The following is a 72,089-nucleotide window of genomic DNA, read 5'->3' as shown; positions in this document are numbered from 1 at the left end:
GAGGCAAGACCATGGGCTCAAAGCCTAGCTGTATACCAGTCTATTAAAACTAGTGTTTTATCTGCACTCTGTCTCGTGTGGTTTGATGCTAATGGCCTACAGTCTGTACATGGTCTCATGTACTGGCAGACTGAGACCATCGACAAATTAGGGGAATAACACTTCATCTTCTTACTGAGCACCCTCCAACCTTAAGGCATTAATATCAAATTCTCTAGAATTTGCTAACCCCCCACCTCACTTACCTACCCCCAGCTCCATCTCCTTTTACACACACATGATAAATTCTTATCTCATCCCTCATCATATTCAATTAACACCTTTTGTTGGTCTGGATTCCTCCCCCCAGCCAGCATTGTCTGAATTCTGAGATTTCCTGCTTCTGGCTTATTCTGCTTATTCCTTGAAGAAGGGATCAGGCCTGAAATGTCTCCTATGGACACTGAAAAGACCAGCTGTGCTCCTCCAGCATTTTGCTGTGCTTTTATTACCTTCACAGTGTATGCAGATTTTTGTATTTCACCATTCAAACCAAGTTTATTGTCATCTAACTGCACAAGTGCAATCAACCTGATGAAACTGAGTGATCTGGTCCTGGTGACAAACATGCAGACACACAATCAGACATAATAGACACACATATGCAGGACAAGTATTCACATATGTAAATAAACAAATAAATATTGTTTTATTAATCTGAGAGTCTTGGACGGTTAATATGAGCAGTTTCTTTGGTCATTCAGCATTCTCACTGCTCGTGGGAAGAAGCTGTTTCTCAGCCTCGTGGTGCTGGATCTGATACTTCTGTCCCTTTCCCGATGGGAGCAGAGGCATTGCAAGATATTAATTTAGTATATTGCCTTCTTTCTCTGACTTCAAGCATAAGTTCCCTCTTTTGTCCTTAAGTGGCCCCATCCTCTACCCGGTCATCCCTGTGTTTTTAATATAAGTGTAAAGTAACTTTGAACTCTCTTTAATCCTGCTTGACAAGAACCCTTCATACCCCTGTTTAGCCTTTGTAATGCCCTACTTGGGCTCTTTCCTACAGTCTTTATGTTCTTTAAGATCTTTTTTTCTGATTAAAGTTTCCTAAACGTTACATATGATTTGCTTTTGAAAATTCAAGACTTCTTTTGTCATCCAAGATTCTCTTACCTATCCTTACTTTAGATGGCATAGCTAGCGCAGCAGTTAGCAAAACGATATTACAGTCCCAGCAACCCTGGTTCAAATCAGGCACTCTCTGTAAGGAGTTTGCTTATCCTCCCTGTAATCTGCATGGGTTTTACTTGAGATGCTCCAGTTTATCCCACCTTCCAAAACATATAGGGTCATAGGTTACTTGGGTGTGATAAGGCAACACAAATTTCTTTCTTTTAAAAATATTTTTATTGATTTTCAGTAATAATAAGTTTTTACAGAAAATTATGGAATCTGCTACATAAAAAAATGATTAAGAAAAGCACTACGAGAATAATCATATTTATGAATTCCCAAAGTATAGCCATATAATAATAAAAAAATGGACATAATTATTTTTAATTTTCCAAACCCCTGACCCTAAACAAGGATGGAAGTTAATGTTGATGAAACAAAGAATCCGCTCTGAAGCAGGAAAACACAGTGCCAAAATTCTGTATTAACTCTGAACCTAGAGATTATGGTAATAGTCTATGAATGGGCCCCATAACATTTATTTGGAATCTCATGTTTGAATCATTAATTGCGCATCTTATTTTTTTTTCCAAATTTAAACAGGACATAAATGTGATACCATCATTTAAAAAGGGCTCCAAGTGTAGGCCCAGCAATTATAGGCCAGTAAGTTTGATGGTTGGTAATCTAATGGAAAATATTCTTAGAGATAATGTATAAGTATCTAGAGGGGCAGGAAGTGATCAGCGACACCCAACATGGGTTTGAAAGAGGAAGGTCATGTTTGACAAATCTTGATGAATTTTTTGAGGAGATGATGAGATGAGGGTAGAGTAGTAGATGTAGTCTATATGGATTTCAGAAAGGCCTTCGATAAGGTTCCACCTGGAAGGCTGGTAATGAAGGTATTAATGTTGATATAGTTAGATGGGTTCAATGGTGGCTAATTGTATGTCAGGTTGGAGGCCGGTGACAAGTGGTGTGTCTCAGGAATTGGTGTTGGGTCTCTTGTTGTTTGTCATTTACATTAATGATTTGGTTATGGAGTGGTAAATTGGGTTAGTAAATATGCAGACGATACAAAAATAGGGGGAAGTTATGGATAGTGAAGAAGGTTTTCAGGGACTGCAGAAAGATTTGGACTTCTTAGAAGAGTGGGCTGAAAGATGGCAGATGGTGTTTATTACCGATAAGTGTACAAAGCTTCATTTTGGAAAGAATAATTAAAACAGGACATATGCAGTAAAGCAAGGGCATTGAAGAATGCAGAGGAACAGAGAGATCTTGGAATAATGGATCATCATTCCTTGAAGGTGGATTCTCATGTACATAGGGTGGTAAAGAAGGCTTTTGGTATGTTGGCCCTTATAAATCAAAGCATAGAATATAGCAACTGGGAGGTGATGCTGAGACTGTTCGAGGCATTGGTGAGGCCACATTTGAAAGACTGTGTGCAGTTCTTGTCCCCAAATTATAGGAAGGATATCAATAAGGTAGAGAGGGTGCAGAGAAGATTTACTAAAATGTTGCCTGGATTTCAGTATCTAGAATACAAAGAAAGATTGAGTAGACTGGGTCTTTATTAATCGGAGCATAGAAGGTTGAGGATGGATTTAATAGAGGTATTTAAAATTATGAGGGGGATAGATAGAGTAGATGTGAATAGGCTCTTACCCTTGAGAGTAGGTGAGATTGAAACAAGAGGTCATAAGTTAAGGGTTAGGGGGAAAACATTTAGAAGTAACATGAGGGGGAGCTTCTTCACTTAGTGAGTGGTGGCTGAGTGAAATGACCATCCAGAAGAGGTGGTTGCAGCAGGGTCAATTTTGTCATTTAAGAGAATGTTGGATAAGTGCACTGTATGGACAGTGGGACTCGATGAGATCACTTAAATCGGTGCGGACTAGAGAGGTTGAGATAGCCTGTTTCCATACTGTAATTGTTATATGATTATAATATCCCTTTGACATTGTGCATGAATAGGTGGAGTATTATCTTTCTACCTCGAAGTAAGAGATGTAGTGTTAATCAGTTTGAAAGCAGATAAACAAAAGGACCATCTCCCAGTCGAAAGCAATGATCTGACTGGGGCTGGTGAAAATAATTGCAGAACAGCGTATGCTGAATTTAAAGAGAGAAATTCTTCCTTTCATGAGTAATATGCAAATGTTATGTTAGACATGATAGCCAAGGGTTATGTAGAAATAGTATCAGAAGGTATCTTGGAACATAAAGATGGTAAAAAATGGTATTTACTTCATCAAGGAATTATACATCCACAAAGGAGAATCTATGCGTAGTATTAGATTGTGGAGCAATCATTTCAAGGAGTTTCATTGAATTCTCATCTTTTACAAGGTCCAGATTTAACCAATACTTTAATAGGTGCTCTGATAAGATTTTGTAAAGAGCCTATAGTAATTGTTGCAGATATTGAAGCAATGTCTCATCAAGTAAAAGTACCATCAGAAGATCATGATTTTTTAACGATTGTTGTGGTGGACTGATGGAGATTGCAGTAAATGCTTATCATTCTCCATTATGAAAGTCTTGTGGTGAAACTCTCCAAAATGTTTATTTGTTCTATCAACGAATTAAAACTACATAAAATAACAACCACAGAGTTGATTTGTTGGATTAAAGAGATAGAAATTTGGGATATCACAGCTCATGCTTTGAAAGATGATACTTTGAAATTAGGATATAAGAGAATAAGGAAAGTGTTAACTATTTCTATATATAATATATCTCCTTTTTCTTTCTTTTTTTTAATAGTGGTTAGAGGAGGAGGGATAGTGGGATAATAGAGGGGTTCTTTTCTTCTTTCTACACATAGATACCACATATATTTGTAACAGTTTTGTAATATTACACAATAATTGTAATTTCTTTTGTGGTTTTAAAATTTATAATTTTTAAAAAAGTTCTTCTGGTGCATTTCTTCATTATAAACTGTTTGATGAGTAACCTGTACCCTTTTTAATTACACTCAAATTTATTTTACTTAAAGAATATTCAATACCCAGCTATTGATTCTTCTGCTACTGAAACACATTGATGGGCACCTTGCTCCAATTTCTCCATTACTGCTGCAGTTATTAGAGAAAAAAAAAACCTCACTGTTTTTGCACATTGACATTGTTGACATATTCCGTGCTGGTCTGGAGGTGGATATAAAATGTGCAATTAGTCAACTGTGTTTATTTCCTTGCTACTGAAAGCACACTGTTTGAAAGATAAGCAGTGAAGTCTTCTAATCCATAATATAGACTATAATGTTGCTTATGGGATTCATAATACAGCAAATTGCAGCAAGGAATGGGATTGGAAGAAAGTTATTTCAAAGTTCAATACATTAGCACAAATAAAAGATTGTGTAATGCTATTATTGTTGTTTCATGAAGAGCTCTGAGGTTGTGGACAATGACACATATTGGCTACTGAGGAGGAATACATATCAAATTACAGTAAAATTATTTTGGTTTATAATTTCTTTTGGACTGAGAATGGCACACCACAAATGTGGTTGTTTGTTTGGAAAATGCAACGCAAAGTGGCAGGGATCGTTCATGAAGATGGAGATCGAAAACTTGGTTGGGTGGTGCCAGAACAACAATCTTGCTCTCAATGTCAACAAGACCAAGGAGTTTATTATTGATTTTAGGAAGGGGGGACCAAGGGACAACATATATGTCTACATTGATGAGAAGGAGGTGGAGACGGTTAGAACCTTCAAGATCATATTTCAATGGACGTTTCCTGGAGCTAGCACATTGACGCATTGGTGAAGAAGGAAAAACAGCACTCTACTTTCTAAGATGGCTGAGGTGATTTTGGCATGTATATAACCACTCTATCAAACTTCTACAGGTGTACTGTGGAGAGTATACTGACTGGCTGTATCACATCCTAGATTGGCAATTAAGTGCCCAGAACTGCAGAAGAGTACAGAAGGTAAAAAAAAAATAGCCAAGTTCAACCATTGCAGACATCTATGAGAGGCACTGCCTCAACAAGGCAGCCAAAATCATAAAGGACCACCATCTCTCTCATCACATCTTCTTACCGCTTTCTTCGGGCAGAATGTTACAGGAGCTGGAAAACCAGCTTCACTAAGCTTAAGAACAGTTATTTTCCCAACAGCTATCAGAACCTTGAACTTGGCTTGATACACAAATAATAGACTGCTCTGAGAGCACAAAAGAAATATGTTCGCTACAGCAAGACATTTTTTTTGCACTAGGATTTCTGAGAATATTTATTATCTTTCTTATGTGTTTATGGTCTCTTTTAATTTACCTCACTAGATTACTATTATATTTTTTTTACAAGTTCCATGTTCAGCTGTTAAGAATTTTTAGGCATATGTATATCATGCAGGAAAGCCCTGCAAAATGTAGTGGACACAGCCCACTACCTTTGAGAAAATCTACATTGAAAACTGCCATCGGAGAGCAGCAGCAATTATCAAATATTCACACCACCCAGGACATGCTTTGTTCTCTCTGCTGCCATACGGAAGAGGCTCCAAAAGTAACCCTGGTAATTCTAGGATGTTGAGCCTGACATCAGTAAGAGATAAGTTATTGGAATGTGTTCTAAGAGATAGGATATACAATTATTTGGATAGCCAGAAACTGATTAAGGATAGTCAATATGGCTTTGTGTGTGGTAGGTCGTGTTTAACAAATCTTACAGAGATTTCTGAGGAGGTTAGCAGGAAAGGCTCTGGAAGTTGTCTACTGGACAAGTTTTGACAAAGTCATTTGACAAGGTCCCACATGGGAAGTCTGTCAGGAAGGTTCGGACGTTAGGTATTCATGGTAAAGTAGTGAATTGGATTCAACAATGGCTGGATGGGAGAAACCAGAGAAAGGTGGTGAATGATTGCTTCTCAGACTGGAGGTCTGTGACTAGTGGTGGGCCTCAGGGATCGGTACTGGAACCATTGTTGTTTGTCATCTATTTCAATGATCTGGATGATAATGTGGTAAATTGGATCAGCAAGTTTGCAGATGACACTAAGATTGGAGATGCTGTGGACAGTGAAGAAGGTTTTCAAAGCTTGTAGAGGGACTCGGTCCAGCTGGAAAGATGCACTGAAAAATAGCAGATAGAACTTAATGCAGACAAGTGTGAGGAGTTGCATTTTGGGAGAATAAACCAAGTGTTATGGACCCTGGACAATTTTACTTTAGGACCAGGGACAGGACTGATCCCACAGGGGAAAGAAAGGATCGTGCACTTAAGTGAAGTGCTGAAGTAGCGCTGGGAAAACAGCTGTGTGGGAAGTGCTGAAACAGTGCTGGGAAAGCTGTCCCCTGTTGGAGCTAGGGGTGAGGAGGGTGTGCACTGAAGGATGAGTTTGAGCGTGGGCTTTGTATTTTCCTACCTCTGTCCCATCGGGTACTCAGCACCAAGAATTATCTTTCCATGAAAGGAAAGAAAGGGTGCCCATGGAGATGGTGACAGCCACTCAACATCTTTAAATTTGGCCCCTCTGTTCCAGTCCGGGGAAAGTTGCTCACTGCCTTCATTCAGCGAATGCTGGGCTTTGAAGTAGGCAGAGTGGTTTCTTTTAATTGAAACAACTGTTGTGTTTTTCTTTTAAGGTGCAGATTACTTTCCAATATCTCAATTAATCCCACAGAACATTGGATATGACTATTCTAGGGTTCTACAGTGGTGAGGACAGGCAGGGAAGGGGAAGTGGATGGCCTTGTGGCAGTGAGGGACGTTTGTGGGGTAACGGGTTAAAATAAGTAAGTTTTAACGGAGGGGGGCATAATTTCAGTGCTTGCAATAGGTGCTATTTTTCATAGTTACCACTGCTCCCAACCATACCAAAGACAGGGCTCCCCTAGTCCTCATCTCCTAATTCAACTGTTCAACAGATTATTCTTTTCCAAACAGCCACCTCAGCCCTTACCCTTTCAGCATTCCAAAGGATCTGATCCCTCCAGGACATTAATTCTTTACTTCTTGCAATGTCTTACTTTGTAACTCAGGGGTTTCAACATCTTCACTTTTACCTCTCCCTGCCCAGCGTTTATATCATTAAGTTTATTTCTACCCCATTAAATTACATTTCTCCAGCAGTTGGATTTTGTGCTCTGGATTCCAGCAGCCTTTTGTATCTCCCCTTGTATCACATTCAGTGTTCTTGGAATTGTTTATTTTGAAATACTAGAAAGCTGCCATATTAATTTTGCTTTTCTCTCTTCACAAATACTCTGCCAAGAGTTTCAGCAGAATGTTTACTTTTTTCTGTCTTTCTATCTCTCCTTTCATTCTCTTTCTTTCTTTCTTTCTCTTAATTTTCTATCTTTCTCTCTTTCTTTCTTTCATCTATTTAGATCTCTGCTCAACAGATCAGTTGCAATTAAGATGCCTTGACTCCTCCCTCTCAGTGAACCACTTGCTCATTTATCTAATTGTTTCACTCCCTATTACCAACACTCCCTTCTCTTCACCACATCACTTCTCTGCCGGGAAAAAAAATCTTTGAAATTTAAATTTCCTTGATTTTGATAAAAGGCTATGCACACAAAGCTTATAATTTATCTCTATTCACAGATATTAGTTCCAATATTTTCTGTTTTAATTTCAAATTTCAAGCATGTGTTTCTTACCTTTCAATTACTGTCTTTTTTTTTAATTATTGTGCACAACACTGTGGTCCATAGTTAATCTGTTATTGAGCTCATTAAGTCATCTATCATTGGAAAGAGGTCAGCTTGATTGATCTTTCATTTAGAAAAAAATAACCACAAGAACCATCTGATTTGTTGTTTTCTACATTTCTCATAATTGCGCAAATCAGCTTTAATGTTAATTTCTGATCTGGTGATGAGTGTATTGATTGTGGTTTTAATTTAATTTGAACCAATCTCTGAAGCAGTCGAAAGTTATAATCAGACTTTGAAAAACTCACATGCTGGTAAAATAGATCAAGCAGATTACAATCCATTTTAAAACCATCTTAATTAAAATATTTTTTAAAAAGCAGATTACAATCTTAAACTTCCTTGAAAACATCTTGATCATGATGAAACCATTGTCTAATTCAGCACAATGTTGAATTTCAGGCACAAAAGTATTACAAGTGACTTTTTTATTTAAGACTATCTTGCTCAGATACTGAACAAAACAACAATTCTGAATGGTGCTATTAACACAATATACAATTAGTTCCATTTTTTTTTCTACTCGTGTTCTACTTTTGGCATCATAGTTTTAAATAAAAAGTCACATGTAATACTTATATTCTGAAATACTAACTATTTCTGGCCACTTCTTCAAGTACCTTATCCCAGAAATCATGTAGATTAACACTGCTGGTGACAAAAATGATTTTTCTTTGTTTAAGGCGTATTATTGTTCTTGAATGCTGGGTACATTATTTCATCTATCAATCAAAAGATTTTGGGTTCAGGATTTAAGCATTTACATATTGAGGGAGAGCTTCATTGCCAGAGACAGAGATTTTACCTCAGGTGAATTTGAAAGATGGCAAGTAACAATTTTGAAGAGGAGGTCAGATCTAGGGAATGTATTGCCCACAATAAATTACTCAGTTATTAACAGTGTGTAGATTGACTGTAATGCTTCTCATATCACACCATGGCCTCTTACTAAAATGGATCAGAACTTCATATTAAAGGTAACCAATCAGTGCTCTCCAACAACATAATTACCAAAATACCTCTTTATCTCAGCGTCAGTTTCCTACCCAGAACAATCCTGATCCATAAGTACAAGAACAAGTGAGGAAAGGTATTATGTACAATGTAATGATGAGAGCAGGAGGGTGCGGTTATTATGTTCAGAATGAATCTCACTCCTGCTAAAAACAATCTTTTGACATTAGATAAGGCCATATCCCCAGACATTGTCTGCTTCTGGATGTTGATTACCTATGAAATCAAGTAAACAATTTAAACAGTATCCACAATGCTTTGAAGTAAAATAAATAACCATGCATACAGAATTTCTCTATTGAAATAAATCACCCTTAAATCAGCAATTAAGGCATTTAAACAAAAACAATAAAGTTCTCTCATACTTATCTAGGTCCCTTACAGTCACTCTCCTCCAGTCAAGTTAATGGATTCACTGTTTCTTTAGCAATCTAAAAGTACTCCCGATTTGTGACCTACGCGACTTACGTCTATCCGCAAATATGATCATTTTTAAAAAAAATATAAGAAAAATATAAAATGTACATTTATTACATTGTATAACAGGGATACTTGGCATGTAAGGGCCAAAATGTGTGTACTTACATTGTTAATCGGCATCCCAGTGTCCTTTGACTGATCATGGCCATCTTGATTTCTGTGCACATGCGCAAGTTTTTGGTTGGCTCATGTGTGGTGGGTTCACATATTGGAGTTTGGATGGTGCATGCGTGAGAGTTGAGAGTGCAATATCAACACCATCACAGCACTTAACTCTCATACATGTGCCACCTGAAGTTCAACATGTGAACCCACCATCTGAAGACTCACACATGTGCCAATCAAAGACTCAGGAATGAGCACACAAATCAAGATGTCCATACCCAACCTATGGATCCCAGGACTCCGAATGCCATATAACAGTGTAAGTTTGGACCAGAATGGGGAAAGATTTGCTATGGTTGATCGACAAATTCAGGAAGCTTTAAGTTGTTATCATCAAATCTACAATGAAAAAAAAGATTTGCTTAAAAAGCTTGCTTTAAGACTTCATTGGGGGCAAAATTCCAACTTACATCCATTTCGAGATATGACCGATTCTTCGGTCGCAATTACTGTTGTAACTCGGGGACTACCTGTAATTGATTCAGTGGACAATTGGGAAATAGCCACTGAATCTTATCAATTATGTGCAAGACTTCTGCATTTTCTTTCTTAATCTGAATTTGGTCAAGCATACACTGAGAAATGTCAATGGTCTTGCAAATATTTAATTGGAAATAAAGTGCTTGGGAACATATTAAATTATTCAAATGTCTTTATATTTTCATGACCTTGAGAGCCTGAATTGAATGTTCCTTTATTACAAACATGGAAAATTGGGAAATCATGTGATATTTGCTTTTTTGCTCTGCACACTAGCATTATCAACTTGTTCTTTATAAATCTATTCATGATTTTGTTACACATCATCTTACGAGCAGTTCACAGCCTGTTTCCCAAATCACTTCCAATCTTGGCATATAAGAAATGTCTTTTGTGTGACAATTGATTCTCTTTTCCCAGTGAAAAGTTTGCATGGATTCAAAAAGATTTTAAAATTGTTAAGCAGTAAACAATTTTATTGCAACTGTGTCTCAGTGACCACTGTTCTTGAAAACATAATCAGTCACCTTATTTTGAATGTAGTTTTGATTTCTATCTCCCCTGCAAGCAACAAATTCTGACCACAATATATATATATTTTGCAACATTTTGCAGTGAATAAAATTATATGTATTGACCTACAGAATATAAATCAGTCTTCTAAAAACTTGATAATTGAAGTTATCCAGCAACTTTGCTAAAGATCTCCAGATTATGACACTAATAATGGCTCCATTTCTCTAACTTGAACTTAATCCAGTGTTACGGGCCCAAAGGACGCCAAACCCAGCTGCAATAGAAATTCACCAAGACAAATGATTACTCAAAAAAAAGTTATTTTTAATTTTCTTTAAACATAAGAACAAACTTTAACTTATCACTATTAACTTAACCTAACTTAACCCCCTTCTAATTCTAAGCGCATATGTATATACTGAGTACAAGTTCAGAAAAGTTCTTTGATTCACAGTCAAATCTCACTTCTCACTCCTCCAATTTCATTGGTATCAGGCAATTCGTATACTGTGAAAAGAATTTAACATTTATGAGTTTTCACCAAGCTCTCATGCTTTAAGATAATTAATTACTGCTCAGGAAGGTTCTTGTTGGTTTCAAAGAGGGATTTTTTGCTCATTGGACACACACAAACTGATTCCCTCCAATCAGCCACTTCAGTGTCTTGCTGAAGAAACTTGCCCCATTAGGGTTTTCCAAACGATAACCTCTTCTGCAGGTCACAACAGAGTTCCTTTTGTTTCATTTATTTCAGGTAGAACACTCTAGCCAGTCATTTCCTCTTGTAAGGACCACAACAGGCTGAACTCAGAGCTCACAACCAGTCTTCAAAGTCAGGTTTCAACAAGCTTCCAGCTTGCCATGACTACAGAAACCAGTTCTCTCTCTCTCTCTCTCTCTCTCTCTCTCTCTCTCTCTCTCTCTCTCTCTTTCCTTGAAAAACCACATGACCTTCTTAGAACACCAAACTGCAACCAGACAGATTGCAGCACAAGACCCAAACTTCTGAATCCGTTCATCTCTTGCTTTCAAAACAATAATCCATTACTCCACCGCATGTCCAATTAACACCTACTAGTGAAGTCTCTTGAGTTTGGATTCTTCAATTTGCATCTCCTTATGAAACCCTTTAACAAAGCAATTTTCATCATCCCTCCAAAGGCCCTGGGCCCGGAGTATCTGGTTTGAGGAAAGCTCTTGTATTTTAAATGAGATCTGTTTTGTGATGTGTTTGTGATTGTTTGTGACCTACACTACCCCCACAGTCTATCTCCTTCAAAAACAAATCTATTGTGGCGGTGCACATCCTCATGGTGAACCAGCCCCGCTTGTATCGCCACATGGCGGGACAACCATGGGGAAATGGCATCATCAGAGGTTTCTCTCTGACTCCAGCCTCCCTTCCAGCGTGAACCCTGGGCAGCGATTATGATGTCACAATGCACCAGGTGACTGAGCTCATGTGGCCCTTAAAGGGGCGTGCTGAATTGGAATAAAAAAGAGACGTTAACGACCCTCAACGTGGTGGCTGTGTTTCTCCCACTGCTCACATCACCACACTATATATGATATAAAATATGATATAATCTGTCACATCAATCGTGACAGATGAAACACAAGCTAATAATATTGTCATATTATGAACTGGACTGAATGTCAATTATTGGCATTTTTAGACACAGGATATTTTTAAATCCAAAAGAGAAGCTACATTTTTGGACTGATCCAAGCTCTCATCCTGAAACAGTGACCATCTCCACAGATGCTGGCTGACCCATTGAGTTCCTCCAGCAGTCTGTTTTCTTATTCAATTTTATTAACTTGTTTTAGTTCTACTTTTATTATAATTAGATGATCAAACAAATAAATGAACAACAGAATATTTGCAAATAAGCTTTTTTTAATTTGATAATTTCAAAAGTTCCTGATTTTGACATACTTCAGAAGTTGTATGTTTCATGATTAAACCAATTTATTGCCTTAATTTGCAATATTTATAATAATGACAAATGAGATGAGAGTGAAAATATTATTTTGATAGTGCGTAGATATTGAAACAGATATAATATTCAAGCCTTTCATGGAGTGCCTGCACATTCTCAAAGAATCAGGATATCTTCCTAATCAAGAGTATTAAAGTGATCTATCCTGATGTGTAAGTGATACTTAAAATATCTCAATCAATTTTAATTAAGGCAACATTATTGAAGAATACTTGTTTCTCTACTTTCCAAATATGCAGATGTCATATACATGTCTGACTTCCCTTTCTCTAAAATGTTATTCAGCCCTTTTTACTTTCTTGGAATGTTCCATAGTTATCCAAGAATGCTGGTTTTCTGCTGATCATAAAAAAAAATACATGAACATTCAAAGTTTGCCATAAAGAGTCAGTGTTTGTTACTGAATCTGCACTGACATATAAATCTGTTCATGTTAAGAAAGAAACCCAGGCAGCTTCTCTAATAGGCAACTGGCCAGCAATACCAGTGACACATTAAACTTTTTCTCCATTATACACAATTTGCATATGTTTGCTTTATTTAATTGGCTGACTGCTAAAGATAATGTTTTCCTACACAGTGAGGATGCTTGAGTGAATGTGTACTTTGGTTCAAATTTTGATTTAGGTCTGAATAATTAACATGATTCAATTGGCTCCAGAGAACATGATTTCACTCTAGACTGTCAGCTAATATTGTGTCTCCTTGAGTATTTTCTGCAATGAAGGACTTGAAATGTAATATTTCATTATAAACTGGAACCTTAATAAATTGATAGATTTATCTACAGGTGCATCAATTAATGAACAAATCTGCCTGTTGAATTGCTACCTTAAAAATTCTATAATGTTTTATTATATGAAGGAGTGCAAGATTATCTTTAATCAATTTGGAGTCACAGCTTTAAGTCATAATTTGTATCTTGTACCCAATTCAATTTTCTTACATGTCAATTATATTCACCTTTTCTTGATTTCAGCACCAGTAATCTGAAGAAAAAAAAATCATTCCTTATTCTCTCTGATGCAGTTTGCAATGATTCTTTGTTTTGGGTAAGTCAGTCCCAGATCAAATACCTGGAACTGTTTCACATTATCATCTCTGGTCATTTGTTGACTATCTTTACCAGATTAATAGTCAAAGGTTAAAAAAAAATTACTTTTCTGTAAACTAAATTGGCAGGACTCAATTACTCAATTCTATTCAGATCTCAAGGTAAAAGACAAAATATCACATACTACATGGATGTAATGAAGACTCATATGCTCACAAATTTTTATAACCAATATTTTAGTCTTTCTTGAGTAAAAGCAGTCATGCTAGATGAACTCAGCAGGTCTTGCAGAGTCCATAGGAGGTAATAATGCTTGATTGTGGGAAACCACTGTTGAGCTATGATTGGCTGCTACTGGCTGGACACACCTCCCAATACTGATCCTACCCATAGCCCTTTGGAGGCTCTCCAATCCACTCTGCCTTGATCAGTCAACGAGGTTGATTGCTGTTCAAGTCTATAGTTAATAAAAGCTTATCCGTTTCACAACTTCAGACTTCTGTGATTATTGACGGTGCATCCCTGATATTTCAGGCATGAGCCTTTCTTCAAGGTATGAGTAAAATGTAGGCAGATACCCAAATTGAAAGGTTGAGGGAGAAGGAAAGTATGAGCAGGGGGGAGGAGCACAGGCCAAAAGACAAAAGGTAATAATTTAACATAGATTGCAGGACATGATCATAGAACTTGAGAACAGCAGGGATTGCAGAGGGAACAATAAGAGAGGCTCTCACGGAAATCCCTTCAAAGAGAGGAGGAGAACTCCTCAAGGGTAGGCAACCCTCAAAGAAATTTAACTGAATGGATTGAAACATAATATTGTGGTCATAGTAAAAACATAGAAATGCTGGAGGGACTCAGCAAGTCTCACAGTATCAGTAGGAGGTAAATATATGAAACTGTGGTTTTGTGCCTGATCCTTCCTGCAAGGAGGGTACCAGAATTAAAAGGCTGGGGAGAAGGAAAGAATGAACAGGGGGTGGAACACACACCCCTTCAGACAATAGGTGATAATTGGGCACATACTGAAGGACATGGTCCTAGAACTCGAGGGCAGCAGGGATTTGAATGACCACAGCTCTTCAGCATGCAATATGAATCTTTTAAAAGAAATGGAGAAAAGTATTTTGACTTTGTAGCTGAAATAATGCATGCAATCAAATCTGTTAATTTCTAGCTAATAAAGAGATAGTAGCAAACTGGAAGGAAAGATATCTAGCTGTAATGAATAGCAATAAAAAGTGAGCATTCTTTCATTCATGCTTTTAAGGAGCCAGTGCACTGAAAACAAAATAAAAGCTGTAGCATTTTTAATTTATTCTTATACTTTAATTTCAATTGACAGGTTGTGATTAACCAAGATCATTGTGGTTGTAAAACTTCAGAATTAGATTGGACCTCTTGTTTCATTGCCTATTTCTTTTTACTGCTTATGCTATGGATTTGTTTACCTATCACTTTTACCAGGCTCACACTCAAAGAATCTAGGTTTTCACCCAAATGCATAATGAAGTGTATTAGCCCTGCATTCTTTTCATGTTGCTTTCCTTAAATCTTTAGCTACAATAACCATTGTCAACAGCAATATTGGCTTTAGATCTACCTGTTGCCAATTTCATTCATTTAAAACATAGAACATAGAAAACTGCAATACAGGAATGGGGCATTTGGCTTACAGTCTCTGTTCCAAGCATGATGCTAAATTAAACTAAATCTCTTCTACCTGCACATGATCCATATCCCTCCTTCCCTCCATTCATGTGCATTTCTTAGAACCTCTGAAGTGTGATTATCATTTTTTTCTTAAAGTGTGCTTGTAAAATCAGGGAGACCCCTATCACCATGCATGCTGTGCAGCATCTTCCAGCTACTCATGTCAGGAAAAAGAGCGAGAGCCACCAGGTTAAGGAACAGCTTTTTCCCATGGTCGGTGACACTCTCTCTCTCTCTCTCTCTCTCTCTCTCTCTCTCTCTCTCTCTCTCTCTCTATACAATTTGTCTACGTGTGTTTGTACTGTCCTGTACAATGGACCATTTATAATTCCCACCAATCTCTGGTGCTTAAAGTTAAATGGTTACTGCTCAAGAAAATTCTTCTTGGTTTCAGAGAGAAATTTGTTGCTCGTTGGACACACACAAACTGATTTCCTCCAATCAGGCACTTCAGCGTCTTGCCAAAGAAACTTGCCCCATCATGGGTTTTCCAAATGATAATCTCTTCTTCCAGGTCACTGCAGAGCTCTCTTGTTTCCCTTATTTCAGGAGAAACACACTAGCCAGCCATTTCCTCTTGTAAGGACTACAAGGATTTTGCACAGGCTGAACTCAGAACTCACAACCCATGTTCGAAATGGGGTTTTCAAAAAGTCTGCCAGCTTGCCATTTTGCAACCTCACCTGCTACTGTAGAACTGACTTCTCTCCCTCTCTCTCTCTCTCTTTCTCTCTCTCTCTCTCTCTCTCTCTCTCTCCAAAAGAGAAGAATCACTTGACTGTTTATTTTTCTCTATGCTCGTAAAAACCATATGACTCCTTACAGGGTTCCAAACCCAATCTTTGAAAGATCTAATCAGTATCTCTGAGCCTGGACTTTATTGCTCATACACAATAGATCAGCATTCTTCATTGCTTATGCAAAGCCAACCCAAGCCTCAACATCTAGCTTCAGCAAAACTCTTGCATTTTAAATAAAATGTCTTTAGTGGTGTTAAACTTACACTAAACCCCCACAATCTATTTCTTTTAAAGACATATTTTCCTCATAACTTAACTAAAATACCCCGTAACAGTCTAAATGTAATGACTTCCCTGAATGGGAGTCAATTCTTTAGGTGACACTTCCCAAATAATTGTTGTTTGTGCTGTAAGTTTGATACTAGTTCAAGTTCATTATCATCTGACTGTACATTTACAACTAGATGAAAAAATGTCTCTCTGGACTATGATGCACAAACATACAAATCATTCAACTTAATCAACTATATTCCGGGTTCTAGGTGTTGTTTCCTCTACACCAGTAGGACCAAATGCAGAAAGGTTCCATAGGAAGAGTGAAGTCAAACATAAACTTGAGAAACAACATTTTATATCCCCCCCCCCCAAGGTAGCCTAGACCCCAACAGCGTGAACATTGAATTTTCTAGTTTTAAGTATCCCTCACCCTGATCTAATTCTACTGATTCCATCTGTTCTTTACTTGCTCCTTTTCTCATTTTCCTTTCAATATTTCCTCCTTCCTCCAGTGGTTCCCTCTCCATACCATTATCTCCTCTTTTCCCACCTTCATTTATCCAATATCCTATCACTGCTTGGCCCATACCTAACCCGCATCCTATTCTTTCTATCTCCATTTCCTACTTTAGTCTCAAGTAAAGGATCTGACCCACTCCATTTTGCTCTATGGGTGTTGTTTGATCTGCTGAGTCCTTTTGCTCCATGGATGTTGTCTGATCTGCTAAGTCCTTTTGCTCCATGGATGTTGTCTGATCTGCTGAGTCCTTTTGCTCCATGGATGTTGCCTGATCTGCTGAGTCCTTTTGCTCTATGGATGTTGTCTGATCTGCTGAGTCCATTTTGCTCCATGTATGTTGTCTGATCTGCTGAGTCCTTTTGCTCCATGGATGTTATCTGATCTGCTGAGTCCTTTTGCTCTATGGATGTTGACTAATCTGCTGTCCTTCCATCTTCTCATTGTTTTCTCTCATTTCCAGCACGTGCAGTTCATGTTTTTCTATAATTATTCCTTATAGCTCTACAACTGTAAATATTTCCCCCAAATCTATTCTACAAACTTCCATGACCTTAGAGATTTTTTTTGTAGATCAGAACAAAAACTTTCTCAACAAAAAAAAAATACTTATTCAACCAACTTTATCTATGTAGTCATAGTTGGAGTGCCTTCAGTGTATAGACTCTTAGGTTTGCCATGTCTAAGCTGACTATGATGTCTATCTGTACTATTCCCACTTGCCTTCATTAATTCATTCTCCCTCTACTTCCCATCAAGGTACCTGTTAACATGCTGCTTAAAAGTTGATACTATTTCTGCCTCCACCACCTTACCTGATAGGTCATTCCATATACCAATTACACTTTGTTTGAAAAGATTTACTGTTCAAATATCTTTTTAATCTCTTCTCTGACATATTCACACCTCTGTGCGAACACTTCCAAATTTTGGTTGACAATGGTACAGCTAGGAGATCTACTCCCCCACATTTCCAAAGACCCAATTCAATCAGTGCTGTATGTGTTGAGTATGCAGGTTTTGGTTATTCCAGTTTATCTCCACATTATAAAGGTTTATCAGCCACTCAAAATTACCTGATTATGTTGGTGGATGGTGGAAACTGGGGAGGGAAGTGTGGTTAAGAAAGTGTGAAGAATAATTTACAGGGAAAATAGATGAGGGAATAGGATTGATCTTCAATGATGTCGGGCTGAAGTGGGCTGCTTTAATGTTGCATAGGAATTTGAAACATGTGAAGTCTATTTTATTGAATCCCTTTTTTAATTAAAAAAGTACCTCCATCAAATGAACTCTTACCCTTTTTTTTCTTGTGGTATAAGCCCTGTCTTGCTCTGTCTTTCTGATTGATTTATCTTTTATTATACCATGACACAATTACAAGCAGGATAATTTAAAATGTTTAAATCCCTTCTGTAGCAAGAAGTTGTTGCACTATCTCTCACTTCCTCAGGAAGGCCAGATTTCAAATAAATTGACCTATGTCACTGAATGAGTAAGATAGTGGTGGGCTGACAATGTTTCTAGGCTTCAAGTCCCATCTAGAAACTTTGTTTCTGAGAAATTGGACTATTTATATTATTATGAATCTTGACATTGACATTACATTTTATGCATAAGGAATATTTTCAATACTTACCTGGTAATTTTTTTTTACATTATGTATTTGTATGCTCAGACATAGTTAATAACAGTAGTTTAATAATTAGTTTAATAATAGCTGTAAACAACCTATGAAAGAGACAAAAAACCACAAAAAATGTATATATAACAAAAACTATTCTAATAATCTAACCCTTCCCCTGCAAAGTTATGATTAAACATATATGTTCAATTAATGCATGACACAAATGATAACCAAGCCATAAAAATTGAATCGAATAATCTTATAAATTCTGAAAATAATTAAGGAAAGGACACCATAAATTTAGAAAATTAAGGTGCATTACATTTTGGCCTGGAAGTCAGCCTGAAGAAAACTGAGGTCCTCCATCAGTCAGCTCCCCACCATGACTACCAGCCCCCCCACATCTCCATCGGGCACACAAAACTCAAAACGGTCAACCAGTTTACCTATCTCGGCTGCACCATTTCATGCAAGGATCGACAACGAGATAGACAACAGACTCGCCAAGGCAAATAGCGCCTTTGTTAGACTACACAAAAGAGTCTGGAAAAACCTCAGAAAGATTAGCGTATACAGAACTGTTGTCATACTCACACTCCTGTTTGGCTCCGAATCATGGGTCCTCTACCGGCATCACCTACGGCTCCTAGAACACTTCCACCAGCGTTGTCTCCGCTCCATCCTCAACATTCATTGGAGCGACTTCATCCCTAACATCGAAGTACTTGAGATGGCAGAGGCCGACAGCATCGAATCCATGCTGCAGAAGATCCAACTGTTCTGGGTAGGTCACATCTCCAGAATGGAGGACCATCGCCTTCCCAAGATTGTGTTAAATGGCGAGCTCTCCACTGGCCACCGTGACAGAGGTGCACCAAAGAAGAGGTACAAGGACTGCCTAAAGAAATCTCTTGGTGTCTGCCACCGCCAGTGGGCTGATATCGCCTCAAACTGTGCATCTTGGCGCCTCACAGTTCAGCGGGCAGCAACCTCCTTTGAAGAAGACCGCAGAGCCCACCTCACTGACAAAAGACAAAGGAGGAAAAACCCAACACCCAACCCCAACCAACCAATTTTCCCCTGCAACCACTGCAACCGTGTCTGCCTGTCCCGCATCGGACTTGTCAGCCACAAACGAGCCTGCAGCTGATGTGGACATTTACCCCTCCATGAATCTTCATCTGCGAAGCCAAGCCAAAGAGAGAAAAGAAGAGAGATTTTTTTTTCCCCTGAGTCAGGCATGCCATTACATCAGACAACCATTGAGTATGTATGTAGGAGGGACAGCATCCTTCCATTTTATAAGTTAAGCTCTTCCAGCAATAAGAAGAGCAAAGGCAGCTACATGGGATTGTAGCCCAGACCAATTTAAATCAGCTGACTTATTTATTCCAAACAGGGCATGGAAAGTTTTAGGAGCCATATTAACATTAAGAACTAAAGATGAGGTACAGAAGATACTTTCCCAATAATTGGAAAGCAAAGAACATGAACAAAACCTAAGAAATAAATGTACCTTCTTCAGTTTTACATCTATCACATTTTGACGAGAAGATAGAATAATTTTAGAACTTTGGAAAAATAAGCTAAATATATTACTTTAATTTGAAATAATGAATGTCGTGCACATGGAGAAGCATTAACCAGTTTGAAGATAGAATCCCATGTAGCATCAGAAAATTCTTGTTTAAAATCTTGCTCTCATTGTTTCGTATTCTAGTCAAGGAAATTACTGCTAGACATCAATAATAAATCAGAGAACTGATATCAACTTTTTAGCATTCAGTTTAAGATTATAAATCTTCTCTATCATCTTTAATTCCTAATCTTGAGAGAGTTATAATACCAAGGAATTTAAAAAAGTTGCTAATCTGTAAATATCTTTAAAACATTATTTTGAATTTAGAAGATGATTGTTCAAATATGGCCAAATTTTGGTCAATAAATATATTTTGGAAAGATTGGGTACCAAACACTGACCATTGAAAAAAAAAACAAAATCTTGTACTGAAGGTAGGAAAAAAAAGGAATTACCTAAAATTACCTGGTAATGATGCAGGAAAATATGATGTTGAGAGAACAATATTCTTAAAGAGGCAATTAATTATTCTGTTGCAAAATAGAAATCCATAACTTGATAGCTAATCAATAAGGAATTGTGGTAAACAGCAATGAGATACTTCATAGATAATGATAGATGAGCCAACATCTGCATTTTACCCAAACAATGTTGCCAACTTCTGGTGTTTCACTCACCATTTTGCCTGACAGCCAGAATTCCTAACATTAATTCTTCAGTGGTAAATGAATCCTGCCGAGTAGCACATTCCAAGGTGTAGGGATATGTGCTGAGAGACACACAGCACCAGGGTACAGTAATGAAGGTGAAAGTCAAACCTTGCTGTTACTGAAGTGTTGGCTGCTGTGTAATGGCTTCTCAAACAATTTACTGATGCCATTTTTAAGGGATAAACCCATACAATATTGATAAGTCATCAAATAATGTTTTTATATGGTTAATACAATATATTATGTATTGTTAACTTAATTGCATTCACAGCATATGTTATAAATAAAGTATATTTTTGAAAAAAATTCAAATAAAATGTATACATACGAATCAGTTAGATTTTCTTATAGCTTCATTACTGAAATTACTGCAGCGATTGTTTTCTTAATTCTCAACATATTGCATTTTTCAATTAAGTTAATCAGAAAATGACAATTTGTAACTCAAGCAATAAAGAATTTTAGGATTTTCTAAGGGACACCATCATCCTTATATTCATGTAGACCAAACATAGAATTGCTAGAGGAACTCATGGGGAGAAATGATCAGTCTACATTTCAAGCTTGGATGTTTCTCGTGCTTTTATCTTGTACACACAAAAAACTTGTTTTTTATACATAGGATTGTAGGAACCCACCCAGCTGAAAGCAAGGACATTATATAACAGTAATCCAAGTTTAAAAGAATTCCACCGATACTAACAAAATAATTTTGCAAAAATCTAATCCAGAGATATAAAGTTTAAAAAATCAAACTCAACAGTTAATTGCATTACGTCAAGGAAGTTGATTCTGAACTGTGGTGGTTTTGTTACAAAAGCCATGAGTGAAGGGGTTAGGCTGAGGAAGAGGATGCAATGAAAATTCAGTAAAAAAGAAATATCAGATAGAGGACATACATATTTACGAATTATTTCACTGCCGAGAATCACAGTCATGGTAATGTCTCATTTCACTGATACGGCACGAATGCAGGGGACTAACAACAATTTAAAATGGATTGAGGCAACATTAGTTTTACCAGACTGTTACAAAGGCAAAGAAAGTATTTTTTTATTTCTTTTTACTACTTCCTCCATCCTCCCTGAGATAGATTAACATTATTGGACTGCGGACTTGGAATGCTAAATGTCTTCAGATATTTTAAATTTATGCACAGTTCCCATCATTGGTGTATGGCAGCTATTCAAGCATCAGAGAATCTTAATTGAATTCAAATAACATTACATGAGAACAATGGGAAAACAATAAAAAAAACCTAACCATCCTCATGAGCCACAATAACACCATAAAACTGTTCCATAGTGTAGTGATTTTCACATCTGCTTACATGCAAAAGGTCCTTGGTGCGAGGCCCGGTGGAAGTAGACATACTTTGAGCAACACCAAGGTTGGTGTAGTGGTTAGTGCAATGCCTTTACAGAGCCAGTGTTCAGGACAAGGGTTCAAATACTGCACTTTCTATAAGGTGTTTGTACTTTCTCCCCATGTCTGCATGGGTTTTCCTTGGGATCTCCAATTTCCTCCCACCGGGGGTTTAGATAAATTGAACTCATGGGCTGAAATGGCCTGTTATTGTGCTGTATGTCTAAATTTATTTATTTATTTTTCAAACAAACAAACCCTGTGAACCACAGTAACACAATAAAAGCTAGAAACCAGTGAACCAGAGTAACTCAATAAAAAAAAGTCACTAGAATAAATAAAGAGAAGCTGGATGGATTCAATAGGTCTGGCAGTATTCATGGGGGGAATTGGTCAATCAACATGTCATGAAAGACTCGTGTGATCTCTCCAATGAGCAGTTGAGGGTGACGTGCAATTGATCCTCAAAGGCCATGTGAATGGGCTCAGAGCTGAAAAAGAAGCACATGGAGCTTTTCTGCTGCTGTCTTAAGGCCATCGCTGAACTCTAGGTTGCAGGCCAGGACCCGTCCTGGATCCTGAGCCATGGCCCATGCTAAGACCAGTTTCATGCTATATACTTGTAATTAATTTGCTGTTTATCAGTGTGCTGTGACTACTAGAGATAGAGAGGTTTGGTGGGTACTGTGTGTTCAACCCTTGCATTCCCAAATGGTAGTTGAGAATGTTTAGATGTGATTTAATTGCACCTGATGTGTAGTTATTTTTGTGAATTCCTCTGTGCATAAATAAAGTCTGCTTTTTGTTGTCCAGCCTTGATTCTCTTTGAACCCATCAGACCTGTTCTGATGTTTTTGCAAAATGTTTGTGTGTGTGTGTGCGCACATGCTTGTGTGTGGGTGCTTATGTGTGCGTGTGCATGTGCGTGCATGTGTGTGTGTGTGTGTGTGTGTGTGTGTGTGCATGTGTGTGTGTGTGTGTGTGTGTGTGTGTGTGTGTGTGTGTGTGTGTGTGTGTGTGTCTGTGTGTGTGTGTCTGTGTGTGTGTGTGGGGCCATGTGCGTTTAGTGGCAAAGTGAGTCTCCTGGCTGGGGCAAGAGCATTGAGAAAGGGGGAGGTTTATAGAATTATAGGTTTATAGAACAAAGGCCAACATTTTTTAATAACATATATCCATCCGAGATTCTCTTTGAACACATCAAACCTATTCTGAACACAACATAGCGTTTCACGTTAAGACCAATTATCAAGGCTCAAGGATCGAAAATCTGCATTTCTTGTGTTTCTTTAAGAGACCCATGTATATTATTATCTTCCCTAACTGAGGTTCAACTCACATTGGGAATGAAACTTGAAATACTTCTGATCCCAGTACTCAGGTTGAAGCTGATTTCCCAAGAAGATCACAAAACAACATTAGGACAATGAATCCCCAAATGCTGCTTCTCAAGCCATTTCACAGAGCACATGTTCTTATAAGAAAGAGGCCAGAATATATGAACATGAAGCCTGTACATGTTGCATTTTAGTTTGATTACCTATATTTTTATGTATTTTCTTTGCAGTTAGCACATATCTTAATGATATTTACATCTAATGTCCATAGAATAAAATATCCTACTTCAAAAATATTGATAAATGAGCAGAGTAGAAAGCAAAATCCAGTGAGTGTGCATTGCGGGCTGGGTTAAATCTATCTTCATACAAGAAAGGACTGCTGATCAGATCCCAAAAATGAATGAAAATGAAATAATCACCAGTTTCAAAGCAAGAATATCAACATTTCAATTTAATAAATAGCTAAGGAAGAATCATTTCCAAGAGTAAACATCAAAAGCAACAGATGAAATACTTAAAACGCAGCTTTGATTACTCAGATAAATGACATCAGAGCATGCACGCATCTTTGTCCAAATAATTAAGCTGCAGCTTGTTTCATATATTTGCAAAATTACATTTGTGTGGTTTCCAGAGATGTTCTCTCCTTTGTTCAGCTTAGATTTATGTTTTTGTTACTCCCTGGCCTTGAGTTAAAAAGCTGGTGTTTGATACCAATTTTATTTTGATGTTTTCCATTCCGTTCCTCTTCATTGAGATTGAATTACTCAGCAATTAATTCCACCAATTCACCCTGTGTGACAGCTTATTTAATTTCTGTGTGTTCTGGAGATTTATATTTCAATAATTTGGGTCAATGACACATGAAATATGGTCTCAATTTTCCTTCACTTTCAAATTCAATAGCTTTTGTTGATTTTTCTCTTACTTTCTTTTTAATTCTGCTCTGTCAGCAGCACTGAATGCCGACATTCTATTTATTAAACCCATTCTGTCGTTTTGTAACTTGTGTTAATTTTACCCTGTTTCTCCATTCCCCCAATCATATCCTGTGCTACTATGGCTTGAAGTAAATATCTGTTTATTTTTTAAGGGTCCCAATGGCCAGATTCTGACTCATTTTCCAGTTTCTCATTCTACTTCAATAGAAAATGATTGGCATAAATTCGCCATTGACCAACCAAGTTAGTTCAACTTTGTAGATGGGATTTTTCCACAACAAGGCGTGTGTGTTTACTTTCTTCATAGTGGCAAACAATACAGTCAGATTATCCCATACATTTATTGTCTGTAAAAAATCATGATCTATTCACTTGTTAATTTTTAGCAACCTAGTGTAAATTAGGTGAAATATAACTTTTCCAAGAATATATCCCTAATAACCAACAGTTTCCTTTGTAGGTCATAGGATTCCTTAAAATTATTATTAGATAAGGTTGACATTTTAGTAGATTCTTGTATCTTGATGCTGTCCAAAAAAAAACTGGCTTACTTTCATCAAAATCAAAGTCAAAATTTAAATGGATTGCAAGAGTACATCTATGGCATTACATATAACCCTGAGAGCCTTTTGCCTGCAGGCCATGCAGAATTTCCACTTATTAGTTACTAAACTGTGCTCAAGAAGAAATATGTATACAAAGATAAAAATGTAAACAAATAATGAAATGGAAACCAAATGACAATGCAAATACAGAGAATAAAAACATTTTCAGTAATAAATAGTGAAAAGTAAGAGCTCTTAAATAATGAGTCTCTAATTGTTGTTGAGGAGTCTGATTGTTTGGGGGAGGGGTGTCAACTCAAAGTTCAGAGTTCAAAGGTTGAAGTTCAGATTTATTGCCCAAATGCATACATGACTTCTTATGCAACCCTGAAATTTGTTTTCCCTGTGGACCAGGCAGAACTTGAAATTATCAGTAGTGCTAACTGTACCAAAAACTAAGAAAGAGATGTAAACAAAGTGACTGCACAATACATATATTCAATAATAAACAATGTTCAGGTAAGAGTCCTTTAATCAGACTCTAATTAAGTTTGTTGTTTAGGAATCTGATGGGGGAGGGGTAGGAACTGTATCTGAACCTTGTAGTTTGAGACCTGTGGCACCTATACCTCTTTCCTGATGGCAACAGTAAGAGTAGATCATGTCATGCATGGTTTGGATTCATGATTGCTGCTGTTATGTGACAACAGCGTTCCATGTGGTTTTTCTCGATGGTGGGGAGAGTTTTGCCGCGATGTATTGCACTGTGTCCACTACCTTTTGCAGGACTTTCAGCTCAGAGGTGTTGGTGCCCTCCATACAACTTGTGATGCAGCCCGTCAGCATATATTTGAAAACACATCTGTAGAAGTTTCCCAATGTTTCCAATGTCATACCAAACCTCTGCAAATTCCTGAGTAAGTAGACATGATGTGTCCAGGAAAGGTACTTGAGATACTGACTGCCAAGAATTTAAATTTGCTCACCTCTCCATCTCTGATCCACCAGCGGTCACTCGATTGTATACATCTAGTTTTCCTTTCCTAAAGTCTACAATCAGCTCCTTAGTTTTGGTGATATAGAGTGCCAGTTTATTGTTAATACACCATTCAGTCTTTTCAATGTTGACTCCCCCCACCCCTTTTTATAAAGCCCACTATGATGATATCCTCAGAAAATTTGTAGATGGTGTTGTCACAATGTTTTGTCACGATGCCCCTTTCTATTCAATGCACCACTGGAGGTGGCATTATTCACATATGATCTTAAAACAAAACCTTTTCATGCAGTTTTGGAATTTGAGTTTGAATTTAATTCAATAGTTTACCTTTGGGACCAGTTTACCATAGGTGATCTTCTCAAAGGCCTTGCTAGAATCCATATGGTCTACAACTATCATGTTTCCCTCATCAATTCTCTTGGTGACTTAGAACATAGAACAATACCACGCAGTACAGCCTCTTCAGCCCAAGATGTTGCACTGACTAGTGTAAGCCTACCCCACAACAAAGTAATTTAATACACAAACATACTGGAGAAACCCAGCAGGTCCTGCAGTGTCCATTGGAATCAAAGGTATGTGACCAACCTTTCAAATTTAAGTCTTTCATTGAGAAATGGGCAAACAGAAGGCAGGCTCATGAATAAAAATGTGTGTATGGTGGGAGGGGGGGGGGGGTGAAGCACAGGCCAACAGGCAATAGGCATAGGGCAGGAGAAAAAAAAGCTGAGAATTGGTTTGGGGAGGCATGTAGCTCTGAAAGGCAGAGTTGGAGAAAATGAGACAGAGGGATAAGGAAAAAGAGAAAGACAGAGCTGGAGGAAAAGAGACATAGCGATAGGGAGAGGGAGAGATAGGGGAAGGGCTAACAGAAACTGGAGGTTGATTTTAATACTATCTGATTGGAGGATTCCCAGATGGAATATTAGGTGTTCTTCCTCATATTTTCATGAGGTCTCCATTTGAGAGTGCCAGAGACCATGGTCAGACATGGCGGCATGGGAATGGGGCAGCAAATTAATATGTGTTACCACTGAGAGATTCCCTCTATTGCAGCAGACAGATTGAAGGTGCTCAACAAAGTGATTTCCCTGTCTGTGTCCAGTCTCTCTAATGCAGAAGAGGCAAGACAAGTGACTGAGGAAGGTAAATTCCTCACTGGAGCACTGGATTCAGGAGATTACTGCTGTAGATTCATGTGGTGTTTCTTCACTTGGAAGGTCTGTTTGGGGTCCAGAATGGGGGAGGTGAAGGAGGTGTGGGTGTAAGTGTAGCATTTCCTGTGGTCAGAGAGGTAGGTGCCAAGGGGACAATTGGTTGGAAGGGAAGAGTGGATGAGGGAGTCACTGCAATAACTGCAGAAGGTGAAGAGGGGAGGAGAAGGGAATATGTATTCAGTAGTGGGATCATATTGGAGATGGCTGAAATTTCAAGGATGATATGTTGGATGTGGACAGCAGTGGGGTGGTAGGTTAGGACAAGGGGAATCATGTCCTTGTTGCATCTGTGGACAGAAGGTGCTAGGGTAGACATGCAGGAAATGGAGGATATGTGGGTGAGGGCTGTGTTGATGGTAATAGAGGGGAAGCCACATATTTTGAAAAAGGACATCTTAGATAATCTTGCATGGAAGACCTCATCCTGGGAGCAGATTTGATAAAGTTGGAAGAATTGTGGAAAAGGAATGGAATCCTTTGAGGGGACAGGGTATGAAGAGGTGCAGTCAAAGTAGCTGTGGGAGTTGGTGGGTTTGTAGAAAATGTCTGTCAAGAGTTTGTCTCCTGAGGTGGAGACAGGGAGATCGAGAAAGGGGAGAAATAGATCAGACCTCATCTACCACCCCACCGGTCTCCGCATCCAGCATAGCATGCACTATCATTTACGTCACTTGCAACATGATACCACTACGATACATCGGCTCCTAGGATGAGGCCTTCCCTACAAAATCATTCAATATGTCCTCCTTCTTCAAAATAAAGTGGCTTCCCCTCTACTATCATCAGCTTGGCCCTTCTAAATAAAAGCACATTAGCCACCCTCCTTGCATCTCACCTGTGGCTATAGCTGATGCAAGTATCTCAGTCTTTCTTTCTGTGCTTCACACCACTTATAATAATGCATCTGGTCAGGTTCTGGGATTTATCCATCTCAATATGCTTTAAAACTGTTTGCACCTCCTCGTTTTTTTTTTAAACTTGATTTTATTCCAAGACATAGCTACTAATTTCCCATAATTGCTTAGCTACCACAAAGTTCTCAGCAGTAGATACAGATGAAAAGATAAGACCTTATTAGTGCACATACACACAACTATAATGATCCTTAAAGGGACCAATCTGCTCCTGATTAACATTTTTGCTCTTAATATATTATACCTGTAAAATCTGTTTGTATTCTCCTTTATCTTCTCTTTGTTTCTTTAGTTTTTAAAATATTTTTATTGAGTTTAACATAATAATCCATATACAAGTTATTAATATAGAAAAGCAGTATGATAACAAATACATAGCATATAATTAAAGTAAATGGACAATACATTTTAAATTTCACCCTTAAAGTTAAATGTGATTGTTCATTAAAATGATGATACATAAAAATTAGTTAAATAATATGATAATAAACCTCAACATAGTGTCTAATAAAAAGATATCATCGAGGGTAATTATAATTAAACCTCATAAATCCATTTATCTAAAAGAAGAAGAAAAAGAAAACTAATACTAATCTAACCTTACCTTCTAATCAAGTTTACAAGAAAAAACCAAAGATGGATCAAGTTGTGACGTCCAGAAATCAGAAGGATCAAGGACATTATCACCTAAAAGAGCCAAATATGGTGATATTCTATAAATGGGCCCCACAACTTTCCAAACTGAAACTTTTTATAACATAACATAACATAACAATTACAGCACGGCCATTAGGCCCTTCTAGCCTGCACCGAACCAAACACCCCTTTCTAGTCCCACCTCCCTGCACAATGACCATAACCCTCCATCTTCTTCTCATCCATATACCTGTCCAACCTTTTCTTAAATAATACAATTGACTCCGACACCACTATTTCTCCCGGAAGCTCATTCCACACGGCTACCACTCTCTGAGTAAAGAAGTTCCCCCTCATGTTACCTCTAAACCTCTGCCCCTTAATTCTTAACTCATGTCCTCTTGTTTTAATCTTTCCTCCTCTTAACGGAAATAGTCTATCCACATCCACTCTGTCTATCCCTTTCATAATCTTAAATACTTCTATCAAATCCCCTCTCAACCTTCTACGCTCCAAAGAATAAAGACCTAATCTGTCCAATCTCTCCCTGTACTCTAGATGTTTAAACCCAGGTAACATTCTAGTAAACCTTCTCTGCACTCTCTCCACTCTGTTTATATCCTTCCTATAATTAGGCGACCAGAACTGCACACAGAACTCCAAATTAGGCCGCACCAACGTCTTAAACAGTCTCAACATCACCTCCCAACTCCTATATTCCATGCAATGATTGATAAAGGCCAGCATACTAAAAGCCTTCTTCACCACCCTATTCACATGAGTTTCTACCTTCAGGGAACGATGTACCGTTACTCCTAAATCTTTCTGCTCTTCTGTATTCCTCAATGCTCTCCCATTTACCACGTATGTCCTATTCTGATTCTTCTTACCAAAATGAAGCACCTCACACTTATCAGCATTAAATTCCATCTGCCATTTTCAGCCCACTTTTCTAAGCAGCCCAAATCCTTCTGCAATCCTTGAAAACCTTCTTCATTATCCACTATTCCACCTATCTTAGCATCGTCTGCATATTTACTAATCCAATTCACCACCCCATCATCTAGATCATTAATGTATATAACGAACAACAATGGGCCCAATACAGATCCTTGAGGCACACCACTGGTCACCGGCCTCCAACCTGACAGACAATTATCCACTACCACTCTCTGGCCTCTCCCTTTCAGCCAATGTTCAATCCATTTGACTATCTTAAAATTTATACCTAAAGACTGCACCTTCCTTACTATCCTTCCATGTGGTACCTTATCGAAGGCCTTACTGAAGTCCATATAGACAACATCCACTGCGCTACCCTCATCCACATTCCTAGTCACCTCTTCAAAAAATTCAATCAGATTGGTCAAACATGACCTTCCTCCCACAAATCCATGTTGAGTGCTCCTGATCAGACCCTGTCTATCCAGATGTTTATAAGTACTATCTCTAAGAATTTTCTCCATTAATTTACCTACCACAGACGTCAAACTTACAGTCCGATAGTTGCCAGGCTTCCTCCTTGAACCCTTTTTAAATAACGGAACCACATGCGCAATGCGCCAATCCTCCGGCACTATCCCCATATCTAATGACATTTGGAAAATTACCGCCAGAGCCTCTTTAATATCTTTAATATTATACCTAATTTTCTCTAAAATTAGATATGTCATTACATCCTGTAAACACTGTGCTTGAGCTGGTGAGAGTTTATCTTTCCTTTTCATTAAAACTGCTCATCTGGCTATCAACGTGCTAAAAGCTAAAACTCATAAATGTTTATCCGGTTCATGCGCAAAGCCAAATAGGCAATTAACGGGCATGGATCTAATTTAATCTTAAAAATCACTGACAAAGACAGAAATATTCTGCCAATATTCTCCTAATTTAGGACATTCCCAAAGCATATGAATTAATGAGGCTTCAAAAATTTTACATTTTTCACAAAATGGATCAACACCCATATAGAAATGGAATAATTTGAGTTTTGACATGTGTATTCTGTGTACCACCTTAAATTGTAATAAACAGTGCCTTGCACAAAATGAAGATTCATTGATCAAAATAAGGTAAAACACAGGATTCTGTTGACACCATGGTTAACTGAAAAAAACACACAAATCCTGGAGAAACTCAACAGGCCAAAGAGTGCCTTTATGTAGCAAAGGTAAAGATACATCACCAATGTTTCAGGCTTAACCAAACTAAGAGTATAATAACAATCCTCATCTGAAAAAGTTATATTAAGATCACACTCCCAATCATTTTTTTTTTTAATTCTTAGCCATTGGAGCTAGGCTTAAATCCAATAAATCAATATAATATGAGATATCAGTCCACTGCGAACAAATTGTAGGTCAAAAAGAGTATCGAGAATATTTGAGTCTGTGATTCAATGAAAAGTGTTCAATTTGGACTGAACAAAATTCCTAACTTGTAAAAATCTAAAAATGTCTATTAGAAAGCTTAATTTTAACTGATAATTGTTCAAAAGAAGTGAAGTTATTTTGAAGTTATTTCCAAACCTATGTATCTCATGCACTCTTTTTGCCCTTTTGATTTCCCCCTTAAATGTTCTCCTATATTTTTCATATAATTCAAGAGATTTTGCTGATACCAGATGCTTTCACCTGCTTTCTTCTTTTTTTTTATGACCAAAGCCTCAACATCTATTGCCTGGCAGGCTCCCTTAAACCTGTTAGCCTTTTTACTCAAAAAGGAACATCCTGTCCCTGAACTCGATCAAACTTTTAAAAGCCTGCCATTTACTAGAAGTCATTTTACCTGTGAAAGATGCTCCCAATCAACCTTTGCAAGTCTAATGCCATCTAAAGTGGTCTTTCTTTTCCATTATGATTTAAAAATGAATAGAATTATGATTACAGATTTAAAAGTGCTCCTCGATTTACATTCCTCAGTCACTTGTCTTGCTTCTTTCTCTAATAGGCAATCTGGGTGATGTGCATTCTTGATATAATGTCTAAGAAAATGTTCCTGGATGCGCAGATGAAATTTTACCCTGCCCCAATGTGACAGGCCCTTGTCAATACAAGGCAAATACTGCCACAATGCTCTCCCTAATCAAAAGAAAAACGATTTTATCTTCTTTTGTCTGCAATCCTGTCATTCTTATTGCATTTGTATGCAGGAAGATTGAGCTATCTGTCTTGCCTCTTCCTTAACCATGTTTCTGTGAGGCCAATTATATTCAATGCAAAGATCAATTTGCTAGCATACTGCAGCACGTCACAGAAAATAGGTGCTAATAGCAGCATTAATAGATCTTTATCCAATGCCTCAGCACCCTCCACGTAATTCAGAAGGCATCTCTGCCAGTGGCCAAAGTGCGTGCCTGCTCTGGGATTTCTGGGGTCGAGCTCCAGCCTGTCTGGTCGCAGTACATGGCTAAGCCGGAGTCTCTGGTCCCTTAGTTGTAGCAAGGGTGGACCCTGAGGTACTGGTAGCTGCTGCTGGGGGAATGACGGTAGTGGTGTCTGCTTTCCCTGGATGTGGAGTGGTTGGGAATTCTGCACATATGTGGCGATCGGGAGCATGACTCCTTCCACCCACACTTGTAGTGGCCCCTTTCTGATCGAACCAAGTTTAGGGTCGGCAGTGCCTGTACCGGCGAACCCATGGGCAGACAGGGCTCTTGGCCATTTCTTACCTGCCCTATTGTTTTTCTGTGGTCTTCCCTGCATTCCACCATGATTCCAGTACAGCAGTTCCTCACCGTCTCTGTCCTTGGAAGCACGTGCATGCTAGTCATCTCCAGATTCCATTCCTCAGGAAGAGTATCCAGGTGGTTGGGAATGCCCATTGGAACAGAAGCAGCTTCCATCCTAGTAGCTATCATATTAGTTTATTAAATTGTACTGACAATAACCACAACAGCAGTGCAAGTATAAGACAGCTTGAATAAACTAATATGTACACAAAGAGGTCTTGTCTCTCTGCAAGACAAACCTGGAAGGCTAGACTGTAGTTCTGGACTACATTATATACAAGGTCACAAGGATGACCCCTGGTGACCTAGTGGTGTAATTACATATCACTACACACCCCTCAAGTAAACTGTTCTCCCTTCTGCCATCTGGTAAGAGGTAATGCAGCACTCAAGCCTTTACATCCAGGTTGGGCAAGAGCTTTTCTTCCCTATGCCATCAGATCCTGAACTCCCAGAACATTTGGAGATTGGGTACTGTGGAATGTTAATGTATAAGACTTAGTATTTTAGATGTGCTGAATTTCTGTTCTAACCTATATTTATGTAAATAAGCTTCGTGGTGCTGGAGAAACACTATTTTGTCTTTACCACATGAGCATGGTATGAACGACAAAGGATCATGGGGGTCATGCTGGTAAGCTCCCAGAGAGTGCCAGTCAAGTCAGATGGTTGGTTCAGCCCACTCACAGCTTCTGTGTGGTTTTTCTTTCATTTCCTGCAGGGCTCACCGACTACATATTCATCATTGCTCCACATCCCCAGGGTGAGTAAGAAACTAGACAATTTATCTAATTACTTGTCCAGTTTGCATTAATAATTAATGTTAGAAATATATTCCCCAACTCCCTTCATATGAATAATGTTAAAATGATTGTTATATTTGGTCAACACCATGAAACTTAGTGAGTGGCACTCCTACAATATGCTTGTTTTATCGATGGAATGGTAATTCAATTGTAATGTCCCAAGGCATTGTAGTAGAAGTTAGTCTGATCTCACATTAAGTATAAACTATTCCAAACCAATTACCTCCAATAATCTGATGTCAATGCCTGGATTTCAGTTATGTCACTGCACTTGTAACTTCTGCTGATATTGGAAAGTACATTTAAATAAAAAAGATTTTAAAAAGATGGGTATGTACCAAATTACACAAGACCTCAGAATAATTAAGGTGCTCCTTTCTAATGTTCTTCTGTAATGGGAACGATTAGTGCTGTTTCTCAGTCTAACCATTTGCCAATTAGGGCAATAGACTGATGGCATGATTGATTTAATTGTTAATCACCTCCTATTATTGTCTTTTGGCTATTGTTTTCACTAAATTGCAGAATAAAATTCCAAATATTACAGATGAATTTCTGAAAAGTCAAATAAAACTATAGCAAAATAATAATCATGTTTATTAAGAGTATTAATTTGCAACAGGCTATAAATATGCTAGTGTAGTGGCATGCTACAGTGGCAATCCGCCTGACGCTCTGGACGGCAAGCTCATCTAAGAGCCAGCAGACCATGCAGTGGCACTGGCCCCAGCAAGCAAACCAACAGCTAAGGCAGTGTAGGGGCCAACATACCCAACATGCCACTGGCCCTGCTACACAGCCAACAGATAGGGACAGCATGTGGGGAAGAAGAAGGCATTGTCATGTAAGAATGTACCTGCGCAAGGGAAATCCACTATTGCTATGCCGGCAGTGATGTCAGCAAATGGGGGAAAATGGTGGGGATACAATCAGTATAAAAGTTGGGCTTCAGCCCCCGTTAACTAGAGTTATATCTGCCTACACTCATGTGTGTGTCTTTACTTCAAGTAGCGCAAGGCTACACTTGTTTCAAAAGAGATAAATAAAGTTTAACCATATAACCATATAACAATTACAGTACAGAAACAGGCATTCTTGGCCCTTCTAATCCGCACCAAACTAAGTACTCTTCTCTAGTCCCACCCTACCTGCTCCTTTCTCATAATCCTCCATTCCCCTCCCATCCATATACCTATCAAATGTTACCTTAAATGACAAAATGGACCCTGCCATCACTATTTCTTCCGAAAGCTCATTCCACACAGCCACCACTCTCTGAGTAAAGAAGTTGCCCCTCATTTTAATTCTAAACTTATGCCCATTAACTCTTAATTCGTGACCTCTTGTTTCAATCTCTCCTACTCTCAATGGAAAATAATCATTTCCACATCAACTCCATCTATCCCTCTCATAATCTTAATTACTTGTATCAAATCCCCTCTCAACCTTCTACATTCCAAAGAACAAAGAATAATATTTCTTTGTAATCTCGATGCTGAAATCCAGGTAACATTTTTGTAAATCTTCTCTGCACTCTCTCTACCTTGTTAATATCTTTCCTATAATTTGGCAATCAGAACTGCATACAGTACTCTAAATTTGGCCTCACCAACCCCTTATACAGTCTCAACATTACCTCCCAACTCTTGTATACAATGATTGATTTATAAAGGCCAGCACACAAAGAGCTTTCTTCACCATCCTATTCACATGAGATTCTATCTTCAGGGAAGGATGCTCCATTATTTCTAGATCTTTCTGCTTCACTGCATTCTTCAATGCCCTCCCATTTACTATGTATATTGTGTTTTAATGATTCTTACCAAAATGAAGCACTTCACACTTATCGATATTAAACTCCATTTGCCATCTTTCAGCCCACTCTTCTAAACGGTCCAAATCCCTCTGCAATCTTTGAAAAACTTCTTCATTATCCACAATTCCATCTATTTTAGTATCATCTGCATATTTACTAATCCAATTTACTACCCCATCATCCAGATCATTAATGTATATGACAAAACAATGGACCTAATACAGACCCTGAGGCACACCGCTCGTCACCAGCCTCCAGCCTGACAAACAGTTATCCACTATGACTCTCTGGCATATCCCTTCCAGCCACTGTTGAATCAATTTGACCATCTCAAAATTAATACCTAACGACTGAACCTTCCTAACTAACCATCCATGTAGAACCTTCTCAAAGGCCTTACTGAAGTCCATATAGACATCTATTGCTCTACCCTCATCAACATTCCTAGTCACCTCTTCAAAAAGTTCAACAAGATTGGTCAAACATGACCTTCCACGCACAAATCCGTGTTTAATGTTCCTGATCCGACCCGGTCTCGCCACATACTTATATATGCTATCTCTAAGGAGACTTTCCATTATTTTACTTACTACAGATGTCAAACTTACAGGTCAATAATTGCTAGGCTTGCTCCTCGAACCCTTTTTAAACAATGGAACCACATGTGCAATACGCCAATCCTCTAGCACTATACCCATCTCTCATGACATTTGAAAAATCACTATCAGAGCCGCTGCTATTTCCTCACTAATTTCTCTCAAGGTCCTGGGGAAAATCCCATTGGGACCAGATGAGTTATCCACCTTTATATGCTTAATTGGGGAAGGCAAATTATAACATTATTGGTCCGGAACTTCGAAAAGTTAAATAGGACCATTTGTTTTTAGGTATGTTCACTTGGGAGTTGTTTAAAGATCAGTTGATAAATATTTAGGAGCAGGCATTTTCTAGTAAGGAAGAAAGGTGAGGATCAGGAATCTTGGATGATGAGAGTTGCAAATTTAATCAAAACATGAATGGAAGCATTTAATGCTGAACAAACTGATGTCAAATGGGCACATACATAATATAAAGAAAGCAGGAAAGAACTCATAGTGAATCAGGAGTGCAAAATGGAAACATGAAGTGGCACTGGTAAGTAGATATAAATAAACTTCTAAAGGAATTTTATACATGAATTACAAGTAAAGTAATTAGGGAGAAGGTCGGACCAATAAAGTACAAATGCCAGAGCCAGAAAAGGTGTGTGAGGTAGTTTGTATTTGTGTTCATTGAAGAGAAGGATATTAAGGACAACATTGATATCAAGCTGGAGATAGCTCACATTCTAGGGTACATTGCTATGAACACGGAGGATGTGTTGGATCTCTTGAAGAAGATCAATGTAGTAAGTTCCTAGGGCCTACTGGCATCTTTCCATTTTTCTTATTTTCTCCATATCGAGAGGCCAATCATCAGGCCACACATGGGAGTTAGCTTCAAATGTCTTTTTGATGCTGTACTAAATCTACTCTGATACCACTCCCTTAACTCTCCTTCCATGTCTCTTGCATCTGTGCAGAGCTTGATCATTTCATCAATTTTCCTGCCAACTTCCATCTCGCCCTCAAATTTATTTGGACTATTTATGATACTTCTTTCCTCTTCCTGAACATTTCTGTCACCATCTTAGGAGGCAAATTATGCTCAATGTTTAATCAAAACCCAATGATTTCCAGAGTTACCTGGACTCTACCTCTTCCCACCCTATTCCTTGTAAGGACACTATCTCTTTCTCCCAGTTCCTTCATCTCCACCCAGTCTGTTCCTGAATGAAGACTTCAATCTAGAAAATTCAAAATGTTCTCTTTATTTCTCCACAAGTTTAGTGCATTGCCATAATATTACATTGTATTTTGTTAACATGTTAATTGTCATATTTGATAATCCAACAAACTGCATATGAAAGAAAATATTTGTTCTCGCTTTTAAGTTACAAGTCATTTTATTTGTTATTTAAAACCACTCAAGGGGAAAAGTTGATTGAAGTAATGGACAGAATATGACAAAAGCAAAATTATTGTAATTGCAGTTTGCATTCAGAGGAATCTATCATTTTGAAGTAATTATTGGACTAGTTAGCTTAAAATTATTTGTCATTTTATGCAGAAATAATGGAACAATGAGTTGACATCTAATAAATTAAGTAGTTTATGTAAACAGAATTGTTCAATATTGTTTGCTTAATTATTTTGACATTGGGAAGGGATTAGCTTAATTAACTTGATAACCTGAAGAATTGAAAATATGATTTGAAAAATTTATGGCACCAAACTAGTCCATCAATTTTTTTCATCATAGATGTAATGTATATGTCAGTGTGGATTCTACATCTATAATAATATAACATGCAGAATATTCTGATTGATACATTATAATCATGGAATTGAAATTTGAGTTTTCCACACATGCACAATGATGCCCACATGGTGAAATATGTAATGCTGTCACATTTATTTATGTGTTGCTTTCCATTATAAAAGATAGGAAAGACTACACTGATGTAGCAACATTGACAAATGTACCAGTTTAACCAATTCATCAGATTTTGAATTCTCTTTAATTTTCATGACTATACTGAATGTTATTTGTATTGGAGACTTAACAGATATACATAAATATGTTTTTCTCTGGGTTACTTTTTAACAAATTTCAATGATATTGTGTTTCACCCCTTTTCTTGTGTCGCATTCCTGTTGAGTGGCGCCTCGTAATGCCCTCTGGAGCCAATGGAGGTGGGGACAACTGGTGCTGTAGCGCCACCTGTTATAAATATGCGACAGAGCAATGGCTGTATTCCCTACCCATAATCCCCCCACACAGCTGGAACTGCTTTGTGTTCCCCAGAACATTTCCAGTTGTGTGGGGGATAATGGGTAGGGAAGATGGCCATTGCACGCTGCATTTTGAGCCACAGAGAGCGGCTGGCAGGGCTGTCACAGCTCACACAGGCTGCCCCCTGACGGCCCCTACTGAGCACCCCTGACCTGATGGCTCCTGCTGACCATCGCTGGCCTGATAGCCCCTGTACCTGTGCCTCTGCCCTGACAACTCCCGTTGGCCACCCCTAACCTGATGGCCCCCACCTGACAGTCCCTGAAGACCACCCCGACCTGATGACCCCCCACAGGCTGCCCCTAACCTGATGGCTCCCCCCAGACATCATGGGGGGTCATAGAGGGGGTGAGTGGGTGCAAGAGAGAGGGAAGATTGGTCACTGGCTGACGGCATCATCGCTATGTTATCAACCCACCCCCAACCAGCAGCTTGCAGCGGTTCCACTGATTATCCTTCCTTGAGAGGGATTACAGTCGGTCCTTTGATCCGGCCACAGTGCATTCATAGAGGTAAGTCATCCAATGTAAGGCCAGAGAATCTCTGCCTTTACAGATGGGCTTTTTCACTGGATGAAAGGGCCTTTTGCTTCATCACAAGACCTGGTCTGCCTTGGATGACTAGTGTTAGTATCAGTGCGTATACTGCTGGGTGAGCTTTCTTTTTGAGGATGAATATTAAGTAAGTGTGAAGTGATGTTTGATACCATTTTGTTTCATAATTGTTCAAATTAAAGTACTGAAATTAGACCACAACCCTCAATGTTGCAACTTAATATATACCTTTGTCGTGGCCACTTAGATCACTTCCACATTTGGAGTGGTGGTCTCATTGATGAGATCTACACTCTGGTCTCTGCTGGATAGCTCCTGAACTTTCCTATCCATTCTGGGCAAATGGACGAAACTAGAAACTGTTCCTTTCATGCAAACAATGCTCAAAGGCTCAAAGTGAAACTTCTCCATTGTTTTGGTTCATGGATCTTTGTGTAAAGTTGGCTTATTTACATCAGCCTTGATTTGCAGACAACTTTAATATCCGTAATGGGAAGATATACAGCATTCCCATCCACATAGTTATCCATATTTGTCTCATCGTCATGCACTCTATACTTAACTCAAGACTGGAAATTTCTATATCAAATTCAATATTTCAACTGGTGTTACAGGGAGATCATTCTCTAAGACTTTAAGTTGAATATTGAATTCTTCGTGCTTATATCATATTATTTATACAGAAATAATAATGCATCCACAATGGTCACTTTTTTAGATTGTTTATATTCAATAGTATAATAATACTTGGATGTGAAGATGGTCTGCCACAGCCTCCTTAACAGAGATTGTAAGCCCTTTGTCATTCCTGTTCTTAAAACCATGGTTCATCTTTCTTCAACAGTTGAAAGAGAGAAATCAAGGAGAGCTGTGTGGTGTGCTTTACAGAAACATGGCTACATGCAGACATTCCAGGCACGGCACTACAGTCCATGGGCCTCACCCTCTATTGTGCTGACTGGACAGCAGCGTAGAAAAAAAACCAGGGGAGATTCCGTTTGTGTCATCATCATTTCACTGTGGTGCACAAACCTGACAGTTATGACCCAGTCCTGCTCCCCCAACTTGGAGCATCTGGTGATCAAGTGCTGCACATTCTACCTTCTGAGGGAGTTCACTGCCATCATCCTGGTTGCAGTGTAGATTCCGCCACAAGCTAAAATGAGGCTAACGCTGGAGGGATTTGCTGTGTGATTAGCAGCCATGAGACAGCACATCTGAATGCCTTTCCCATCGTTGTAGGGGACTTGAATCAGACCAACCAAAAGAAGTCTCTGACAAACTACCACCCGCATGTCACATGTGAGATCAGGGGGGAGCCAACATACGCAAGCACGGCTATACAACTATGAAAAATGCCTACCAAGCCATACCACCACCACACTTTGGAAAGTTTAATCACCTGGCTGTACTTCTACTCCTGGAATACCAGCAGAGCCTCAGGAGCACATGACCAGTCGTGAAGATGCAAAAGTATGGTTGAAGGGAGGCAGATGAAAATCTGCAGAACTGTTTTGAATCAGTGGACTTGACCATATTCAAAAATTCATCCATAGACTTGAATGAATATACAACAAGTGTCACGACCATCAAGACCTGCGTGGAAGAATGTGAGCCCACTCACACATACTGGGAGCTCCCCATCCAGAAGCCTTGGATGAATCAGAGAATTCACAACCTACTGAAAGTGAGAACAAGAGTGTTTAAGGCTAGAAATCTAGATCTTTACAGGAAATCAAGGTACGACCTGCAGAAGGCCATCTCTGAATCAAAGTGGCAAATCCAGAGGAAGTGAGAGACAGAAGGCCCTTTCAAACTGCCATGTAAAACAGGGTTAACCGGGCAATTTGCCAGGTTAGGACCCAGTTACATGGCGATTTGAAAGGGTTCAACTCGGTCAACCAGTCAGATCGCAACTGGGTCCCTGACCTACCTCAGAGGTGATCAGGGAACCCAGAAAAACTTACCTGGGTGTCCCAGTCTGGCATTTGAAAGGGGAAATGGCTGACCCAGTTATTCTGGTGATGTCAGCGCTTGTGTGATGGTATCTCAGGGAAACACCTGGCAGAGGTGACACTTCTGCGTGGGGGGGGGGGGGGGAAATAGAGGTCGCTACCATGGAGATGGGGGTGGAGAAAGAGTTCGCTGCTGCAGGAGGAGAGACGTGGGGGTGGTGACTGACAGGGAATGGGGTGGGGGGGGAGCAACTGACTGGCGATAGTTCCCTTGAGTGTGAGACACGACAATTACCGCATCATCACGGGGGTGGGATCTTCCTTAAATTGCCAGGTTGGCAATTTACTGGGTCTATCCATCTGCAATTTCAAAGGTGCTTCCATCGCCTTTGCCCCAGTAATCACAACTGGGTCCCAGGAGGGCTACCCAAGTGCTGCAGTTTAAAAGGGGATAGAGAGAGATATACACATGCTATGGCAGCTATGAAAGGGAGTGCAGGCCATTACAGTCTACAAAGTAAGTGAACTGTAATGCTTCATTATCCAATAAGCTGAACACCTTCTATGCCCGCTTTGAGAAGGAGAACCCAATAGTGCCTACTAGAATCCCTGAAAATGCTGAAGACCCTCTGATAGCTGTCTCTGAGGATGACATCCAAATATCATTCAAGAGGGTGAACACTTGCAATGCGTCAGGCCCTGATCATGTACCTGGTAGGGTACTGAAAATCTGCAATAACAAACTAGCTGGAGTGTTCACAAACATTTTCAGCGTCTCATTGTGGCAGTCAGAGCTTCCCACCAGCTTCAAAAGGGTGTCAATCATCCTGGTACCCAAGAAGAGTAGCATGGGCTACCTCAATGACTTTGCCCAGTAGCACTAACTTCTACTGTGATGAAATGCTTTGAGGGGCTGGTCATGGCCAGAATTAACATATTCTTAAGCAAAGTCTGGCAATTTGCCTATCATCACAGTCGATCCACTTCAGACACAATATCATTGGCTCGCCACTCGGCTCTGGATCATCTCGAAAACAGCAATTCAAATATTTAGCTGCTCTTCACTGACTACAATTTGACCTTCAATACCATTATTCCCTCAGTGCTTGTCAAGAAGCTTCAAACTCTGGACCTCTGCAGCCCTCTCTGCAATTGGATCCATGATTTCCTCAGTCAGTATGAATTGGAAATGTCTCCTCCTCACTGATTATCGACACAGGCGCACCTCAAGGATGCATGCTTCGTCAACTGGTCTATTCATTATACACCCATGACTATGTGCTGAGGCACAATTCCAATACTATCCACAAATCTGCCAATGACATCACAGTTGTCGGCAGGATCACAACTGGCAATATGGAAGTGTGCAGGAGGGAGATAAATCAGTTCTTTGAGTGGTCTCATGCGAACAACCTTACGATCAATGTTAACAAAACCAAAGACATGATTGTGGACTTCAGGAGGAAGTCAGTGGAACATGGCCCAGTCCTCATCAAGGGCTCAGTAGTGAAGCGAGTCAGGAACTTCAAATTCCTGAGTTTCGGCATCTCGAAGGATTTGTCCTGGAGCCTCCATGTCAATGCAATCAGGAAGAAGGCTTGCCAGCATCTATACTTTGTGAAGAGTTTAAGGAGATTCAGAATGGCACCAAAGACTGTCATAAACTTATACAGGTGTACCATGGAGAGCATTCTGGCTGGTTGCATCACTGTCTGGTATGGAGCTGCTAACACTCAGGGCAAGATAAAACTCCAGAGGGTTGTTAATTCAGCCTGCAACATCACAAGCTCAAGACTTCACTCTTTTGAGGACATCTACAAATGGCAGAGGTTTAAAAAAGCAGCCTGTATCCTGAAAGACCCCCACCACCCAGGCCATACCCTCTTCACTCTGCTTCCATCAGGAAAGAGGTACAGGAGCCTAAAGATGAGCACTCAACAGAACAACTTCCTCCCCGCCGCCATCAGATTCCCGAATAACCTGACTTTTCACGCACTTCTTTAAAAAAAATTATTGTTGTTAGGTGGTTTATATGAATGTTTGCAATGTGATGCTGCCCCAAAACAATGAATTTTGTGACTTGTTCATGAAAATAAATTCTGATTCTGATTCTGATTGATGCATTAGTATCAATAATGTTGTGAGGGTTTGCAGAATTCAAGCATAATATTGGACTATGTTCAGTGACATGTTTGGTTTTTTTCTAATTATGACATTGTCCTTCAATGTATTTTCTTTGAGAGATTACAGATTGCATCTCTTCTTTCTTTGGCTTGGCTTCGCGGACGAAGATTTATGGAGGGGGTAAAAAGTCCACGTCAGCTGCAGGCTCGTTTGTGGCTGACCAGTCCGATGCGGGACAGGCAGACACGATTGCAGCGGTTGCAAGGGAAAATTGGTTGGTTGGGGTTGGGTGTTGGGTTTTTCCTCCTTTGCCTTTTGTCAGTGAGGTGGGCTCTGCGGTCTTCTTCAAAGGAGGCTGCTGCCCGCCAAACTGTGAGGCGCCAAGATGCACGGTTTGAGGCGTTATCAGCCCACTGGCGGTGGTCAATGTGGCAGGCACCAAGAGATTTCTTTAGGCAGTCCTTGTACCTTTTCTTTGGTGCACCTCTGTCACGGTGGCCAGTGGAGAGCTCGCCATATAATACGATCTTGGGAAGGCGATGGTCCTCCATTCTGGAGACGTGACCCATCCAGCGCAGCTGGATCTTCAGCAGCGTGGACTCGATGCTGTCGACCTCTGCCATCTCGAGTACCTCGACGTTAGGGGTGTGAGCGCTCCAATGGATGTTGAGGATGGAGCGGAGACAACGCTGGTGGAAGCGTTCTAGGAGCCGTAGGTGGTGCCGGTAGAGGACCCATGATTCGGAGCCGAACAGGAGTGTGGGTATGACAACGGCTCTGTATACGCTTATCTTTGTGAGGTTTTTCAGTTGGTTGTTTTGCATCTACAGTGCATGAAAAGACACACTCTTCTGGAGTTCCTGAAACCACCTGAATATGATTTAAAAAAATTGTCTCTTATCTTCATTTACAATAATGAACTTCTTTTAACTTCTTGCCCATGAACTGAAATATTTGGGTGATAACTTGATACCATAATACATCTTAATGAATAGGCTACCAGCCAGCTTTATGGATTAAACCCCATCTGGGTGTTAATTGTTAGAAGCTGGTGTTTTCAGTTCTGAATATGCATGCAATGTACCTCAGTTAGTAAAGACATTGCACTTGCAAATTCAGCATATGGATGAAATAATTTTGGTAAACTGCATTGTTCATTGTCTAATGTTTAATGTTTAATGTTATCTTCTGAATGTGCAAACTGAGACAGTCATATCTACTTTACGTTCAACAGCAATGAGTGTTACTCAATCACTCTGGAGTTTTTGCAAACATGCAGTCATTCCACATGCATAGCTCTTTCTCAACTTAAATATTCAGCATGTATGGACAAGATAGTAAATAAGTTTATCAATATAAATCAGAAATGATGAAAGAACACAGCAGGTCTTGCAGTGTCCATAAGAGGCAAAGAACACTTCTTCTTGGTATGTATAAAAAGCAGGCTGGCACATGAATTAAAAGAAAGGGCTGGGGGAGGAATACAGACCAACAAACAAGAGGTGTTAATTGGACATGAGTGAAGACCAGGAGAGATAAAAGGCAAGAATTGCTTGGGGAAGGGGAGGGGTTTGGCTTTGTGAACGCCGAGCTGAGATAAAGGAGACCAGGTAATGGGAAGAGAGACAGAGGCAGAGCCACAGAAAGGAGCCATAGGTAAAGATGGGAGGGGTGGAGCTAATGGAAATGAGAGAATTCAATGTTAATGCCATCCAGTTGGAGGGTGCCCAGACAGAATATGAAGTTTTGTTCAACCAATTTGTGAATAGTCTCAGTCAACAAGGGAATGAGGCATGAAATTGAAATAGGTGACCACTGGGAGATCTCCTCTACTTTTAAGGTTGCAGGCAGAACAGAGGTGCTCAACAAAGTGATCTCCCAGTCTGCGTTCAGTCTCTCAGATGGGAGAGATGCTGTAGATGACTTGTGATGATTCACAAGTGAAATGTTACTTCACTTGAAAGGGCTGTTTGGGGCCTCAAATGGCAGTGAGGGAGGAAATGTGGGCAGAAATAGAGCAATTCCTGTGGTCACAGGGTTAGGTGCCAAGAGCAGTTGTGGTAAGGGAGGAATGGACAAGGAAGCTACAGAGGGTAGGGTCCTTGGAGAGAAGAGGAGCAAGGAAGAAGTGTCTGCAGGTGGCAGAAATGGCGGAGGAGGAAATATTGGATGAGGAGACTGATCGGCTGGTGGTGAGGACAAGGGGAGATAAATTGGGAAATGTTTGTTACAGTAGGTTACATACAAACACTTTAAAACAGATCTTATTTAAAATACTGAAGATCTTCCCCTTGCTAGACATATCAGCTCCACAACTTTAGAAAGAGCTTTGGAGACTGCTCAAGAGACTTCACCAATGGATTGTTGTTTACAAAAGGCAACAGATGAAAGATCTTGTCAGAGCCACCTTCTGTCTGGAGATGCTCTAAGAGGGTCATGGAGATGCTCTAAGATGTTCTAAGCTTGTGGAAAGCAATTTGGAAGATGGCCTGGTTTAAGCTCTTGTAGTTCATGCAAGAGGAGAGGACTGGCTGACTAATGTTTCACTTGAATAAGTGAAACAAAAAGGAACTCTGTGATGACCAGAAAGAAAGAGGTTACCATCTGGAGAACCCTGAAGGGGCAAGTTTTGTCAGCAAGACACTGGAGTCACTGATTAAAAGAGAATCAGTTGTGGATGTTCTGGAACAACAAATCTCTCTCTGAAAACCGTCAAGAACCTTCCTGAGCGGTAACCATTTACCTTTAAAGCATCAAAGCCTGGTGAACTTTATAAATGTTAAATTCTGTGCACAGTATAAGAATTGCCTGCAACCAGTGAACTTGGAGGAATGAGAAGTGAGATTGGGCTATGAACCAAAGAACTTTTCTGAACATACACACACACATTACATACACGTGCGCTTAGAATTAGAAGGCGATTAAGTTAGGTTAGTTAAGTTAAGTTAAAGTGTGATTCTGTTTCCATGTTAAAAGATCATAAAAAACAACTTTTGTTTAAGTAACCATTTGTCTTGCTGAATACCTATTGCTGCTGGGTTTATGGGTCCTCTGGGCTCGTAACATTATGCTTTATGTGAATTCCACTAATGTGCAACAACTTGTTGATTACAGGCATAGAATTCAAAACAAGATGTGCTCTCATTATTCCATAGCACTTTATGCTATCACCTACCTGCAATTTTTTGTAATCATTATACAACAATTAAGTCACAGTTCACAAAACCTTAACGATATAACAATTTCAGTGCATGTAAAGGAGAGACTGGGGCATTATTCCCAGGACCATAATCATATGAAGGCCATAGATAAGGTCAATAGACATAGCTTTTCTTTTGAAGGAAGGGGAGTCTAAAACAATGGGCTAGAGATTTAAGGTGAGAGGGAAAAGATTTTAAAAGAGATCTGAGGGCAACCTTTCCTTACAAAGAGTGTTAAGTGTACGGAATGAGCTGTCAGAGGAAGTAATAGAGGTGGGGACAAATCCAACACTTAAAAGGCATTTAGAAAGGTACATGGAAAGGAAAGATTTAGATGGATATGGCCCCAACACAAGCAAATGAGACTGCAGGAAAAGCAGAGTGATAACATCAGGATCACTCATTTGGCACTGATCCAAACAAGTGAGAAGAGTTGGCTGGGCTGTGTTTGGGAAGAAAAGTAAATAAATTTCAATAAAGAAATTTGATTTCATGGTGTGCCAGAAGAAATGGGTGTGTGTATTCTTTATTTGTTTGTTAAAAATCAGTGCTGTTACAAGTGGTGACCCTGTGAGTTCACAGTACTTCTAATTTAAAATGCATAGTGGTGAGGATAAACTGCTTAAAGTAGTTGGGGAGATCAACCTGAAGATTTCCCCATTTTTATTAATAATGCACCAACATGATTTATGATTCTTGAAGCGCACTTCTCTACCCTTGGACTGAAGAGTCAGAAGACGAAGTACAGTTTACCTCCAGAGCCGATTGCCTGTGAAGTGAAGGATGTCTTGGTTGATCCGGATGGTAATCTCCCATATGACATGCTATTCTGCAGTGCACTCAGCTGTCTATCGAGACTCATATTGTCTAATTACTAGCTGATGATGGCCTAGGTGATAGGCAATCGTCACAGATGTTGAAGAGGTGGTGCAGGCTGGTTGGAGCAGACCCTGTAGAAGGTGATTTTTGGAAACACAGGTTCCTTTAATGTTTGCCTCCTCATGTTCAAGGGCACGTGGTGAGTGTCTTTCAGATGTCCACTCTAGATAAGTTGGTGGATCTTGCTGACCTTGCAATGTCCATGACCTCTGCAGTAGAGATGTTTCTTTTCCTAGTCAGCAGGAGAAAATGGAACTGGAACGACCATTTACTGCACCTTGTGAAGCACCAGGACCTTCTCAATCGAAGGTGACTGCATTGGAGCACCAAATGGCTGCACTGACTAGGCTTTGGGCATGAAAAAGAATTCTTTCTGTCGACTAGCTTGGAATTGTGGAGGTTGAGGATGTTGTATAGGCAACGAATGGCTTATTTGTTGGAAGCACCAGAGATTTGGTGCTGCTGTCTGGTCCTGTCAGCCACCTTGCAACTTCTACAAATGGCAGCCGGGAAACAACCAGGCCCAACAGTAGAGACAACTGCTGCCCATGGGCACATCAGCCACTGTCTTTTCATCAAAGACCCTCTCTTGGGTGTTCAATTTCATGTTGGTTCTGGTGCAGGGATTTCAGTGGTCCCTGCAACCACGGAGGAATGCAGATACCCTCATGTGTCATGTATCCTTTCAGAAACAAATGATTCTCATATTCAAGCATATGGCCAGTGGTCACTCACATTGTATTTCAGCTTCAAGAAACCATTCCAGTAGGTTTTCACAGATGCAAACGTGGCAAATTCCATTTTTGGAGTGGATTTCTTGTCACATTTTGCTTTTTTGGTGGATTTGAAAAAATGCTGTGTTGTGGACTGCAGCTCTTCTTTGCAAATAGGCTGCATTTGTCATCCCTCAAATGTCATCAGCTGCCTGGTGAGCCTTCAACTGGGCTCCTGCCCATTCTGAGTCTTGCTCAAGGGTTTCCCCCACCTAGTGACTTCATCATATTGTCATACAGACATTAAACATGCAGTAACCCACCATATAGAGACTCAAGGTCCTCCAGTTGCTGGGTCGACTCGTTGACTAACCCTGGACTGTCTTAAAATCGGAATTTGATCACATGGAAAAGTTGGGCATAGTCTATAGATCTGACAGCTGCTGGACTTCACTGTTGCATATGGTTCCAAAATAAAATTCATGGGGTTTGGAGGCCTTGTGGTGATTATTATGCCCTGAATAATTCTACAATGCTTGTTTGATACATCATTCCCAATTTACAAGATTTTGCAGTAAACCTCCACAGCAAACATATATTTTCAAAAATAGATCTAGTTCATGCTTACTATCAGATTCCAGTTGAGCATTCTGATGTCCTGAAGACAGCAGCAATGACCCCTTTTGGCACATTTGAGCTTCTGCGAATGTCATTCGGTCTATGGAATACAGCTGAGAAATTCTAGTGGTTTATAGACTTTGTGTTTATAGACTTGATTTCGTGTTTATTTACATCGATGATATTCTGATCACAAGTGTAGATGAAGAGGAACACAAGCACCACCTTATCTCATTATTTCAGAGACTTGATGAGTTTGGCATTGTGATCAATCCTGGTAAATGGAACTACTGCTGATTTTAAATTCTTAGGGCAGAGTTTGCCAAACGAATGGAAAGTGTGAGAGATTGAAGATTTTCCTGTACCCATCACATTGGCCAATTGCAACATTTGTTAGGCATTATGAATTTTTATCATGGATTCCTGCCAAATTCTACAGCTTCTCTATTATTCCTTACTGAACAACTAAAAGGATCTGATAAATCTATGTAGAAAAGAACATTAACTCTCGGATATGATGTTGTGCGGGATTTATGAATTCCATCATGTTTGTACATCAAAAGCCCAACACCTTACTCTCTCTAGCCGCAGATGTATCTGTCAGTGCTGTGGAAGCAGTGTTAGAACAATGAGTTCATTGGCAACTGGAACCTTTGGCATTTTTTTCACCCTTGCTGGCTCAGGCAAAGTATAATATGTTCGGTCGAGAACTCCAGGCCATCTATCTCACAGAGAAACATTTCCATTTTTTATTGGAAGGTCGTCCTTTCACCATTTACACAGACCACCAGATTCTTACGTATATCATGAGTACACGCATATATCTTTACTCACCCAGAGAAATTCTCAATCTGGACTTCATCATACAATTTTCATCAGACATACAGCACATTGGAGGAAAAGCAAAAGCTGTGGCTGACCCCCTGTCCAGGCGCAACATTGATGCCTTCCATACAACTAGTACCATCAATTTCATTGACATGGCTCATGCACAGTACACTGATCCCGATCTCATCTGATATCACCGGCTCAACTCTGGTCCTCATCTTCAAAATGTGACCCTTGAGGAAGCAGGTGAAAAGTTAGTCTGCAATTTTTCCACAGGAAGGCCAAGCCTTTTATTCTGACAGCTATGAGGTGGGAGATTTTTGAGTCTCTTCCACAATCTATCGCATCCTGATAAAAGAGCATTGATCAAACTAGTTACGGGGCATTTTACCTGGCTAGTTATATTGATCTTATTTGGGAAAACATGCCATTACTTAAACTTACCTCACAGGTTAAATTGAGTCACCTGTATCTTTCCCAATGTTTCTGGTACCATCCACACTGAGTTAATAGATAATACAGATTTTGCTGGAGTTGAATCCAATTCTGCACTCATGAGGTTTGTATCCAAAATGTGCCAGAGTGTGGTGTTTTTTTGTAGGCTACTCCTCACAGATCCATTCTGCACATTCACCATGATCATCATTATAACATTATCCCCTTGCATCTAATTCAGATACAGATTAAATTTTATTGCCACTACACATGATACATAAAATGTTTTCCGTTGCTGGCCCAGCAAGTAATCTAGTGCTGTATTAAATCAAGCAAGAGAAAAATAAGAGAGACACTTCAGGGATGTCGAGTTCCTATGAATCTCACTGCCTTCTCCAATGTACTGTAGCTGCCTCTGGCCTCCAGGACCTCCACAATTTCCATAGCTGCCTCACACGTTGTTCAGCGGTGAAGGAAAGTTTGAGGCATCTTATCTAGATCCCACCTCCTCCACCTTTGGTTCCAAATTCCTGAGATGTTAGGAAACCAATGGTGCCTGAGTCCTTTCCATTACCTGTTGAACTAGGTGTAGGTACACATAACAAAGTCTTTCACTGTATCTTGGTATATTCCACAATAAATAATTAAGTTCAATTCTCTTCTTCATGGTTATCTTTTCTACTTTTTTCAATCTGTTTATTGAGTTATATTGAACATTTATACAAGAGGAGAGTTACATTACATTCATGATTCTCATCACTATCACTTTACTGATGACCAGATATGGGATACACTTCAGGAATATATTATTTTTAAAAAAATTCTGTGAATTATGCTCAGTTACTGCAGAGTTCAGAAACCTATCTCAACTCCATTCCAGCTCCAGTTAAGTAAACAACCAGATGTTTACGTCCAGTGACAACCAGTGAATGGTATTCACTAATTAAAGGAAGTTGATTCCTTGGTCAGCTAAACAGCTTGTTTGCGTGAACTGGGAATTCCTTATGAAAATCCATTGGAACCAAGCAGGTGGACATGAATGCAAGGCAAGAAATGGTTTATTTCATGCACCACTGTTCACTGAAAAATAATAACCATATTAACCATTATCAAATTTGTTGTAAATATCTAACGTGGCAGGCAGCATCTGTGCAAAATGGAAGACAGAGTTAATGTTTTTTTCCATGGAACTAATTTAATTATTTATTTTGGGTGTGATACTTCCTCTGACCTTTACATTTCTATTCAAGACAGAATGGAACTTGCTACTGATTATTTATCACCTTCTTTGAAGCAGTGAAGCAGTTGAGCACTTACAATAAAGTCAGTTTTATTCTCTGCTAATTTCCTACTGATCAATTTTAATACTGCGTGCTGTGTCAGCAGGTGAGCTGTACAGCAGATGCAAGCAGAGTGCTTGTTCATAAATCCTAATTACCTTCAGCAAGACCTCGAACTTTATTTTAATTATGCAGCTAATAAGAAAGCCACTAAGCCGTTCCTGCAGAGCTAAAGTAAAACGGAAGCTGGTGGAGAAAACAGAGGCCTCTGGGTGAGTAAAAATTTCCTTTGGTAGAGCCAGAAGTCTAGGCATTCATCAGAGCTTGAAAAGCAGTTGTCATTGTTTCTCCAGCTCCCACGCTTATAGCTTTCCATCCCACAAAGTTGATGTGATAGCACTAGAGTGGGAGCAGGGAAGATTTGTGAGGTTTTTGCTAGAGCTGGCAGATTTTAGATATGAGGAATGGTGTGCTGAGCTGTGGCTCAGGGTGGTTTTCCTTGGAACAAAAAAAAATAGACTAAATGAAGGTGTGTGATGTTACAATATGCCTGGACAGAACAAACAGAGACAAGTTATTTTCCTTCACAGAAAGTGCAATAACCTGGGGGATAATGTAGAGGGAGATCTAGGACATGTAGCTCTCTGAAAACACATATGTAAGGTGATAGGGTGGTAAAGACATAATATCTTTGTCTTCATTGGACAAGACATTGAATATAAGCATAAGGCAGCCATGTTGCAACTAAACAAAACTTTGGTTCAGGTCCATTTAAAGTATTGTTTGAAATACGAGTCGTCCCATTACAGAAAGAGCATGGATGCTTTGGAAAAGATACAAATGAGATTTACCGGGATATTGCCTGGATTAGCTAGTATGAGCTATAAGGAGAGACTGGACAAACTTGATTTGTTTCGCTGGAGTATTGGAGACTGAGGGGAGACCTGATAGAAGTTTATAAAATGATGAGAAAGATAGGGTAGATGGTGAAAATCTATTTTTCCCAGGGTAAAGGTGCAAATACTAGAAAACATGTATTTAGGTGTGAGAGGAAAATTGTAAAGGAAATGTGTAAGACAAGTTTTTTTTTCCCACACAGTGTAGGTGCTGGGGTAGTGGTGGAAACAGATATTAATAGTACAATTTATGAGGCTTTGAGTTAAGCACAGAAATGCAGCGAGTGGAGGGATATAGATCATGTGTAAGCAGAAGAGATTGTGCAGATATCATGGCTCAAGGGCCTGTTTATTTGCTGTTCTAAGTTATATGTTTGATGTTCTATGTTCACAGGGGAGATAGAATTAATGAATTTATTGTAAATATGCACTAAAGTTCTTATTTTTGGCAGTCAAAGAGATACTTCACAAAAAAACCCTCCAATTATACAAAAAAATTTAACGTCAAGTTTATTGTCACCTGATTGCACAAGTACAACCCGGCGAAACAGCATCCTCAGGTCCTAGGTACAAAACAAGCAGACACACAACCAGACATAACAGAAATACACGCAACAATACATATGCAGGACAAGTGTTTATAAATTTATATATATATATATATACACATAAACAGATATTGTTTCCTACACATCAGAGTCTCCGATGGTTCGTTTGAGCAGTTTCTCTGGTCTTTCAGCATTCTCACTGCTGTTACTCAGCCTGAAGAGATTGAATACAAAATAAATATTCAGTTACCATGGTGTAAGCAAAAAGTGACATAACAATCATGAACAATCCTTTTTTGTGGTATTTTATAATTAAGATAGGAAGGGGGTTTAAGAGCCTGATAGCCATTGATAAGAAACTATTCTTGAACTTTTAGGCTTCTGTAACTTCTTCCCGATGATAGCATCAAATAGTGGTTGTGACCAGGTTGATGGGGTACTTTTTTTAAGCCAGAAGAATTGGAGAAATGTGGAGGAGAAACATGCTTTTTTTAATCTCATGATTAGCCAATGAAGTGGGAAGGAGTGGGATTCACTAGTTGAATGGCTAGTGCATGTAGAAAGCCTGATGGTTGATAACTTAATATTCTGTAACATGGAGGACTATTGACCAAGAACTGTGAAATGTGTTTATCCAAATTATTTTTTCTTGGTTTGACAAGAATATAATGGATGACATGAGCTCTTTCTGTGGCATATGGTAAATGAAAGCCCACCTGTAAGGAATAGAACAATAAAATCACAAAAACGTAGGATACTGAAGTAGGTCAATAGATCCATTGTGACCACAATTGGCACTAGCTGGTTGGTACTCTGCAGCCTCTTTCATCTATAAAAAGCTCATGAGTTTAACTAACTCATACCCGAGAGTGAAGTTATTTAGAAATTTAGATACAGGAATAGAAAGAGAAACAAAAATTGAAAAGAAAGAAGTGGAAGCAAAGTTTACCAGACACCAGTTACCAATACCACATGTTTAGACAATGCAACAATGAACAAAATTCTAGCCAATATCCTTTTGTCATCCAGTCGCCGATGGTGACTTAAATTTGACATCTGAAGCTGAGTAGGAGATGCTTTGTGACACTTCATCCAAAATTCAACAACCCTCCAGAAAAATGTATGTAGTGAAAAAATTGGGGAACTGCCAAAGCTGCTGCTACAGCAGCACTGCCATTGGTGTGGACCTGAGAGAGCAGAGATGCAGCACTGTTCAACCACCCTGTCCTAATCCTGGCAGCTCCATACAAGCTTTAAAGGAGCCGATGGTGTTTTATTTTAAAATCTGTAACCACAGAGGTGTATACTCTAGATGGCAGCACCTCTGGTCGGGGGAGCAGAGGATTGGCACAGGGCACAAGATAGAGGGAGAACACCCCTTGAAAAAAAGGAGAGTTAACAGAGATAATCCCACAGAGAAGATGACCATGGCTGTGGACTAGAGTGGGTCTCAGCGGCTGAGGGACTCAAAAGGGTCATGGTCGACTTAGAGTCTGTGGACCCGGATTGGTTATGGGTCATTCAAGAAGATCAGTTATCGTAGATCTAAGAGGATGCTGAGGGCATGAAAGGGTTTCTGAAGGCCCTCCACTGCTGAAGGCTTCCTAATTGAGTTGAAGGTTTAGATTTGGAACTCCAGTTGTCAATGAATCAAACAAGTGTCTGTGTGGCTGCAGAGCCTGTGGGAAGACTGGAAGTGAATCCATGGGCACTCAGTTAGCCTGAAGGGACTATCTTTTGCTTCTCTTTCTCTCTTACTGTAAGCGGCACTAAGCAACATGATTGACAACGCTTTGTCTGCATAACAGGAGGCAGAAGGCAGCTTCGTGTAATGTTACATGTTCTCGACTATTACATGACAATAAAGGAATCACAAAATACTCTGAGTTTTACATTTGATATTTAAATGGTCTGTGAGGCTCCATTTGATTGGATAATTTACAAGAGTACTATTAGAAAAGGAGACTTTTTTCATGAATATCTCATTGGGGTGCCCATTGATCGATAGAAGGAATTGGGGAACATTTCCCTCTCAACTCATAACTGAGAAGAATGTGGGGTGAAAAGGAAGAGGGGAAGATTGCATCCCTACATCATAAATGCAGTCCATTCCTTCTCTGCTGAGTGTCCTCCATTGTTCTTCGTTCAATCCACGAGTTTCCTCACAGTCCCCAGGCTATTTGCACATGGCGCTAGCCACCAAATTTTTAAATGGAACATGTTTCAGGAACCCAGACACACCAAAACTCATTTTTAATTGTCGCCTGCAATTCCGTTTAGCAGTTCCAATCATATTAATAAGCAATTAGTCGACATGCTTTCAAAAGGCCACAGCAACCACTTAGCACTTAGATTCTTTCCTTTCTTTAAAATATTTTTGTTGAGTTTAACAAAAGCCCTTTAGACAAGGTAAAATAATAATGACATAAAACAAATCATGTCACATATCAATTGTAAATTAGAAGCGTAAGTATAATAATTACATAACTTATTCCATTCAGGACCTCAAATTCTATAATTATAATAATTAAATCATGACTCATACCATCAATACATACAATTTATACATGTAAAATTCTCTGATGTGATCATGTCGTTCTGCGACGTGATCCGTAATCTGTAGTTAACCTCCACCCCTTACTTATTAGTCCTAATGATAAAAATGAAAAAAAAAAATCCCTACAAACCTACCTCCTCCTACTAAACAAGGTTATCTGTATATATTGTAAAGATGAATCAATTAACTTCCCCCAGGCAGGGAATCCCGGAGAGCATCCACACCACATAAATCCTCAGATTACAATAATGCTCCATAAAAGGGTCAACATCTTATCAAATTCGGATTTAGCATCTTTAATATTATATCTATTTTTTTCCCAAACTTAAATAAGTCATGATATCATGTAACCATTGAATGTGAGTGGGTGAAACATTACCAACACTTCATCAAAATTGTTCATCTAGCTATCAATGAAGCAAAAAGCTAGAATTCTCCTCTGGCACATGAACCTCCTGCAGTCGCATATGGACCAAAACACTCTACGGATGTTGCCATCACCACTGTGCTTCATCTAGCCCTCACCATCTGGAAAACAAGGACTCCTATGTTCAAACGTTGTTTATGGACTTCAGCTCAGCATTCAACACAATCTTACTACAGTACCTGATAATAAAGTTGAGCCTGCTGGGTCTAAACACCTCCCTCTGCACTTGAATTCTTGACTTCCTGTTGGGGAGACCACAAGCAGTCTGGATCGGTGACAGCATCTCCAAAACCATTATACTGAATTCAGACCCCCCCCCCCCACCCCCAACCAGGGCTGTGTACTGAGTCTATTGCTGTCAACTCTGCTGACCCATGACTGTGCAGCTAAACACAGCTCAAACCATATCATCAAGGTCGCTGATGACACAGCCATGGTGAGCCTGATCAGTAAGAATGGGGAGTCAGCGTACAGAGCTGACCATTGACGGCTTCATCACTGAGGCCATCAAGAGTATCAACTTCCTTGGAGTTCACCTGGCGGATAACCTCACCTGGTCCCTTAACTCAAGCTCCATGGCCAAGAAAGCCCAGCAGCACCTCTACACCCTGCGAAAGCTGACCCATGACTGTGCAGCTAAACACAGCTCAAACCATATCATCAAGGTCGCTGATGACACAGCCATGGTGAGCCTGATCAGTAAGAATGGGGAGTCAGCGTACAGAGCTGACCATTGACGGCTCCATCACTGAGGCCATCAAGAGTATCAACTTCCTTGGAGTTCACCTGGCGGATAACCTCACCTGGTCCCTTAACTCAAGCTCCATGGCCAAGAAAGCCCAGCAGCACCTCTACACCCTGCAAAAGCTGAGGAAAGTTCACCTCCCACCCTCCATCCTCACTACATTCTACAGAGGATGTATCAAGAACATCCTGTGCAAATGCATTATCACCTGGTTTGAAAGTTGTACCTCCTCAGACTGCAAGAACCTACAGAGGATAGTGAAGTGAAAGGTCCCAGAGGACCCCAAAACCCAGCAGCAATAGAAATTCACCAAGACAAATGATTACTTAAGCAAAAGTCATTTTTAATTTTCTTTAAACATAAACGTAGAATCAAACTTTAACTTATTGCTATTAACTAAACCCCTTTCTAATTCTAAGCGCAAATGTATGTAATGTGTACAAGTTCAGAAAAGTTATTTGATTCACTTCTCACTCCTCCAACTTCACCAGTATCAGGCAATTCTTATACTGAGCACAGAATTTAACATTAATGAATTTTCACCAAACTCTGGCGCTTAAAGGTAATTGCTCACATCTCAGGAAGGTTCTTGATGGTTTCAAAGAGAGATTTGTGGCTCATTGGACACACAGAAACTGATTCCCTCCAATCAGCCACTTCAGTGTCTTGCTGAAGAAACTTTCCCCATTAGGGTTTTACAAATGATAACCTCTTCTTTTGCAAGTCACCACAGAGTTCATTTTGTTTCCCTTATTTCAGGTGAAACACTCTAGCCAGCCATTTCATTTTGTATGGACCACAAGGGTTTTCAACAAGCTGAAGCCTGAACTCACAACACATCTTCAAAATGGAGTTTCAACAAGCTGCCAGCTTGCCATGACTGCAGAAACCAGTTCTCTCTCTCTATTTTAGAGAAAGCCTGTTTGGTCTCTTCTCTCTCTCTCTCTCTCTCTCTCTCTCTCTTTCTCTCTGCTTGCAAAACCATGATTTTCTTAGAACAGCAAGCTGCAACCAGACAAATTACGGAACTGGACCCAAACTTCTGAGCCCATTTATCTGTTGCTTTCAAAACAATAATCTATTACTCCACAGCATCCGTCCAATTAACACCTAATTGCAAAGTCTCTTGCACTCAGGTTCTTTTATTTGTATCTCCTTGGGAAACCCTTTAGCAAAGGAGTTTTCATTGTCCCTACAAAGGCCCTGGGCCTGGGGTGTCTGGTTTGAGCAAAGCTCTTGCATTTTAAATGAGATCTGTTTTGTGAAGTGTTTGTGTTTATTTGTGACTTATACTACCCCCACAATCTATCTCCTTCAAAAATATATCTATATACAATATAAAATATGATCTAATCCATCACAGAAGTCAACAGAAAAGATCATTGGGGGCTCTCTTCCTACCATGAAGGACATGTACAAAACTTGATGTAGGCGAAAGGCAATAAACATTGTGAAGGACTCCACACACCCCTCAAATAAACTATTCTCCCTTCTTCCATCTGGTAGGACTTATTGCAGCAGCACTAAGGCCCTTACATCCAGATTGGGAAAGAGCTTTTCCCCCAAGCTATCAGACTCCTGAACTCCTAGAACATTTAGGGATTGGGTACCATGCAATGTTAATGTATAAATCTTAAATGTGTTGAACTTCTATTCAAACATATATTTATGTAAATATGCTCCATGGTCCTGGAGAAATGCTATCTCATCTTTACCGTGCATGCGTGGTATGAATGACAGTACAGGTGACTTGGCTTAGAGTTGAGGACAGAGAGATATATCCTCTTGTAGAGAAAAAGCAAATAGAGCAATTAAAGGGCATGGTTTTAATTTAGTCTTAAGAATTGTTGAAAAAGTTTGGAAAATATCTTTACAAAAATGTTCTAAGTTCAGGCATTCCTAAAACAAAGAAGATTCAAAAATTTTACATATCACATAATCGGCACTTATTTTCACACATTCAACACAATAACAACCATCCATCCCACCACAGATATGAGAACAATTTTTTAGTTAAATTAACTGTTGAATTCTTCCCATCTTTTTTGTACTGAATAAATTTGAGAACACTATCATTTCTTGTAAATAGGGCTGGAAGAGGTGAAAGAGAATAGCTTTAGGGTAAAAGTGAATGAGGAGAAGTTTGATAATCCTGACAAATACTCAATAGTGTTGAAGGAACTCAGCAGGTTACGCAGCATCGACAGAAAGCAATTGGCATTTCTAAGCTTTTCACCCCTATTGCTCAGATCTTCACTCTTCAGTGAAAGGGTAAGTGTCTCTGTCATCCATTGCTTTGATTCATTTGTGAGTTCCACATACACTTGGTGGGTTCTAAATGATTGTTGTGTGTTACATTTCTGACCTTTGCGATGAAACAGGACTGTATTTTGAAAATGCATTTGAAGGGTGAATAAACAAAGGGCTGATTCCATAAAACATTAAGCAGCTGTTAAGTATGAGGATGAAATTTAAAAAAATCAACCTTGTCTGATGGAAGGAATTTCAAATGCAGGTTTGCTCATTTCCTTTTTTTTCACTAAGTCGAATGATTGGAAACAGAAATAAATCACTCAAGGAAGACTCACTAATCTTTCTGCTGAATTGAGATTAAACCATTGGCCACTCAGAGGTCAGACTTTTTTTCATTACTAGACACCAATCTTTTAGGTAACTTGAAGACAATTCATCACTTGCTCTTTTCTAATGTGGAAATTGTCAATTTACTGCAATGGATTCTTTAGGAGACAGTTTTAAATGTTGTGCCAAATTCCCATTAATTCTGCTTCTGCACATAAACAGAACCATATTATTTCTGGCTGTTAAATCCAAGTCAGGATACAATTTTATTTTCAATCAGGTTACTTTGCAAAGAAAAGCAGGAGGGAGTAACAATTCTTTCACAGACATTTCTGTCCTTGGCTTCATCGATTGCCAGGGTGAGCCTAAATGTAAACTTATTGGAATATTGCATCATATTTCAACTGGACAGCCTTAAACCTAATGACATAACCATTGATTTTTGTCCACATTCAGGCAACTGTGACCTCTATCGGGTACTACTATTATGACTTCTTCGTTACCTAGCCATATGCTTACTTTTCTCAATGCCCTTCCTCCCTTCCCAGAGATCTCTACCTATCTTTCCCCTTCTCCATCCTTCTGCCAATACGCCATCACTTCTTAGCCCTTTCCCTGTTCAATCTCTTCTGCCTATATTGGTCTATATCCCTCCACTCTGTTCATTCATCTGTTTATCTAAAGCCTTCTTAAATTATAATATTGTATCTATTCCACCATAAACCCTCAACCCATTCCAAGTGGATACTCTTTACAATATCGCCTTTAAATTTTTCCCCTTGAATACTTGTTGTCTAGTATTTGATATTTTTACTCTGAGGGGAAAAATTCTTTTGATTCACCCCATCTTTGCCTCTGATCATTTTATAAACTTCCATCAGGTCTCCCCTCAGCTTCCATTGACAGTCTCTCCTTATTGATCTTATTCTCTAATCCAGCCAGCATTTGGTAAATTTCCTCTGTACCTTTTCTCCACATCTTTCATGCAATGAGACATTCAGAATGGACACAATATGCAGACTAACCAAAGCTTCATATGTAAACATCTGCTGATATATAAATTTGCAGGTCGAGATATACCTATGTAGAACTTAAAGAAAATTAAAGTGACCTGCAAGAGATAATTAGAATGAAGGAAGCACTTAATGAGTATAAATTATATCATATATAATTTGGGATATATTCATTAAATTATGCTTGGCTTGAACTGATAAAATGACCGCTGTTGAGAACTTCAACTTTAATAATCAAAGTTCTCAACAGTGCAATGAGTATTAGATATCAGATGTGAATGACTGATGACAGAATTCCAAATCAGTTACCTTAGGGAGAAATGGCAAAGTGAAATTGGTCATGAGGCAGACAGAAAAACAGATTGAAAGGCTCTCTCAAAAAAAAAACCTGAGTGTTTCAGTTTTGACATGCATGTCTAGTTACAAAACTCATTAGATCATCCTGTTTGGCATACCTGCATAAAAAAAAGTGGCTGTTCATTCATGTTAGAAAGCAAGAATGGAGGAAAAATAGAGGAAAAGAGAATCTCAAAAATCAAGAACCACAGTGAATCCCTGTTAAAGGAATTTTCAAGCCCAAATTAGCCTAATATGCCACCTCTGGACACATCTCAATACATGGTCATAAGAATGATGAACAAGAACATTAGAAATAAGAACAATTCAAATTGGCTACCAGACTAATACAACAAAAAGTTAAATGTGCATGCTTCACCCTAACATCAGAAGAAGTTATTCTGATGTTGTGCCTTGGAGACATCTGTGATGTGAGTGCTAACCTCTGAGGAATGCTTGAGTGGAGCAAAGTGGAGAAAATTCATTGAGGGGTATAGGAAACTCAATGGACCCCACAAGATGCATTCAGAAAATTGGTCTCTTTGCTAGAAGAGAGTGAAACTCAGGAGTAAGCCCAAGATCAGAGAGGAATACCTTTAGAACAAGCATTGTGAACCTCTGGAGAGAAATTACAACCTGCAGAGGCAATATTGCTTATAATTGAACCACAGCTAACAGGATGATAGGATTTGGAGTGGCTCAATTAGATGTTAGATTTTGTTCCACAATTCGATAAGATCGCATCTACCTTGTATTCACTCTTCATCCATCTATTTTTTTATTCATCCAAAGCTCTGCCAATCTAAGTTTTGAAAATGAAACCACAAGAATGGCAGATGCTGAAACGGCAAACCACGAGAAGCTGGAAGGATTCAATTGTCCAAGGAGTATAAATACAGAGAATTAGATAGTCAGCATTTCAGATCAGAACCCTTTATTAAGACCAGAAATAGGTTTCGAACCTGATTTTTCTTTCCTTTTCAGGGATTTTTCTTAAGTCCTTCAAACTGTCCATTATTTGATAAAGTTTGAAAAGTGCATAACAAGACCACTCAAGATACTCTGAAGGGTCTAAATTCCAAATATGCAAAACATAATGTGTGAAAAAATGTATTTTTCCCAATCTGATATAATAATAAAAAATTGTGATTGCTAACTAACATGAGGTTCTCTGAAAGCAACATTATTTGATCTATTGTTCACTGAGGACCATATTTATGTTTCAATGGAATCACCTCTAATGTTTTTCATCTTTTGTGAAGGATAATGCTCTCATTTCAGGAATCAGTGTAATGGGTTTGCAGCACTTCAAAACCAAGCAAATCCATTATTTGATACGAAGACCAAATTATATATAGTTTTCCAATGGTTTTGTATTGCTCTTCTCTTATTTAACAAACAGCAAATCCCATTTCTAAACAGACCTCTTTGCAACAAATACAAATGATTATTCTTCATGTTGCTCCTGTCAGCATACCGATGTTCTGTGCTCTTTATTTGAAGAACATGAAGATTTTTCTTGAGGAATAAAATACATTTCTTAATCCTTTAGAACAGTAATTTTCAACTATTTTCTTTCCACTCGCATACCACTAAGTAATCCCTATGCCGTCGATGCTCAGTGATGAGTAAGGGATGTGAGTGGGAAGGGAAGGTTGAGAATAACTGATCTAGACCCAATTGTTACTGAAATGTTTTGCTTGAGAAAAATTGTCATTGGCCCATTTACTCTGGAGTTGTGAAACTGTTCAATTAACGAGTCAATTAGGTATGATTAAAACAGTGGTTCTCAACCTTTCCTTCACGCTCACATACCACCTTAAGTGATCCTTTACTAATCACCGAGCAAATACGGCATAGGGATTACTTAAGGTGGTATGTGAATGGAAATAAAAATGTTTGAAAGCCACTGCTTTAGAATATATACTGATTTTTGTTTTGTTGCAAAAGTGGTGGACTCTTCATCTTTCAACATTATGTTCCATCTGATGCAATCAAAACACCTCACTTAACCAGTTTGTTACTTTGTAAACTGTTTAAACCCTCTTCCTAATTTATTTTCTGAAAGAGTTTTATATCATCAGCTAATGAGAATATATTACTTTTGGTCCCATTGAATTGATTAATTTTTATTGTAAATTACTGAGGTTTAAGCAGTGGAACGCGATGTATTGCAACAATCACTGATCCAATCTGAAAAAAAAATCTATTAATTTAATTCCTATGCTCTTTTTATTCACTACTTCTCATTCCATTCTCGTGTATTACCACCAAACTCATTAGATCTTATTTTGAGTAACTATAATCTGTGTGCAACATAATGAAATGCTTTTGAAAAATCTTAATTTTTATCCATTGATACATCCTTAACCAGCCTGTTGTTCTTGAGAAAATGTTGGTCTTCAATAGTTCTGTGCTGATTTTCCTCAATTATATTTTCTTGATATCCCAGTTATCTGCACCTTGATTATATTTTAGCAATTTCCCAAGGACTACAATAAAAAAAAATACTGCAGGAAATGCCACCCTGGTACCACATCTTCTCCATCACCACCATTCAGGGCCCCAAACAGTCCTTCCAAGTGAAGCAAGATTTCACTTGTGAATCTGCAGGGGTCATCTATTACACCAGGTGCTCCGGTTGTGGCCTTCTCTACATCAGAGAGACTGGAAGCAGATGAGAATATTGCTTCGCTGAGCTCCTTTGCTCTGTCTACATCAATTACAGGATCTCCACGTGGCCAACTATTTCAATTCTGCATCTCATTCCAGTGCCAACATGTCCTTCCATGACCTCATGCACTGCCAAACCAATATTGGAGGAGCCACATCCAATATTCCAATATTACTCTTCAAGCAGATAGTATTAACATCGACTTTTCCCGTTTTCTGCCTGACCACTCCATCACTTCCCCATCTCTCTATCTCCTTTACTCCAGCTCTTCATCCCTTCCCCCTTCATTCACAGAGTGATTCTCCTTCCCCCTGTTTTGTGTGGTTCCCTCCCTCACTTATCCATCTGTTACTTTTTGCACATCGGCCTATGCTCCTCCCCTGCACCTCCCCATCCCATGATTTTTTTCAGGTGACTGTGTACATTTTGCTCATAACTTGATGAAGGGCTCAAGTCAAAAAAGTGAGTTATATATCTTTATATTTGCCCTATAACTATACTGCATGACCTGCAGAGTTTCTCCAGCTTTGTGTTTTGAGTTTTACAATCAATAACTTTGTTTTCTCTCTAGTTTCATTCCTTGTCTTTTCTTTCAAAGAAAGATAATCATACTAACCCATGGAACCATTTTCCAATCTCATGACTTCTTTTAAAGTAAGCCTATTAATTAACTTTTTTAAAAATTATTTTTGGTTTGAAGCAACTTCTTGAAAATTCATCCTTGGCTGATAATGTGCAAAGTATTAACTGATAACAATAATCGAGAAAGGAGCCACTGAGATGATTTATTTTGTTCTGTGTCACCTCTTTGGTAGCCCTTTCCAATTTGTCTTACTCCTGTGTTCTTTTCTCATACATATTTGCTATTCAATAATTTTCTCATTCTCCTATTAAATTTGCCACTGGACTTGTTCCCATGACTTTCTTTTGGGGAGGTGACGCCAAACATTGGTCTGAAATGTAAATTGGAAAAATGAAGATGTTGGAAATATAAAATAAAAAAATGTTAATTGTTGAAAATACTCAGCATGTCAGATAGAAAAGGAACAGAGTTAATGACTTAGCTCACAGTCTCTGTCAGAATTAGGAATTGAACAACTGCAAAAAGGGTGTAATAGGTTGGTTTTTCTGTTATTTTCTTGATTGCATTACAATGACTTGAGTCCTCGTAGATTCCAGCAGGGGAATACAAATTCTATTTTAAAAAAATTCCATCACTTTGATTGGGAATTTGTTTGAAAAACCTGCAAGAATTGGATCTTGGAGTGGGAGGCATTCTCACAATTAATTTAAATGAATGTAGTTTAAATTGCTTGGGTTTATTTAAACCAAGTTTTTTAAGCTTTAATGTCTTGACTTTTTACTGAGTATTTAATAATATATCATTTAAATATTTAAAAAATAACAACATTTTTGGAAGTTTCTAGCTCTTTCTGATATTCAGAAACATGCACATACACAAATATTTTTAAATATGCAGAATATTTTTAAAAACTAACAGTGAAAAATAGATGCTGGTGAATGCTTTAAGCGTCAGGACCATTTGGAAAGTTACACAATCTTTGACAGTTTTGATAACCAGGGGCATATTTTGAATCAGTGCCATAGAACAGAATCACACTGTGCCCAGATTTTTAGGTGTTGATAGTACAAATTTTTATTTTGTTTGCAGTGGGTTACCAGAGCAAACATTGCCTAGTACTCATATCCTAAAATTGAACTGACCATTCCGCTCCAGCAAAATTATCACCATCTCATGATAACTTTCTGTTGCGAAAAGCCTTATCTAGGGGTAGATTTGTACTGCGATGAATGATGCACATTCTTGCTGGAGGAACCATCCAAAGCAATAGTAAACTGTTCTCTTGGTTAGCTAGGGCTTGGTTGTCGACCACAAGCTTAAGTTCAAGTTTATTTTTCATCCAACCATACCAGTGCAAAACAACAGAACAGAGTTCTACAGTCCACAGACCACAGCACAATACAGTGCAAAAGACACATTCAAACATAACATACAGAGAGACAACACACATATTAAAATAAATATTTGCGTCATGGAGTGTCATTCTGTAGTCTAATTCAGGGTCCTCCATGATTTTGTGAGCCCACTTTAAACAACGATCCTGGGAAATTTAATTGATGGGATGGTTGGGTGATGGGGGTGCGGGGGGGTGGACACTCCTCTCTGCCACTTTTATGGTTCTGTGGATTGATCTCAAATTCAATGCAACTTTGCCACATTATGCAGGTGGCCAGGAGCTCCTGCAGAAAGATGACAAAATGGTGGCTGCTTGTCTTGCCTGCCTCAGTCTTCTCAGGATATGCAGTCATGTTGCACCTTCCTTACAAGTGAGGAGATGTTATGTGTCCAGGATAAGTAATTTCTTAAGTGAATTCTTAGGAACTTGAGTGGACTGCTAAAAACTGAGCAATTAATGTGTAGTGGAGGGTGATCATCCCTGGCCATAATCATCTCTTTTGTCTTGTCCAAGTTGAGTCTCAGGTTGTTATTCTTGCATCATTTCATGAGATTTTTGCCTTCTTCTCTGTATTTCCAATCATCATTGATACTGATGAGGCCAAATACTTTTGTGCTATCTGCAAAAGTGATAACTTTGTTGGAGCTGGATTCTGAACACCACATTGCTCTTGGTTTTTGAGTGAAACAGAAAGTCTGTAGACACTGTGATTGTAGTAAAGACACCAAAATACTGGAGGAACTCAGCAGGACTCGTAGCTTCCATAGGAAGTAAAGATATATTACTGACTCCTTGGTCCTAAGTCCTTCTTCAAAGTATGGGAGGAAGCAGGCAGAACCTGAATGAAAGAAATAGCAGGAAAATAGGCCAGGAGATAGGAAAGGTGAGACTTGATAGGGGAGGTGGGGTGGTGTGGGCTTTGTCAATATGGAGCTGAGGTAAAGAAGACAGAGGAAGAAGCAAAGAGAGAGAAATATGAAAAGTAATCATGGGGAGGGGATGGCTAACAGTAAAGTAATGTCATCCAGTTGGAGGATGCCCAGGTGGAATATGAGATTTGTGGGCGGTCTCCATGTGGCAGCGCATGAGGCTATGGATAGACATTCTTCTTTTCTTTGGCTTGGCTTCGCGGACGAAGATTTATGGAGGGGGTAAAAAGTCCACGTCAGCTGCAGGCTCGTTTGTGGCTGACAAGTCCGATGCGGGACAGGCAGACACGATTGCAGCGGTTGCAGGGGAAAATTGGTGGGTTGGGGTTGGGTGTTGGGTTTTTCCTCCTTTGCCTTTTGTCAGTGAGGTAGGCTCTGCGGTCTTCTTCAAAGGAGGTTGCTGCCCGCCAAACTGTGAGGCGCCAAGATGCACGGTTTGAGGCGATATCAGCCCACTGGCGGTGGTCAATGTGGCAGGCACCAAGAGATTTCTTTAGGCAGTCCTTGTACCTTTTCTTTGGTGCACCTCTGTCATGGTGGCCAGTGGAGAGCTCGCCATATAACACGATCTTGGGAAGGCGATGGTCCTCCATTCTGGAGACGTGACCCATCACATAGACATATCAGGAAGGGAATAGGGTGGGGAATTCAGTTGACTTGACTTGGAATATTCAAGTACAAAAGTAGTGCAAAGTCATCCATTAATTTTACACAGCACTCTGTTAAATAAATTAAAACATCTCTTTTTCCAGTAAAACTCTTGCTTTATCTGGTGATAGACAGAAATAACACTGGCAGATGCAAATCTTGGCAAATGACCCATTGGCATGTACCATCTGTTGGCAGATAATAACAGAATACAATCTACACAAATTCAAAACACCCTGAGCTAAGATTGTGATTCAGGTAAATTCTTGTCTGTATCTCCAAATAACATCAGCTGTTCCACCTTATCTTCTGCACCAGGCAGCTGACACTGCCTTAAGCTTGTTCTGCCTGTCACATTAAACAGACGGTTTTGCTTTTGATGTTGACCATTTAAATATTTTGCCTTATTTTGGATAATTTATTCAGCAAACAGAAATTTACAGGAAGGCAGTTGTAAATTTCTCAAAATCTTTATGAGCATTTATTAGTTATGCAGATAAATTAAGTATTTATTTAAAAGAATTATGCACAATATTCAGATTCTCATAGTTCATTCAATCCTCAAATCCTCCACCCTGAAATCCAGCTGAAGTTAAAAGAAACATCTTCAAAGATTGGTGGAATGCAGCCTTAAATGAACTAAAGATAACTTGATTTTTTTTCTTCAACAAATAACCTATCATGGTTCATTCTTTTTAAAGACTCTGGGTATATTATTCAATCATGAGATTACATACATTCTGCAATCTGTCCCCTGTGAAGTATATTGTGTAGGGTATTGCAAGATGTTGGAGAGAACTAATGCATTTTTCAAATTTGCTGTGTGATTGATTTACTGCATAGAGCTAAATATACATCATAAATTCCGACAACACTAACCTCAATTTAATCATCCATCTACCTTCTAGTCAACACCACCAGAATCTTTCCATACACCTTTCCTTAAATTGGAGAGTCAATTTGTCTGAGGCAATTTCAGATATTTACTTTTTTTCATGATGTGTGCTGAAAACAAACAATATATTTTTAAAAGATTGAAGCGTGAGACAGATAAGAATTGCAGAGAGATTAGCTTTACAGAGCACATTTTAGACAGCATAACCATTCAGGTTTTTTTTTCCTGAGGTAATGTAATGAAAGAATCTGAAAAGATCTTAACATTTTTTTAATGTGCACATCATAAATTGTGTTGATCTGGAGAAAGTTTGTATTAGGGATTAGATTGTTTCCCATTGGGTCAGTAGACTGGGTCTCATGTTCCTCTGGCATCAGTCATGCAACTGACTATGTCACTATTTATACAATCTCCAGATCATTTTATTGGCATGACATAGAGCTTTTCTGCATGACCATTGGTAGGAATGCAGGACACTGTTTTTCTTTATGCTTATTTATGTATTTGAATTAATGTTGAGCTAGTTAGATTTTGGGATTAGTATCATGGCTATAAAAAGGGAGGATGCTTCAGAGGGAGTGGGTCGAAGTCAGAAATAGGAAGGGAGAAATCACTATATGAGGAGTTGTCTACATGCCCTCAAATAGCCCTCGAGACACTTGGGAGCATATAAAGAGGCATTATTCCAGCTGGCCCAGATACCTCTGCAAATTTTGAAAATCTTCTTCACTGTCCACAACACCTCCAATCTTAGTGTCATCTGCAAATTTACTGATCCAATTTATCACATTATCATCCAGATCAATGACAGAGATGACAAACTTAACAATTGTCCCAGCACCGATCTCTGAGGCACACCATTAGTCACAGACCTACAGTCTGAGAAGTAATCATCCACAACTACTCTCTGATTTTTTTCATCCAGCCATTGTCAAATCTAGTTCACTGCCTCAGCATGAATACCTAGCATTTGAACCTTCCTGACTCACCTTCCATGTGTCAAATGCCAGGTTCAAGTATTTCCTAATTTTATAACATGTCATCTTCAAGGTAACATGGCTTATGATATTCTGATTAACTATCCAATAACCCAAACTTTGTAGATGCCACTTTATGTAGCTTTTTAATTCATTGATAAAGATAAACATTTGCATAACTTTGCATTAAGATTTTCATTACAATGAATAAACAAAACATATACTGTAGTTAAAGATATAATGATATTCAACTTCAAAGATATATACAAGAAAAAATAAGACAAATTCAAAGAAAATTATCTCAAGCTCATGCCCCCTTCAGAGTTTGTCAAAGAATGAAATGCAAGGTCTTAGTCTATGCAGATATTATGACATATTTTGTCATAGTCACTATGATAACACTACAAACAATAGCTCTCAAAGAGACAGGTACAAAATTAACTAACAATCAAAACACAAAGTTTTAACCTTTATATTCCAGCCCCTAATTATTATAATAGACATTAATGGCTAATATATAATAATTACTATTACAGATACAAAAGTAAATATGATAAGTATAAGATTAGAAATCAAAACTTTCTGCTTCTTGTAAAAGACAGATTTTAATAATAGGTTAATTTAAGTAACCAGTCTTAGTTTTAATCCACACTTGCCAAATCATACCTTTCTTGTCCAGAACTGTATCCACGATTTTTCCCAGCAACCAAGAATTTCTTGGTGCAGAATCATCCATAATAATTACAATGTCTCCACATACAAGATTGCGTTTAGATTTAGACCATTTTTGTCTCTCTTGTAATATTGAAAGATATTCTTTAATCCATCTTTTCCAAAATAAATCTGCAATAAACTGCACTTGCTTCCATCTGCCTCTTAATTAAATATCTTCTTTGTGAAATTAACCCAGAGGCATTAAAGATTTAGATTTAAGAAGTAAGAGATGATTGCCTCAATGTCATTTCAATCAACAAAAAAATTAGTTATTGGGCAACTTTTTAAAATAGCTTCAATTTCGCACAAAACTGTCTGAAGATAGTCATCATTGAGTATTTGACTATGAAATTAAGAATTTTCTTGATTGATCTAACCATTCTTTCCCACACACCACCATGATGTGATCCTGTGGGTGGGTTAAATATCCAACCAATTTCTTTCTGAAGTAATACATCATAAATTTGATGTTGATTCCAAATTTGAATTGCTTTTCGTAACTCTAATTGAGCTCCTGTAAAGTTAGACCCATCAGCAGATTGTAATTCCTATACATGACCACGGCTAGCTATAAAATGTTGAAGAACATTGATTAAAGAGTCTGTATCAAGCAATGACGCTACTTCAACATGAATTAGTCTCAGAATCTAACAGGTAAAAATAGCTCTGTATCATTTTTCAACACTTCATCCTCATTTTACTTGAAAAGGACCAAAACAATCAACTCCCATGTATGTAAATGAGGGTTCATTTGGTGAAACTCTGTCTTGTGGCAAATCCACCATTTGTTGTTGTCCAGGTTTAGCATTTTCATGTCAACAATTAACACATTTTGATATCATTCTTTTGATCAATGATGAAGCACCAAGTAGCAGTATTTTTGGCATAATTCTGATAACGTGATATAATTGGATGTTTCACTTTTGGCATTGTTGCTTTTTCAAATCTTCCGTCTACTCTCAATACACCATTTATAAGAATAGGATATAGCTTGTAAACATGACTTGTCTTTGTAACATTCAGATTCTTTTTCAATTTTGATATTTTTCTGATAAAAATGAATTATCTCCAATTTAACATTTGCCAACTCATCAACTGTTAGGTAACAGCTCTTTTAAGACTTCAGATTCTCTTTCTTGATACAATTTAAAAGCATAGTTTTTAACCTAAGAATCCTATTTTTTTCCAAACAAAACCATGAAGAATTATAGCAAATTAATTTAATGTTCGGATCATTTTCAATAGATATTTGAATAGTATTCATTTTAGTGTTTTGGATTTGTGGATCCTCCATTGAAAATTATTTTAACTCTTTTGGATTTTGCGGCCAATCTTCTTGAGATTGCAAAAGAAAACTGAGGACACCCGAGTGTTGGATCTTTCCAGAAATGATTGAACCTTTGATCCTCGTGAAGCCATATCAGCTGGATTATCCACTGTTTTAACATATCTCTATTGATCAGCATGTGAAACCTTATCAATCTCATTAATACTGTTAGTCACAAAAATATGAAACCTCATGGTTTTGTTATTAATGTATTTAAGTACTGATGTACTATCAGTCCAAAACATAGAATCTGCTAACTCCATCTTAAATCAGTGACCATTTTGCTCGCCATAGTAGCAGCAGTCGATTCGATTTGTAGTATGATGACTGGTTTTAATGGAGCCACTCTGGTTTTTCCAATTACAAATCCACAATGTACTCGCTCTTGGTTATTTCACAGTACTAAATAACTGACAGTACCAAATCCACCTTCGCTTGCATCAGCAAAGAGGTGTAACTGAGAAAATGTGGCAATTTCAAAGTCTATAGGTTTAAAACGTCTGTTGACTTCAAAATTTTTCTAATGTTTTAAGACTCTCAATTCAATTCATCCAATCTTAGGCAATGGCATCTGGTATAGTTTCATTCCATCCAAATTATCTTCTGCACAATTCTTGCAGGATTTTCTTTGCTATTAATACTATTAGTGTCAATATTCCCAAAGGATCATAAATTGAGCTGATGATCTTCTTGATCTTCTTGTTAAAGGCCGATCTTTCAGAACAATTTTTTATTTGAAAACATCAGATTGAACACAACATTGCATTCCTAATTTTTTTTCATCAGGTGGAAGGTCACAATCCAAGTCAAGATATTTTATCTCCTTTGCTCTTTTTGCCTCAGAATAACAGCCAACACGTCTTGGCTGTTGCAATCTATTTCATAAGGAAGAAACCTCCTTTATTACAGATCTCTTTTAACTCGTGATAAGGTAAATACAATTTTATACCATCTTTATTTTCCAAGATATCTTCTGATACCTTTTCTACATAACCTTCGGTTATCACGTCCAACATGACATTTGATATTCCAAATGAAAAGAAGAATTTCTCTTGAATTTTGTCTTCAAATTCAGCATTCACTGCTCTACACTTATTTTATTATCTGGCATACAGATTTCTCTCTTCTTCAAAGATAATGCTATACAGTAGTAACCATCAACATGTTTTTCTTCTTTTTTTCTCTTTTTTTATTTTCCATTTGCATCAAACAAATATATGTTTCTTCATCTCGAACAATACATTACAATATAAGCAATGCAAAATGATAAATAATTTTGTTTTTATCCCCCCTCCCCCAAAAAAGAAAAAGAAAGGAAGAAAGAAAGCACAGAAGAATAAAAGATGGTGAATTTTTAAAGAGATTACATAAACCAACATATTTATAACATATTCAAATACGTTGATCTTATGTTTTAAATCAATTCTAAATGTTAAATTTCAATATATCTAATATTACTCCTAATTAATCATATGTCTATTAAGAATCTCATATCTCTTACATCATCCAATTTAAATTCCATGTTAAATCACTTCTCTAAAGTAAAATAAAACATCAATGTAATCAATATAACTCTATTCATAAACATATATTTAATAATAATTGAACTCCCTCTATGGCATTAAGGAATATAGCACCACCCCCCACACCTCCATTATATGGAATGTGGCTCATTGCCATAAATGAGTCTATGAACAGCAGTCAATGGACTCCGGCAACCTTCACCTCTCAGGTATTACATCAAAACAGAGTCTCTAATTTTCTTGTCCATAATCTCATTGTAAATAATTCCTTCACATTTACTCGGCCTATTAGAAGGTAAAGTTTCCACAAAATCTGATGCTTGTTTGTAATCCTTAAAAATAAATATTTTTGCCATCTGATAATACAATCTTCATCGTTGCTGGATAATGTAATGTAAATGTGTATTCCTTCATTATACCGTCTCCTCTTAGCCAACAGCTGTGCAGTAATATCTGGGAAAAAGAAAACCTTTGAACCATGATATTAAAGTGGACTTTACTTTATTCTTACCTTTTTTGCTGCTAAGGCTAGAATTTTTTCCTTGTCTCGATATTTTGAACACTTAATTACTATAGAGTGTGGTTTCTCATTTGACTACGGTCATTGCCTGAGGGCTCTATGTGCTTTTTCAATTTCAATTGGACCTTCAAATTGATTTACCCCCAGAACCTTAGGTCTCCATCCTTGGAGAAACTGAATCATGTCGTGTTTTTCTTCTCCTTCCTCCAAGCCAACAATCTTAATGTTGTTTCTCCTACTAAAATTTTCCATCTTACATTTTTTTTCAGAATTTATCTTCTGCTCAATAATTTCTTGCTTAACTTCTGACTCCAGCATTTTC

Source organism: Narcine bancroftii, chromosome 3, assembly GCF_036971445.1.
Source record: "Narcine bancroftii isolate sNarBan1 chromosome 3, sNarBan1.hap1, whole genome shotgun sequence".
NCBI lineage: Eukaryota > Metazoa > Chordata > Chondrichthyes > Torpediniformes > Narcinidae > Narcine > Narcine bancroftii.
This window is presented reverse-complemented; position numbering follows the sequence as displayed.